The following is a 69,018-nucleotide window of genomic DNA, read 5'->3' as shown; positions in this document are numbered from 1 at the left end:
ACTCTCAGGAAAAATGTGGAATGACTTAGAAATATGCAAAAATGACTGTGTATCCATTTAGTGGAATACTGGGCAATGGAATTCCAGTAATCTGATTCTAGAGAGATTTATGACTTTGGCTTTGACATGACTTTTACAAATCTAAAAGTCTAAAAATCTTTTATACTACTAATGGTAGTATAAAAGATTTTTGTCCATAGAAATGCAAATGAGTATTGTTTAATACATATACAACTGATTTACATAATATATAGTACATATGAATACAAATTTTTATCTGTTAGCAAACATATATCTACTCTTCATACTTTTTCTTTTTTAAATATTTATTGGTTCTTTTTAGTTATGCATGACAATAGGATTCATTTTGACATAATTATAAAATTATGGAATATAATTTGTTCTAATTCAGTCCCTAGTACTTCCCATTCCCTTCCCTTCCTCCCTTCCCCTGTTCTCTTCCCTCTACTGTACTGCTCTTTCTGCTATTTACTTAGTTTTTTTTTTAATTAGTGTCTTGTAGATGTACATGATGGTGAGATTCACTGTGGTATATTCATAAATGTACATAGGAACGTTAGCTCAGATTCATTCCACTCTCTTTCCCTAGCCCATCCCTCCTCCCTTCCTTTAATTCCCCTTTGTCCACTCCCACTGATATTTCTTCTATCCTTTTTTATTTTCTCTCCCCCTTATTTTGGATTAGCTTATGCATATCAAAGAAAACATTGGACCTTTGACTTTTTGGATCTAGATTATTTCACTATGCATGATAGTCTCCATTTCCTTCGATTTACCTGTAAATGCCATAAAGTCATTCTTCTTTATGACTATTAATACTCCATTGTGTATATATACCATATTTTATTTATCCATTCTTCAGTTGAAAGGCATCTAGTCTAGCTACATAGCTTGGCTATTGTGAATTGTGCTGCTGCTGTAGAGGTGGTGTCACCTTATTATGCTGATTTTAAGTTTTTTGGGTTTATACCAAGGAGTGGGATAACTGGGTCAAATGGTAGTTCCATTCCAAGTTCTTAAAGGCATCTCCATACTGCTTTCAAGAGTGGTTGCACCAATGTTCGGTCCCACCAACAATGTATGAGTGTACCCTTTTCCTCACATCCTTGCCAACATTTATTGTTACTTTTTTAAAATGCTTTTTGTGATTGAGATATATATATATATATATATATATATATATATATAGGATTGAACCTAGGGCTTTGTGCATGCAAGGCAGGCACTCTACCAACTGAGCTATGTTCCCAGCCCTTATTGTTACTTGTATTCTTAATAATTGCCATTCTAACTGGAGTGAGGTAGAATCTCAGTGTAGTTTTAATTTGTGTTTATCTAATTACTAGAGATGTTGAACACTTTTTCATATATTCATCGACCATTTGTATTTCTTCTTTTTTGAGGGGGAGGTATTGAGGTTTGAACTCAGGGGCACTCAACCACTGAGCCACATCAGGGTCTTACTGAGTTGCATAGTGCCTTGCTTTTGCTGAGGCTGTCTTTGAACTCATGATCCTCTTGCTTCAACCTCCTGAGCTGCTAGGATTACAGGCATGCACCATTGTATTCGGCTGTATTTCTTCTTTTGAGAAAGGGCTGTTTAGTTTCTTTGCCCATTTCTTGATTGGATTATTTGGTTTGTGTGTGTGTGTGTGTGTGTGTGTGTGTGTGTGTTAAGTTTTTTTGAGTTCTTTACATATCCTGGATATTAATGTTGTCTCTCTCTCTCTCTCTCTCTCTCTGTCTCTGTGTGTGTGTGTGTGTTAAGTTTTTTGAGTTCTTTACATTTCCTGGATATTAATGCTGTATCTGATTGAAAACAATGCTCTTCATTGTTTCCTGTGTTGTGAAGAAGCTTTTAAATTTGATGCCATCCCATTTATTGATTTTTTAAATTTTACTTCTTGCTCTTCAGAGTCTTGTTAAGGAAGTCAGTTCTTGAGCTGACATGTTGGAGTGTTGGGCCTACATTTTCTTCTATCAGTTGCAGGGGTTCTGATCTAATTCCTAGGCCTTTGATTCACTTGAGTTTTGTGCAGGGTGATAGATAGGAGTTAAATTTCTTTCTACTACATATGGATTTCCATTTTTTCCAGCACTGTTTGTTTAAAAGATTTTCTTTTCTCCAATGTATGTTTTCAGCACCTTTGTCTAATATGAGATAATTGTATTTATGTGGGTTTGTCTCTGTGTCTTCTATTCAATTCCGTTGGATTTTGTGTCTGTTTTGTTACCAGTACCATTCTGTTGTTGCTATTGTAGCTCTGTAGCATAATTAGATCTGGTATTATGATGACTCCTGCTTTGCTTTTCTCACTAAGGATTACTTTGGGCTAATCTGGGTCTCTTTTTTCCTAATGAATTTCATAACTGCTTTTTCTAGTTCTGTGAAGAAAGTCTTTTCAATTTTTATGGGAATTACGTTGAATCTGTGTAACACTTTTGGTAGTATGGCCATTTTGACAATATTAATTCTGCCTATCCAAGAACATGGGAGGTCTTTCCATCTTTTAAGGTCTTCTTTGATTTTTTTCTTTAGTGTTCTATAGTTTTCATTGTAAAGTTCCTTTGTTTTTTACCTCTTTTGTTTGATTAATTCTGAAGTGGTTTTTTTTTTTTGAGATTATTGGGAATGAGATAGTTTTCCCAATTTCTTTTTCAGCAGATTTATCATTGAAGCATAGAAACACAATTGATTTCTGGGTGTTGATTTTGTGTCCTGCTACTTTGCCAAATTTATTTATGAGCTCTAGAAATATTCTGGTGGAGTTTTTCAGGTCTTCTAAATATAGGATCATGTCATCAGCAAACAGATTATTTAAGCTCTCTTTTCCAATTTGTATTCCTTTAATTTTTTTTCTCTTGCCTCATTGCTCCAGCTAGAGTTCCAAGGAGTGGTGAAAGTGGGCATCCTTGTCTTGTTGAATAAGAGTGGTGAAAGTGGGCATCCTTGTTTTGTTCCTGTTTTTAGAGGAAATGATTTCATTTTTCTCCATTCAGAATAACGTTGGCCTTGTTTGTCATACATAGACTTTACAATCTTGGTATATGTTCCTTCTGTGCCTAGTTGTTCTTACGTTTTAAACATGAATGGGTGCTGTACTTTGTCAAATGCTTTTCTGCATCTATTGAGATAATCATGTGACTCTTGTCTTTATCTATTTATGTGGTGAATTATGTTCATTGATTTCCATATGTTAAACCAACCTTGCATCCCTGTGATAAAACTCACTTGACCATGGTGCACTGTTTTTAAAAGAATATATTTAGTTGTAGATGTACACAATACTTTTATTTTATTTATTTTTATGTGGTGCTAAGGATTGAACCCAGTGCTTCACATGTGGTAGGCAAGTGCTCTACCACTGAGGCCAACCACAGCCCTGCACTATATTTTAATGTGTTTTTCTATGTCATTTACCAATATTTTATTATGATTTTTGCATCTGTGTTCATCAAGCATATTGGCCTGCAGCTTTCTCTCTTTGATGTTTCTTTGTCTGGTTTTGGTATCAAGGTGATTCTGGCTTCTTAGAATGAGTTTCACAGTTTCCTTCTTTTCTATTTCATGGAATAATTTGAGGAAGATTTCTATTCGTTCTTCTTTAAAGGTCTGGTAGAACTCTGCTGAGAATCCATCCAGTCCTGGGCTTTTCTTTGTTGAAAGGCTTTTGATGACTACTTAAGTTTCATTACTTGGAATTGGCCTGTTTAAATTTTCTATATCCTTCTGGTTCAATTTGGGTAGGTTATATGTCTCTAGGAATTTGCCAATGTTTTCAAGATTTTCTAGCTTATTGGAGTATAAATTTTCAAAATGGTTTCTGATGATCCTTTGGTAGTAGATGTGCTGATATTTCCTTTTTCATCTAAGATTTAGATAATTTGAGTTCTTTGTTCTTTCTTTTGGTTAGCTTAGTTAAGGGTTTATCAATTTTATTTATCCTTGCAAAAACCAACTCTGTTTCATTGATCTTTTGTATTTTTATCTCAATTTCTTTGATTTCAGCTCTAATTTTAATTATTTCCAGTCTTCTACTGATTTTGATATTAGTTTGTTCTTTTTCTAGGTCCTTCAGAATAATGTTAGGTTATTTATTTGGTATCTTTCTATTCTTTTAATGTCTGAGCTAAGTGCTATGAGATTTACTCTTAGAACTGCCTTTATATTGTTCCAGAGATTTTGATGTTGTATCACTATTCTCCTTTACTTCTAAGAGTTTCTTAATTTCTCTCCTGATTTATTCTGCTATTAATTCATCATTTAAATGTGTTTTATTTAATCCACAGTGGTTTCTGTTTTCTATTTTATCATTGATATCTAATTCCATTTCATTATGATATGATATAATGTAAGGTATTATCTCTATTTTTTGTGTGTTTGCTAAGATTTCCTTTATGGCTTAAAATGTTGTCTATTTTAGAATACGTCCCATATGCTGCTGAGAAAAAAGTGAATTCAATCTATAGATGTCTGTTAGATATATATTATTAATTGTATGTTTTAGTTATGTAGCACCCACTTAGTTTTTGTTTGGCTGATATATCCAGTGACTCCTTCATATTTTCTTTTAAACCAATTTTAACACATTATTGATTCCCTCATTAATTAGTAAGCTATATAGAGTCTTTGACACATATTTATTTTATATTTGTATAAGTCACAATTTTACTGTCTTGAAAATTATCCATTAATATCATAAGACAAATTTAAAATGTTTCCATTAGCATTATTTTTCTCTTAGTACTGTCATATTTACATTGTTAATTGAACATTTTACCCATATAAAAGGGCATAATTAATCCTCTTTATTGTTGTTTGCTTAGGTGTTTTTTCTTTGATGTACTCATTGTGATCTTGCCTTTTAAAATAATTTTATAGGGCTTGGGATGTGGCTCAAGTGGTAGCGTGCTCACCTGGCATGCGTGTGGCGCTGGGTTTGATTCTCAGCACCACATACAAATAAAGATGTTGTGTCCACTGGAAAATAAAATTAAACAATAAATATTAAAAAATTCTCTCTTAAAAAATAAATAAAATAATTTTATTTTTATTCACTAATTTTCACTATGTAAGCAAAACCATGCTATTTATAAAGATCATAAACAATAAGGAAATGTATGTTGATAAATAAATTTCTTCTTTTCTACCATTCTCATCTCCATAGTAATGCATTTCAAACATAGCCCCCTTCTTCATTATTTGCACAAATACACTCACTCAATGCATAATACTCTGTAATTTGCTTTGTTCATGTATTGCATCTTAGGTAAATTTTGATACTAGTATATATGGCTCTACTCCATTCTCTTAAAGGACTATGTAATATTTCTTTGGATAAGTGTTTCATAAATAATTTAGCAAGTCATTTTTTTTGGTACTGGGGATTGAACTCAGGGACACTTAACAACTGAGCCACATTCCCAGCCCTTTTTAATATTTTTATTTAGAGACAGGATCTTGATAAGTTGCTTAGGGCCTCACTAAATTGCTGAGACTGGCTTTGAACTCATGATCCTCCTGCCTAAGCCTCCCAAGCCACAAGGATTACAGGCGTACACCACCATGCCCAGCTTAACAAGTCATTTTGATGGACATGTAGGCTATTTTTAGTGGGTTCTTTTGTTATAATGATTAATGCTTCCATTAACATTATATATTCATTCAGTTTATGTTTATTTCATCTCTATGAGTGTATTTTATTCACAATGTGAAGTAATAGATGTTTTACACAGGTATGCAACATGTTCTGGTTTAGACTTTTTTTCTTAAATACACAAAAACAGTGGAATGCATTACAATCCTTATTACACATATAGAGCACATTTTTTCTTAACTCTATATATAAAGTATGTTCACGCCAATTTATGCCATTATACATGTACTTTTTTGCATTACAATTCTTAATACACATATATACCACAATTTTTCATATCTCTGTTTATATATAAGGTATGTTGACACCCATTTCAAGTCTTCATACATGTACTTCATATAATGATGACCATCACATTCCACCAAGAGATTACTCTGACTACTGTATGGAAAATAAATTGTAGAGAGTAAGGATCAGAGGTAGGATTAGTAAGATATTTTAGTAGCCTATGCTCTAGGATATGTGTACATGGAACAGGAATGTAGTGATACAAGATCTATATTAAAGGCAGAGTTGACATTATTTGAAGCTGAATTTACATATATATAAATTTGTTCCATCTGCATTTTTTTTCTTATGGGTAAGTCTAATCACTATTTGTTGCATAATTTCTTTTTCACTTACTAATTTGAACTACAGTTGCTCCTTGACTTATAATGGGGTTACATCCCAATTGACCCATTTTAGTTTGAAAATATTATAAGTTAAAATGCATTAAATAGTTAACCTACTTAACATCATAGTTTAGCAACATATATACTGTAGAATATCAGTAGTTTACCCTCATGATCATGTTACTGATTGAGAATAGCAACTCACTGCCACTGTCCAGCATTGTGTTCAAGTATCATTGTAACAAATATTGTTACCTGGGAAAAGATCAAAATTCAAAGTATTGTTTATGCTCACTGTAGTTCCCACTGTAAGGTCTGGTCTACAGAGATGACTGATAAGAGGTCTTCACAGATGCCCAGTCTTCACACATTTGTTTCTTAAAAGTATTTGTGAATTCTGTGTCTTCTGGACACTCTAGTATTGGTGAATTGGTCTTAAATAACAAATTTATTGTAATATTTCAATGTCCTTTCTACCACGCGGCCTGCGCAGTGGTTTCATTAATGAGGTTCTGGCATTAAGTTAGTTAGAAGAGATCAAAATAAAACACACAGACAGTACCTTATTTTACATTGCTAGGTCCGAGACAGCTCGCCTCCCTGTTTCCCTGCCTCCAGCCGCCCAGCAGGGCAGCGAGGATTACTCTGGGCTAGCAGGAGAGAGAGAGAGCGAACACGCCGGGGAGTAGCCTTTTATTTGGGGGGACAAGAGATTCAGGGGAGAATTCCATCCAATGAAGGTTGAGGGGGGGGCTGCACTCCAAGGTCAGGGTCAGTGATTGGGTCTCCAGGGTCAGTGGTTACGCACACCCCCACACGGATGGGCTCTCTCATCAGGAAAGGGTCGGGATAACTCCGACACAGCCAGAGTGCCTCAGGCCCTTAACGGGAGTCACCCAATCACGTGTCAGAATGGCTCCCCACATATTCCCCCTTTCTATTCTTAACAATGAGGCGGCGGTTCACTCTCTGGAGTCCCCGGATTCTTGATTGGAAGACTCGCCATCCTATAGTTACAATACAAAAGAGAATTAACAGCAAAGAGAATAATCCAATAAGGTACCAAGCGGAGTGTTTAAGAATATTTCCAGGGTTGAATCCATTTAACTCCTTCAATATTTGGTTAGCCAAAGAAGAAGGATCTGAAAAATCAGCTCTATTATTTTGAATGTCTTGGATATGGTGATGAAGTTCCAGAATATCCAAGCTATTATTACTATTTTGCCAAATGCCTAATAAATGGTTTTTAACTTTCTCCCAATCCCAGAGAGAAGCATTGTACTTGGCAGCTGTAACACATACATACTTATAATTAGCATGGCATTTAAGCCTTTCCTTAAATTTTAAGGCTGAAAGTTCATTACCAATGTTTATAACAGTCGCCTCTAAGGCGTTTAACTTAGTCTCAATCCTTTCATCAATATTTACTTGATTACGCAGAGCCTTGGAAGTATTTTGAGCTAAATTATTAAGAAATTTTGCATGCTGAATATTCTGAGACAATGTCAGAGATGCAGAGACGGTTGAGGCAATAAATGAGACCAGTGCTAAGACACCAACAATTATGACTCCAATAGCACGTTTAGGTCTTGTTAGCTGGGCATGAATCTGTTGTAAGACTTGTAAACCAGCATCAGCATACCATGGCTCTGAAATATTAGCAGGTAATAAAACAAAAGAGGGCTGATGAAGTATCAGCACTCCTTTTCCTCCATTATACCTAGAAATACAATTAGTTAGGTTGCACTTATTACAAGTAACAAAATATCTGTTATCTATCCATTTAACTTTTACATTTCCAATAATTAAAACATAAGGAGATTGGACACAGGCTCTTAGGCCATAGCAAGATCCCTCTTTACAGTTCTTGCCAACAAATTTTGGTAAAGGTTTGTCTGAAAAATGTAAATACTCTGAGGCAGCAATTAAACGCCAAATATCTTTTTGAATACCTCCTTCACTATAAGTCAAAATATTACTAACAAATCCTGCAGGTGTCATAGCAGAATTTCTTCGTAATTGTCTCTTATCAATTTTTGGAGACCAGTCTAAAATATACCCACTAGCTTTAGACACCTTATGTTGTACAGGAAAGGTATTTACATAATCCATCCATTTAGGAAAGGTGCCAATTTCAATTATAGAACTATTTGGACAGTGGGGTACTGGTGGAGGTTTTGCAGAAATGACTGGCTTGTTATGGGAAAGTCCCATCTTAATTACTGATCTAGTATTAGGTTTTAAGTCTCCATAAATAGAATTATTTGTCAGTCTAGGTTTACCAATCGCTGTCTTTTCTTCAAATGATACTTTCAGACAGCCAGCATGTTTATCATGTGACCAACATAAAGGTAATTGGGCACTGTAGCCAGAATAATTAAATCTAGTCACATGATTGGGAGTAATATGAGTATCTGTAAATCCTCCCATCATGAATGAGTCATTAGTAAATACTGGAATAGATTCTCCAGTCCACACAGCTGGGTGTACCAGGGGTGGATCTGGGAAATATGTCCAATAAGTGTCTACTTGATTCCCTTTTACCTGACAGCCCAGTAGGGCAATTACTGTCGCTACCATCAAGACTGGTGTCCTGTTCTTTCCTAGGCGTCGAAGTATTTGGGAGGCCTGGGTTGTCAGTTTCTTCACATCTTTCCATGAAATCAGCTTCTCGGCTGGTTCAATCTGGTCTTTCTTCATCTTTTTCCGATATCTCCTCCTTCTGGGTTGTGGCTCCTCCGGGTCGATCCTCAGTCGCTTGAGTCTGGGTTCTATCTCCTCCATGTCTGATAGCACGTTCAGGCACCCAGATAGGACGAAAAGCACCTTCTGGAAAAATACAAGCATGCCCTCGGCCCCATGATATTATCGGATCTGGGCCCTTCCACTGACCAGTCTGTAAATCTTTCCACAGAACTCTGCCTAAAGGGCCTGTCACTGAGGGAGACATTTGTCTCTCAGCAGCTGTGTGACCTTCTGCGTCACAGTTTAAAAAATTTAAAACAAACAAGGCATGATTAAGGCTATTTTGGGGAGTCATTATTTTATTCCCCCTTTTCAATTTTTGTAATTGAAGCTTAATAGATAAATGAGTTCGTTCTACAATGGTTTGACCTTGGGGGTTATAAGGAATTTCTGTTTTATGATTAATTTTAAACTCTTGGCAAAATTGTTGAAAAGCAGAGCTTACATAAGCTGGAGCATTATCTGTTTTAATCTGCATAGGACACCCTAAAACGGAAAAAGCTGCTAAGCAATGAGAAATTACATGTTGAGTATTTTCCTTAGTACGTGCTGTGGCAAAAATAAATCTAGAATAAGTGTCCACTATGACATGCACATAACATTGCTTACCAAATTGAGGAATATGAGTTACATCCATTTGCCATATTTGATTTGGTTTTCATCCACGGGGATTTACCCCTGATGGCAGAGATGGAGTGTGAATAACACACTTAGGGCATTGGCTTACAATCTGACGAGCCTGTTCTCTGGTAATACTGAATTTTTTACGTAAGCTAGAAGCATTTTGATGATGCAAGGAATGGGAAGCTAGGGCACAGTCATATGAAGACATCTGTTGACAAAAAGCTACTAATTTATCAATTTTGTCATTACCTGCAATTAAAGATCCAGGGAGGTCAGTATGTGCACGGATGTGTGTAATAAAACATGGGTACTTCCTCATTAGCACTGTCTTTTGTAAATTATGAAATAATTCAAATAACTCCTGTGATGAAGTAAACCCAATAACTGAGGTTTCAATATTTTTGGTAACTCTGACTGCATATAAGCTGTCAGAATAGATATTAATAGGCTCATTTGAAAAATAATCTAAGGCCAAAATCAGGGCTTGAAGCTCTGCCCTTTGAGCTGAAGTATAAGAAGTTTGTATTACCTCTGTGTGAACACGGCTGAAGAAACCTGCCTTACCAGAGCTGGAACCATCTGTGAACACCGATAAAGCTCCCTCTATTGGATGGGAACATACAATCTTTGGAAAAATAAGTGATGTTAATGATGCAAATTGTACAATCTTATCACGAGGATAATGGCTATCTATCTGTCCAGGAAAATCTGTAAAAGCTATCTGCCATGAACTAGAGGTTTGAAAAAGGCAATTAGTCTGTTGAACAGAAAATGGAATAATTATGATATCAGGCTCAGATCCAATTAATTGTAAAATCCTAGTTCTACCCTTAATTACTAATTGAGCTATAGAATCATGAAAAGGAATTAATGTTTTTTGAGGGGTATGGGATAAATAAATCCATTCTATAACTCCTAATCTTTGCCATATGGCTCCTGTTGGGGTATGCTCAGTTGGAAATATTAATAAATACATTATTTCTTTAGGATCTATTCTAGTAAGCTGTGCATTTTTAATTGCAATTTCCACTTTCCTTAAGGCTGCTTTGGCCTCCAAAGTTAGTTGACGTGGAGAGGTTGGAGAAGGATTTCCTTGTAATATCTGAAATAAAGGACTTAACTCAGAAGTAGTTAACTTTAAGGATGGTCTTAGCCAGTTAATATCTCCTAATAGTTTTTGAAAATCATTAAGGGTATGTAATTCCTTAATTCTTATCTGAAGATTTTGAGGACGGATTGTACTCCCTTGAATTATCTGACCTAGATATTGAAAAGGAGATACCTTTTGAATTTTTTGAGGAGCTATACACAAACCCATTGCAGTAAGTGAGGTCTCTAACTGAGTAAAAATTTCTGAAAGTACTTCTGGATTAATATGAGCCAATAGTATATCATCCATAAAATGAATAATATATGCATCAGGGAAGTTATTTCTAATGGGATCTATTGCCTGATCAACATATTTTTGACACAGTGTAGGGCTATTATGCATTCCCTGAGGAAGGACTTTCCAGCAGTATCTTTTAACAGGTTCCTTAAAATTAACTGCTGGGACAGTGAAAGCAAATTTTTCACAATCTTCAGGATGTAACCTTATAGAGAAAAAACAGTCCTTTAAATCTATTACCATCAAGCTATAATCTAAAGGAATGGCTGTGGGGGAGGGAAGTCCTGGCTGTAATGATCCCATAGGCTGAAATATCTCTCTTAAAAGCCTTGAAAATCATTAGGGGTTTGTACGGAAACTGTGGTTCCGCTTCAGTAAAATTAAAGATGGCGGCCCCCATGGTCGGCATGGAAACTGTTTGTTTTGCTCCGGTAAATCTAAAGATGGCGGCCCCCATGGCCGGCGCGATGACGTCACACTGTGTGACCGTTCTTGGAATTCCCGGGCTCCCGCCAGGAGGAAATGCCGGCGGCGGCGGCGGTGAGAAAGCGGGCTGATCCCAGCCTGTGCCATCTGAATTCTCCGCAATCGGTCGGAGAACATTTTGACAGATTTTATTTGCGTTCTCAAAAGCCAATTGCCTAACTATAAATTCGCTAGCTCTTGGGTCCCCGATGGACCTGTTTGCAGCCTGATACAGTCGGGCTACGAAATCTGAATAAGTCTCATTGGCACCTTGTCTGATTTTGGTAAGAACTAAATTGGACTGGTCCTTGGGGACAATTTGCTTCCAGGCACGTTTTGTATAATCAGTTATTTGATTGTATGCTACAAAATCATAATTTAACTGTCTTTCTAAATCAGCAAAATCTTCAGTCCCTAAAAACATCGTTACTGGCGTTTCTATGCCTTGTCTTTTGTTCTTTTCTGCTTGTTCATTACAAAAATCAGTCCAGTAAGTTTTCCAGAGCAAGTAATCTCCCCCGCTCAGACAAGATCTGGCTAAAAAAATCCAATCACTAGGAGGAAGGGGTTGTGAGTAAATATTTTCTATCAGACTCTGAACAAAAGGCGAATTTGGGCCGTACGTTTCATATGCATTTTTCAATTCCTTGATAGTTTTAAAAGGGATTACAGCATGAACTTTAACTCTCTGATCTTGTTCATTAGTTTGCTCAAAAACTGGAAAGAGGTGAAAACCAGTAGTATCCTCTCCCATTTCTTGAACCTTCTTAATACCTTGCTGAACTGGGGTAAGAAAAGTCATCTTTAATTCAGCACACCTGTTAAATTTGGTCCTTCTAGCAGGTACCGGCCGAATTTTAAAAGCTTGGGCAGGTGGTGCTAAATGCAGTCTATTAAAATTTCTAAGTCCTGAGTTTCTATATCTAATTCTTCTTCCTCAGACTGTGAGCTGCTATCAGACTCTGTACTATCGCCATTTGGAATTTGGGTTTCTAACTCACGTGGTTGAGAAGAAACCTGAGCCCCACTAGGAGTTTCCTTTGTATTTTCCTCTCCAGGAAGATTGTTTACCACTTCTGGAGGGCTCTCCAAGATTAGAGATGTTTCTTCTTTATCATGCTGTTCTGTACAATCTGTCTGCGGGCTAGCTTGCACAATTCTAACCTTTGTTTTAGCTCCTAGCGCTTTTGTTTTAAAACGGCTCAAAGGAAAGGAAATTAATTTAGCTTCAGGCTGATTTTCCATTTGAATAGACCTAATGGCTCTTTGAATACCTCTCAGAAGGTCTTCTGGCGGCCACGGACTCTGGTCCATGTATTCAAAGAGACAGACTTCTAGGGCTGTCCAAGTTTTCTGTATGTTCTCTATACCTCCAGGTATTTCAGTAGAAAGACAAACTGTCTGTAACTTTCTTCCTAATTTCTCCCAAGTAAGTAAATTTGGAGACTCTTGGTCACAAAACCAAGGACAATATTCACCTACAATCTTTAAGAATTGCAATAACTGAGTTTTCTTTATCTGTTTTCCTTTCTGATTAATTATACTGTCTAAAATAGTTAGATACATTTCCTTATCCGAAGAAGTAGAATTTCCCATTTTAAGTAAATTAACGTCTCTTTCCTTCAATATCTCCCGGTACTTTTGTGACCCAAATGTCACTTCTTCCTTTCTCTTATCTTATTTCTTATTTTCCTTATCCTCTTTATTACTTTTGTGACCCAAATGTCACCTCTTCCTTTTCTTTATTTATTCCTTACTTTCCTTTATTTTCTCTTTATTTCTTTTCCTTATCTTCCTTTTTATTTTTTCCCTTAATCTTTTTAGCGCGCGCTCCCACTCAATCTAACTAATTCAGAATGCCCCACGTTGGGCGCCAATTCTACCACGCGGCCTGCGCAGTGGTTTCATTAATGAGGTTCTGGCATTAAGTTAGTTAGAAGAGATCAAAATAAAACACACAGACAGTACCTTATTTTACATTGCTAGGTCCGAGACGGCTCGCCTCCCTGTTTCCCTGCCTCCAGCCGCCCAGCAGGGCAGCGAGGATTACTCTGGGCTAGCAGGAGAGAGAGAGAGCGAACACGCCGGGGAGTAGCCTTTTATTTGGGGGGACAAGAGATTCAGGGGAGAATTCCATCCAATGAAGGTTGAGGGGGGGGCTGCACTCCAAGGTCAGGGTCAGTGATTGGGTCTCCAGGGTCAGTGGTTACGCACACCCCCACACGGATGGGCTCTCTCATCAGGAAAGGGTCGGGATAACTCCGACACAGCCAGAGTGCCTCAGGCCCTTAACGGGAGTCACCCAATCACGTGTCAGAATGGCTCCCCACAGTCCTTTCTACATTAAACCCAGGCATGTCTAGTCTTTCAAATTTGTTCACTGTGGGCCACCTTTTTGTCTATATTTCAGCCAAGAAATCAAGCCAATGGTTAGAGCCCTTCCTAATCCCCTCAATTGCAATATTAAATGCAGAATCTCTGTTTAGTTAGCCCTAAATAAATATGGCCAGATCAAACTTTATAATCCTTCCACCAATATCTTACATTTTTAATGTCCATTCCAACACATGTTCCCTGAATTTCTGCCTGTATAAATTAGAAAACTTTAGTTTTTTGGAGTACAGCACACCTCCTCATAAGTGACACTTTTAACCACACCCCGAGAGGCCTGTTGGAACTTTGAGTACAGTTAGAGGTCTAAAAACAAAGGGAGGAGATGGGGATGGTTTCTGAGGAGAATTAACATTGTCATGTGTGGAAACTGCCTCATAGAGGGCCTTGAAAATTTTCTCAGGTAACATAGAGTTAATTCCCTCAGACAGAATAAAGAGACCACTTCCACTGGCAAACAAAACTTGATAATATATAGGGGCTCAATATTCCCAACTTTATCAGAATCTTTTCTTATGTACCCATCCCAAGTTATAGGATCCCATTCTTTCTTGATCAATTCTCTCACATTTTTAATTTATTTTATTTCTGAAAACAAGTTTTATTTAAATAAGGGTTTAAATACATTACATAACACTAAAACTAGAATGGAAAAAGAAAACTAAAAACCATGGCACTGGGAAGCTGTTGCTAGTGAGTTGCAAGCTCTACAGCTAGCTACAGGACTGAAAACATCAGTTTGGTGTTTGTCAAAAGTTTCACTCATATTAAGCTGGCCTCACATTCTATTGTTTTGGACACCCCTTAGCTAGAATATAGTCAAAAAGACCTTTGTGGCAGGCTAGATGTTACGTCACCTCACTGAAAGGAAGGTGGCCTCTGAGTTCTGCTCACCTGGACAGGTTAGACACCAGGGATTGTTTTTAAAAAACAAACAAAAAACCAAAACTACTAAAGACCCCCTCTAGTGGTACAGCTGCCTACCCCATCCTCCTGATCAGGTCATGACACTCTGAGGGCAGGGGCCTCAGCTGAGGGAGAGTGGAGAAGCTTCTGGTCAGACACAGCCATCTGATCTTGGGGCTCTGGGCTTTGCTGAAACATCATGTTATTGCTTTGTTTCAGGGTGGACACTTCTAGACACCTACTGCTTGACCTCTGTTTAAATGAGGGACTTCAAGGCTAGACAGCATGTCTCTTTTCAGTTTATTGCATGAAGGAGTTACACTAGTCCACGTTAAAAGCGGACCCTACATGGTTATATTATACAAGCTGTGAGGCTTTTAAACTTGTGACAAGGGACAGAAGGGAAATTCTGTTCATGCAAGAAAATCCTCACTTAAGCTTCAATGAGCCACAAACACTTAAAACCCATGAACCTTTGGCTGATCATCCTTAGCCAGTCCAATCTCTACCAGGAACTGGCATATGTTCTTGCGCTGGTCACCCTGTAGCTGAATTACTTCTCCATATTCTGGATGCTCAATTACAGTACCATGGCAGGCAAATTTATTGTTAAACACCTTCACTAGTTTCTTTTTATTGTAATCATCAGATCCCTTGGACAGTAATAAGGGTCTTCCTGCCATTTCTCTGTTGAATTCTTGTAATCCTCAGTGCCAGCAGGAAGCAGGTCATCACTCTTACTTGCATCAGCAAAGGGGTGGAAAGAGTGGAGGTTCTCGATAGCACACATACCATATGATTCCAGGATTCTTTTTCCTGGCCTGCCGAAGGCCCCTGCTGGAAAAGTTGGGGCGGTGGAGGTGGGGGGGCACAAGGAGCAAAGGCAAGCGAGGCTGCTGAGTCCTCGGTGGCGGCTCAGTGACTGGGGCGGGGCCCATGTTTTTATTTTTTATTGGTAATAATTTTACACATTTATGGGGTACAGCGTGATATTTCAGCACATGTATAGAGTACATAATAATAAAATAATGGTAATTGACATAACCTTCACCTTAAACATTTATTACTTTTTTGTGTTGCAAGTATTCAAAATTATCTCTTATAGTTATTTTGAAATATGATGTTAATTTCTGTCCTCCATAGTTATACTGCCATGCTACAGAACATTAGAATTTATTCTTCCTATCCAACTGCAACTCTATACTTGTTAACCATCCTCTCTCCATCCTCCCTTATCCCAACTCTTCTCAGTGTATAGTAACCACTATTGTACTTTCTACCTCTATGAGAGCAGCTCTTTTGTATCCACATGTTAGCAAAAAATACAATATTTGTCTTTCCATGCACAACTTGTTTCACTTAACATAATGTCTTCCAGTTCTATACATGTTGCCACAAATGATTAGATTTCATTCTTTTTATAGATGAATACAATTTATTGTGTATATGACCACATTTTCTTTATCCATTCATCTGTCAACGGACACCTAGATTGACTACATATCTTGATTATTGTGAACAGTGCTGCAGTCAACATGGGAATACAAATATATCTTTGACAAACTGATTTCATTTTCTTTGGGTATACACCTAGTAGTGGAATATATGGATCATATAGTAGCTATATTTCTATTCTTTTTAGGAATATCTATACTGTTTTCGATAATGGCTGTACTAATTTACATTCACATCAACAGTGTGCAAGAGTTTCCTTTCCTCTACATCCTCACCAGTGTGTGTTATCCTTAGTCTTTTTTATCATAGCCATTTTTACTTGGGTAAAGTGATATCTCATTGTTGTTTTGATTTAATTTCCTCAGTGATTAGTGATGTTGAGCATTTTTAAACACACCCATTGGTAGTTTGTATGTTTTCCTTTGATAAATGTATTTTTGGATCTATTACACAAAATAATATTATTAACTTTTAATAATATTATTTTTATTTCTTTTCCTATTTATTTATTTATTTTTGGCACCAGGGATTTAACCCTGGGGGTGCTTAACCACTAAGCAACATCTCCAGCACTTTTTATGTATTTACTTATTTATTTATATTTTTAAGAAAGTGTCTTTCTAAGTTGCCTAGGGTCTTGCTAAATTTCTGAGGCTGGCATTGAACTCACAATCCTCCTGCCTCAGCCTCTTGAGCCACTAGGATTAAAAGTATGCACTGTCATGCCTGACTTATTTATTTACTTTTTCTATTGAATTTTTAGTGTTCCTTATGTATTCTGGATATTAGACCCTTGTCATGTATGGTTTACTAATATTTTGTCCTATTCTGTAGGTGGTCTCTGCACTCTGTTATTTTCTTTGATGTGCAGAAGCTTTTCAGTTTGACATAATACCATTTATTTGTTTTTGTCTCTGTTTCCTGTGCTTTTGGAGTCTTGTTAAAAAAAAAAACTTGCCAATTCCAATGTCTTAAAGCATTTCTCCTGTTTCTTCTGGGGGTTTCACAGTTTCAGGTCTTACATTACATTTAAGTCTTTAATCCATTTGGAATTGATCTTTGTTAGTGGTGAGAGAAAGGGGCTTCAGTTTTCTGTATGTGGATGTACAATTTTCCCAACACTATTTATTAAAAAGACTGTCCTTCAATGTGTGTTCTTAGCACATCTTCAAAAATCAGTTGGTGGTAGACACCTGGCATTTTTTCCCCCAGAGTCTGTATTCTATTTATTATGGATGTCTGTCTTTATGCCAACACCATGCTTTTTTGATTATTATAACTTTATGGAATGTTCTGAAGTCCAGGTAGTATAATGCTTCCTTCTTTATTCTTTTTGCTTAAAATTGCTTTATCTTATGTGTGTATGTGTGTGTGTTCACATAAAAAATTTTAGATTTTTTTCTAGTTATATGAATGCCATTGTTAATTTAAAAGATATTGCATTGAATCTATAGATAGCTTTAGATTGTATGGGCATTTTAATTACACTGATTATTTGAATCCATGACCATAAAATGTCTTTCCACTTTTTGTGTCTTCTTCAATTTAATTCATCAATGTTTTATAATTTTCATGGTAGAGATCTTCCAATCTCTAGTTAAACTTATTCCAAGGTATTTTTTAGCTATTGCAAATAGGATTTCTTTCTTTCTTTTTAATATTTTTTAGTTGTAGATGAACAAAATATCTTTATTTTTATGTATTTATTTATTTTTTATGTGGTGCTGAGGATCGAACCAAGAGCCTCATGCATGTGAGGCAAGCACTCTACCACTGAGCTACAACCCCAGCCCTAGGATTGCTTTCTTGATTTCTATTTCAGATAATTCACTATTGGCATATAGCAGTGCTGCTGAGTTTTGTGTGTTAATTTTGTATCTTTCAAATTTGTTGAATTAATTTATTTGTTCCAATAGTTTTTGGTTTAATTTTTTGGGTTTTCTATGTATAAGATTATGTCATCTGCAAATAGCAACAATTTAATTTCCTCTTTTGCATGCCATTTATTTTCTTCTCTTGTCTAATTGTTCTCATTAGGACTTGTAGCACTGTGTTTAATAAAAGTGACAGAAGTGGGCATTCTTATCTTCTTACACATCTTAGAGCTTTTACCCATTCAATATAATGTTTTTGTTGGCTTGTTATAAATGACTTTTTTATGTCGAGGTAAATTCCTTGTATATCTAATTTTTTTGCATTTTTATCATGAATAGATATTGAATTTTATTGAGAAGATCATGTTATTTTTGTTCTTAATTCTGTTAATGATATGTAACATGAATATTGATTTGCATATATTGAGCAATAATTGCATCTGTGTGATGAAACCCACTTGATCATGATGAATAGTCTTTTTAGTATTTGATTTGATAGTATTTTAGGATCTTTGCTTCTATGTTCATCAAGGATACCATCATGTAGTCCTATTTTATTGTTGTGTTCTTATCTGGTTTTGATAGCAGGATAATGTTGGCCTCATAAAATATGTTTCTATGAATACATTCCTCATCTATTTTTTGAAATAATGTAATAAGAATTGGTTTAGCTATTTAAATGTTTGTTAGAGTTCAGAAGTGAAGTCATCTGGTCCTCTGCTTTTCTTTGATGGGAGGATTGTATTAGTGATTCAATCTTGTTACTTGTTATTGGTCTATTCAGATTTTCTCTTTCTTCATGATTCAGTCTTGGTAAAGCATATGTGTCCATTTATTCTAGGTTATCAAATGTTTTGACATATAATAATAACGAATGACCTTTTGTATTTCTGTAGTGTCAGTTGCAATGTTTTCCTTTTCATTTCTGGTTTTGTTTGAGTCTTCTCTCTCCTTTTCTAAGTTAGTCTGGCTAAGAGTTTGTCTATTTCATCTTTTCAAGGAACCAGCTCTTTGTTTCATTCATCTTTTAATTGCTTTTTAGTCTTCATTTCATTTATTTCTGCTCTATTCTTTATTATTTCTGAACTTTTACTAACTTTGGGTTCATTTGAGTCTTGCTTTTCTAGTTCCTTGAAATGCAGTTTTAGTTATTTATCTAAGATCTTTCTGTCTTTTTACGTGTTTCTATAAACTACTCAGTAATGCTGTTGCTATGTCCCATAGATTTTGTTGTTTTGTCTCCATTTTTGTTTCTTTCCAAAAGTTTATAATATCTTTTTTACTTCTTTGGATCCATTGGTGTTCGTTTCAAAAGTTAAGTTGCTCAATTTTCATATATGTATATGATTCCCAAAGTTTTTATTGTTATTGATTTCTACCTTTTCTGTATTGTAGTCAGGAAATATACTTGATATTGTCAATTTTTAAGAATTTATTGATAATTATTTTGTGGTCTATCATATACTCCATCTTGGAGAACGTCCCATGAGCTGATGAGCACAACACTGGGAAAGGACTTTTGGATGGAATATTCTGTAGATATCTGTTAGGTCTTTTTGGTTTAGGTTACAATTTAACTCTGATATTTCTTTGTTGATATTCTGCCTGGATCATATGTCCATTACTGAAATTTTTGTGTTAATGTCTCCAGCTATTATTGTAGTGGAGCCTATCTCTCCCTTTAGGCCTTTAGGTCTATTAATACTTGCTTTGTGTACTTAGCTTCTTCAGTATTGCTCCAGTATTGGAGATTATATATATAAATTGGTGCATTATAATTATACATAAGAGTGGGATTCATTGTTTGTGCCACAATGAATCTCACTTTTATGTATAATAGTAATGCACCAATAAAATCCATTAAAACATTTTTTATTGTAACAATCTATTTTAAAATGATAGCAGCATAACCTGATTGTAAGGATAAGAATAAAAATGAACAAAGAACAAGAGAAAATTCTTAGTTGCATTCAGTTACTCCCCACATTTTGAATTTTTGATAACCCATTTTACATCTTGCTATATTGCCTATTGCTCAACATATTCATATAGTTATTATTTTTATTCTTTTGTATTTTATTCTTCATACTAGAGATATGAATGGTTTATATATTATGCTCACCATATTAGAGCATTCTAAATTTGTATCATTACTCTTACTAGGAAGGTTTCTACCTTCCTATGTTATCTACTTACTCACTAATGTCTCTTTCTTTTATTTTGAAGAACTTCCTTTAACATTTCATATAGGATAGGTATGATGGGTATTAATTCTGTCAACTTTTGTCTCTAAAGGATAGGTTTGCTATGTACAGTATTTTGGTTGGCAGTTTTTTCCCCTTTAGTACTTTGAAAATCTCATGCCACTTTCTTGTTGTCTTTAAGATTTCTATTGAGAAGTCTACTGTCAGGCAATTTTGGACACCCTTATGTGTTATTTGTTTGTCTTCTCTTGCAGCACATTTCTCTGTGTTGTCTTCAAGCTCATTGAATTTCCTTAAAATAGCTGTTTTAGGGCTGGGGCTGGGGCTCAGTGGCAGAGTGCTTGCCTCGCATGTGTGAGGCACTGAGTTCAATCCTCAGCACTACATAAAAATAAAACAAAATAAATGCATACTGTCCATCTACAACTACAAAAAGATTTTTAAAAATAGCTGTTTTAAATTCTCTGAGAAATCTTCCATACTGAATACTCTCTGATCAGTTTCTGGCATCTTATTTTGAATATTAGGTGAGATAATGATTTCCTGAATACTCATGATGCTTGCTGGCATGTGACATTGTCTGGGTATTGAAGGGTTAGGTATTTATTTCAGTTGTCCTAATCTGGCTTTGTGCCTATCTTTCCAGAAATTCTAAGCAGTCTCCCTATTTTCTCTGAGCCTGTAGTCACTTCTATGATTTCAGCACTAGATGGAGCCAAAGTCCAAGGTTGTGAATAATCTGCTATTGGTATGTTGTCACTCTTCCAGTACCACAGGGTGATAGAACCCAGGTTTGTCTCAAATCCATAGTTAGTGTGTGGTTCAGAATGAACCAGGGGAGTACCTGGAAAGAGAACTCCATCTCTTCAAGCCTCTCCCTGGGAGTGGAGTAAGCCCAGATGTCTCATTCACAGTCACCAGACTGTTGTCAGGCACTATAGGATTATGCATGGCTCTGGACAGAATTACCATGGAATCACCAGCCCCAGACTCCTATGTCATGTCTGTGGCCACCAATGCTGCCAAGCTAGGTGCTGCCTTAAGCCCACAACCCACTAAGACAAGCACAACACTGGGGAAGGACTAAGGCCCACAATTCTATGGGATTCTTACTTCTGCGTTGAATTAATGGCCTGAGAATGCTGCAACTGGTCACAACTAATGCTTGCCAGAATAAAAGTCAAATAGCTGGGGCTACCTGTATTCCCCTGGTACCAGGGCTGTTTTAGACGCTCCAGTTTGGGAAAGGGGGCTGTTAGGATACACCCAGTATTGGGTTTCGCCAGTTCAGCACTAATTTCCATGGAAATGTCCTGTGCTTGCTACCCTACTAAGTCTTGCTCCACACTATCCTTCCCAAGGTTAGGATAATGTTGGTGAATTTAGTTCCTTAGCTGTGTAGGCTGATGGTTAGCTGGGTCTCAGCAGAGTCTCATAGCCACAAGAACCTGCAGTCTCAGGTCATCAGCCCACACTACAGCTGGTGATGGTGCAGGTCAAAACGTGGGACTGTCCTCCTAGGGCACAGGTTTCTCCCTGGTGCCAGGGTAGGTCTAGAGCTCTATCAGTGAACACTGGCTTAAAGATAACAGTGCTTCCCAAGTTTGGGAAGTGGGTAGTGGAGACAGTTCCTTAGCCACTAAGGCTGTCACTAAGCTAGGTTGTATTATGGTTAGATATGAGGTATCCCCCAAAAACTCATTTGTGAACTGATACAAGAATTTTCAGAGGTGAAATATTGGATCATGAGAAGTATAACAATCAGTGGATTAATCTACTGATGAGGATTAACTGGTTGGTAATTGTAGGCAGATGGAATGTGGCTGGAGGAGGTAGGTCACTGGAGGTATGCCACTGGGGTTTATATTTTGTCCCTGGTGAATGGAGCTCTCTCTGCTTCTTGGTTGCCATGTCCTAAGCTGCTTTCCTCCACCACAACCTTCCACCAAAAATGGCCTCAGAGGTATGGAGTTGGCCCAGAGCTATGGAGTCGACCATCTATGGATTGAGACTTCTGAAATCATGAGCCAAAATAAAATTTTCCTACTTTAATTGTTCTTGTTAGGTATTTTGGTCACAGCTGCACAAGTCACCTTGAGTCTCACAGCTACAAGGACCTATACAGTTGTAGAGCATGGAAATATTCCCCAGGCTCACTTCCAAGTGTCACAGTCTTATATAAGTCTGTGCCTGATGTTGGGACAGGACTAAAATTTCCATTTGTGGGTTCTGGTCTATGTGGGATGCCTTTGTTTTCTATCTGGACTTGGTTTCACCATGGTGTACCTAGAACTGAGCTCCAAGACAGAGTCCTGTTATAGCTTTTGTGCCCACTCTGCTGCCTGGGTTTGGAGAAGTGGTCTTTTTGCTGCCTGATGACTACCAATTCTAATGTCTTAGTCTGTGGATATTGACCTGGCAGTAGAGGTCATGGTGCTCCTTAGAGTACTTGGTTTTAAGTCTAAGACCTGAACTCAATTTGCTTTCTCTCTCCTCTAAGCAAAAGATTTCTTTCTCTATGCTGCACTGTTTACAGTTGGAAGTGGAGTGACATAGGCAGCTCTTCCCTTCTTCCCTTCCTAGATGCATCTTTTCTTTTTATTATACTGAAAGCAACCACTATGTCCTTTCACCTAGTTTCATTAGTTCTTCTGAATCTACTTTGGTGAATGAATAACTGTTCAACTTGTGCATCTGTGGGGATATGATTTCCAGAAGATGTTACTCAGCAGTCATCTTGCTTTACCTCTCAAAAGACATACTGTTTTTTATTTTGATGTTTTAAAAACTGATTTGAAATTGCTCTTACTATATTATAGATAATAATCATTTCTTATTTTCTTGCCCATTTCTCTAAACTGGTGACTTTTTTCTTTTTAAAATGTTGAGAGTATGATTTACTTCCAACAAAATTTACAGATCTTAAGTGTTCACTTCAGTGATTTTTGACAATTGTATGTTACCATAATAGGCTGAAAAACTTCCCCTTACCAAAGAAATAAATACATGTCCTAATATCTGGCACCTTTAAATGTTACTTCATATAAGCAAATAAAAATGGTCTTTGAAGATATAATTAAGTCAAGGATCTTGAGATGGGAAGTTTATCTGTATTATCTGATTGGACCTAAATGCCATCACAAGTGAACTTATAAGAACATAACAGAGGAATATTTGGCACCTAGAAGGCAATGTGAAGATGACAGAGACTGGACTAATGCTGGTATTAGCCAAAGGATGCTTTAGTTACTGGAAGCTGGAAGAGGTAAGGAATAGGTTCTCCTCTAGAGCCTTTGGAGGGGGATGTAGCTGTTTTTTCACCTCAATTTTGGTCCAGTGAAACTGATTTCTTACTTATGTCATTCAGAATGACAAACTTTTTAAGCAACCAAGTAATTTGCAGAAGGAACAGGAAACTAATATATGGGGTCAACTGGTTTTATACAAAATTTCAGTCAATTCAATAAGATAAGGAAAATCTTTCGAATAGTGCTGGGAAACTAGATATCCATATGGGGAAAATCCCATAATCTCTCACTTCTATTATTTAAAAAAATAAATCTGAAATTATATACACAAACATAATACCTATTACCATAATGACTCTTTGAGGAAAGATAGGACAGTATTTTTACAAACCTGAAGTAGACAAAGATATGTGAGGTATGCATAAGATTCTGGGTATAATGCAACCTGGATAAAATTTTTCTCCATTTGTGGACCTATAAGACTAGAAATCAAGTTATAGTTATCAAAATACAATAGTAAGACAAGCATAATTTAAAAATTATTGGCAAACCAAATTTGTAAACGGAGAAAATAGAAGGATGAAAGGTAAAATTGGCAAGCAATTTCGAAGTCCAGCAGAGGAAATTAAATTAGGCTTCAAGGCTATACAGTATTTCTCTATGCCTGGAGACTAAATCTTTTGCACCTACAATTCTGCCCTGTGGGCCTGTGACTTTTAGTGTCCCTGGCTCTGATCTCTGCTACCAGGGATAGGGCCTCTGCCTCTGTGCCTGCTGATGGCAAATTTAACACTAAACCTGAATCCTAACAAAATCTTGAATTCTTAAATCCTAAAATTGAGCCCCTGTAGCCCAAGCCCCAACACCATCCTCAGTCCAAGCTTAAAACTGAACTCAAACCATAAATTTAAAACCCCAGGAGAAGGAAAGATGGTAGATTAGAGGAAGGGCACCCTTCCCAGCAGTTCCTCAGCTCAAGATTTAGAAAGTAGGAAGACTGATCTTCAGTGAGATGGGTAACTAAGGGAATTCACTATAGTTCAATATTGATCAGTAAAAGAAACCATAGAGACACAAAATCAGAAACTTTCAACACAAGAAATAATACATTAGAGACATGGGAAGTGTGGTGGCCTCAGTTGCTGAGGGCAGGGGGAGCATAGGCAGAGAGAGAGGAAGGCATTGTGAAAAATAATTACTTGGGAAAACCTGTGGAATGGAGAGGGAGGCTGATTTTAATGGAGCTAGAGACAGTGGGGGATGTTGTTGAATGAAGAGCAACAAAAATCACTCAACCCACAGGTGTACACTCTGGTGGAAACTAGGGTCATTTGTAGCACTGGTTGGCAGGGGAGTGAGCAGAGACTGGAGATTAGAAACTTATAAAGGAAGTCACCAGCCTGACCTAGCAATCACCTATTATGGGGGCTCAGAGTGTGCTTGGACCAGTGTGACTGAAACAGGGTGATCCAGGGTCAGGATACCAAGGAAAGAGGGTTCTCTTTGTTGCTAGCATCCCATAAGAACTATTGTGGAGATGCCAGTAACTGGCCAGACAGCAGCATCTGCACTTCTGGGCTCATCCTGGGTAATTCACATCCATAGTGGTGAAAGTGGGACCTACGGAGGTTTAGACTGCACACCCTAAAAGTGAAATTTATGGCATCACCCCAAGACCCAGATGTCCAGTAGAGATCAGCATCTCCCCAGCAACATTGGGGGTATTGATTCAATTTCAAATACCCACCAACAGAGTTCCAAAGATCAGCCAAGACTAAATCCCAACTGCTTGAGCTTCCAATTTAGAACTCTGCCTCAGCCTCACTAAAGAAGTACACTACTTGTCAACCCCTCTTAGCCTATCCCATCCTGTACTGGAAGAAAAGAAGCTGAAAGCTACACCCTATTTTCTCTTCACTTTAGAAATGTTTTATAACATTTAAAAAATTTTTGTAGTTGTAGATGGAAAGAATGTCTTTTTATTTGTTTATTTTCATGTGGTGCTGAGGATCAAACCCAGTGCCTTACACATGCTAGGCAAGTGCTCTTGCTAGAACCCCAGCCCTCACTTGAGAAATTTTAATCCCATTATCTGATAGAATTAGATAGTTTATGTAATTCCCAACCCATTTGTCTTGTTATGATTATGAATATAGTGGCCGATCTAGTGGGTGTCTGCTGCTTAATGTCTGATTCAGTTCACAGTTGTTTATTGTTGGTGCTGATGTTAAATTCTGACCTCACCATTCCTCTACAGGTGGTAATTAGTGCTATAGATATCAAGGTAGACACCAGACATTAATTTTAAGGCTGTAAATCTTTTTCTAAGATTATTTTTAAGGCTGTACATTTTTTGCTAACATTATTGATATTAATTATAAGGCTGTACATCTTTTACTAACATTATTGATATGCTTGGCTCTCCATTTCTCTAAGAAGGGCTGGAAACTGATCTGGACACTTCAAGTTCACGGAGTATAGATCTGCTGCTGAACAATACTCAAAACTCAGCCAAGAAGCAGCAAATATCACCCCATACATGATATAGACCCACTAAGCCTCAACAATACCTCAGCACATAGAATAGGGGAGAGAAAAATCCCAAACCAACAACCCGGCCCCAAGAAGAAGCAGCTAGAGGGAGACCACACCATGACATCTACATGCACATGAAAAACAGAGAGAAGCCTCAGAACAAAAAAGATAACTATACGCAAAAAGACACGTGAATAAAAGAGGACAGGGAATCTATCTCAACTGATGCACAAGTCCAAGACCTCTGAAAACATTAAAAAACAAGCAAACAAATCTTCCCCAAATTCATAATCCCCCCAAAAAGCTCTCATAGGTATAAAAGTGGATGAAATTCCAAAGAAAGATAATAAAAAACTAATCAATAAAATGTTCAATGAAGTAAAATAAGATCTAAGGAATGAATTAAGATAACAAATACAGGAGGTGAAAACTGTTTCAATAAATAAGTTGATATATTAAAAAGAAACCAATCAGAACTCCAGGAAATTAAAGACACAATGAATCAAATTAAAAATTAACATGAAAGCATCACCAATAGATTAGATGGCATAGAAAAAAACCTTCAGATCTTGAAGACAGCCTATATGAATTTAAATATTCAGTATGCAATAAAGGGGGGTGGTAAAGACCATGGTAAATGTTTTAGTCAGCTTTTAAAAAAATGCTGTGAACAAAAGATGTGACATGAACAATTAAAGAAGTAAAAGTTTATTTGGCTCATTGTTTCGGAGGTCTCAGTCCATAGATTGCCACCTCCATTGCCCTGGACCTGACAAGGCAGAACATGACAGTGGAAGGAGGAAAGCAGTTCAGCCCATGATAATCAGGAAGCAGAGAGAGCTCCACTCACTAGGAACAAACAATATATACCCCAAAGGATTACTCCCAGTGACCTACCTCCTCTAGCCACACTCCACATGCTTACAGTTACCACTCAGTTAATCCATATCTGTGCATTAATGCACTGCTTAGGTTAAAGCTCTTATAACATAATCATCTCACCTGTAAACTTTCCTGCATCGTCTCACACATGAGCTTTTTTGGGACACTTCATATCTAAACCATAATAATCAGAATATGCAAGCATTCTGGTTCAATATCAAGAGATCAAAACTGAGAATCATTGGAATAGAAAAGAAGATAAATATACAGGATAAAAGCATTAAGAATATTTCCAATGTGATAGTACCAGAAAATTGTACCCATATTAGAAATGAGATATATATCCACATATAGAAGGTATATAGGACCCCAAATAGATGAGATAAAAATGAACCCCTCCAAGACACATTATAATTAAAATGCCTAACATATAAAATAAGGAAAGAATATTAAAAGGTTCAAGAGAAAAATGTCAGGTCACATTAGAGGCAAACTAATAAGGCTCACTTCTGACTTCTCAACTCAGACCTTAAAATCAAGGAAGATCTGGAATGAAATATTCCAATCTCTAAAAGAAAACAATTGCCAGCCAAGATTACTATATCAAGTAAATCTATATTTCAGAATTGGTGGAAATATAATAAATTTTCATGACAAGGATCAAATAAAAGAATTCATGACCATTAAGCCAGAACATAGAAAACACTTAAAGATATACTGTAAACCGATGAATTAAAAAACAAACCCCAAGACTTCCAAATAAATGAAGCTCACTAGAAGAGAAAGTAACTAAATGAAAATCAAGACAGAATTAAATATAGCAAACAAACCAAAAAGGCAGAAATTAATAATAATAACACTGAATGTAAATGACTCCTCAACTCCCCAATTAAAAGGCATAGATTGGGTTGGGGATGTGGCTCAAGTAGTCGCGCACTTGCCTGGCATGTGTGAAGCACTGGGTTTGATCCTCAGCACCACATAAAAATAAAATAAAGACATTGGGTCCACCTAAAAAACTAAAAAGTAAATATTAAAAAAGACATAGATTGACATAATGGATTTAAAAATAAATCCATTTGCGAGAGCCTCATCTTATAGGCAAAGACATCCATAGGCTGAGAATAAAAGGATGGTAAAAATTCAATTTAAAAGAGGTTTGGGGGGCTAAGGCTGTAGCTCAGTGGCAGAGTGCTTGCCTAGCATGTGTGAGGCACTGGGTTCAATCCTCAGTACCACATAAAAATAAACAAAAGCATTCTATCTATCTACATCTATAAAAAATTCTTTTAAAAAATGGGTGTGGGGCTAGGGATGTGGCTAAGTGGTAGAGTGCTTTCCTAGCATGTGTGAGACAATGGGTTTGATTCTCAACACCACATAAAAATAAGTAAATAAAAATAAAGGTTCACCCACAACTTAAATTTTAAAAAGGAGTCTGAAAACAAGCATGAGTAGCTATTCTCACACATGACAATTAAAAGACATTAACTGGCAGAGTGGATTAAAAAAAGAAGAAGACACAAGTAAATGCATTTTGCAAAAGATAGCCCATGCAAATGGAGTCCAAACCCAAGCAGTAGTAACTATGCTCGTGTCTGGCAAAGCAGATCTCAAGTAAAAATTAATCAGAAGAGAAAAAGAAGACCACTTCATCCTGGTAAAAGGAAACAATTCAGCATTAAAAAAATATTTCATCCCCAAACACTTGAATTTGCTTTCTCCTCAGCAGCTCATAGAACTTTGCCAAAACAGACCATATTCTAGGTCATAATACAAGTTTTAGCAAATTTCAAAACATCAATATAATCCCATGAATTCTATCAGATAATAATGAAATAAAACTAGAAATCAACAGCAAGCAAAATAAAAGAAACCACATAAAAATGGAGATTGAATGATGCTCTTTTAAATGAAGAATGGACTATAGAAAAAATGAGAGAATAAATCAAGAAATTCTTAGATAAAACATACCAAAATCTCTGGGACAGTATGAAGGTAGTTCTAATAGGAAAATTTATAATATTGAGTGTCTACATTTAAAAAAATAGAAAGATTCCAAATAAATAATCTAAGGTTCCACTCCAAGGCCTTAGGAAAGGAAGAACAAACTAATACCAAAATCAGTAGAAGACAGAAAATAAGAAAGATCAGTGCCAAAATTAGTGACATTGAAAATTAAAACAAAATACACAGGATCCATGCAAAAAAGGGTTAGTTATTTGAAAGGACAAATAATATTGATAAATCCTTAGCTAAACTAACCAAAAGAAAGAGAAGACTTAATAAACAATATTAGAGATAAAAAGGAGATATAACCACAGACACTTCTGAAATCCAGAGGATCATTAGAAATTATTTTGAAAATTTAAATTCCAACAAACTGGAAAATTGAGAATACATTAATAAATTTCTAGACACATATGACCTACCCAATTTGAATGAGGAAGAAATAGAAAACCTAAGCAAACCAATAACAAGTAATGAATTTAAAATACCAATTAAGCCTTCCAACAAAGAAAAACCCAGGATCAGATGAATTCTCAGCTGAGTTCTACCAAACTTTTAAAGAAGAAATAATGCCAGTCTTTCTCAAATTATTCAATAAAATTGAAAGGGATGAAACACTCTGAAACACATTATATGAAGCCTGTATAAACCTGATATCATAACCAGACAAAGATGCACTAAGGAAAGAAGAGTACAGACCAATATCCCCGATGAACATAAATGCAAAAATTCTTAATAAAATATTATAAAACCACATTTAAAACACATCAACACATCAAGAATATAATACACCATAATCAAGAGGCTTTCATCCTAGGAATGCAAGGTTGTTTCAACTTATGCGAATCAATAAATGTAATTCACCATAAAAATAGACTTAAGGACAAGAATCATACAGTCATCTCAATAGATGCAGAAAAGGTCTTTGATAAAATACAGGACTCATTCATGTTAAAAACACTAGAAGAACTAGGAACAGAAGAAATTTACATCAACATTATAAAGGCTATATCTGACAAACTCAAAGGAAACATCATACTGAACAGAGAAAAACTCAAAGTATATCCTCTAAAATCAGTCAATGATGTCCACTCTCACCATTTCTATTCATTAGAATCCTTGAAACTTAGCCAAAGCAATCAGACAAGAGAAGGAAGTTGAAAGGATACAAATAGGTAAAGAAAATTTATCTCTTTTTGTTGATGACATGGTCTTATATGTAGAAGATCCAAAAAACTACACCAGAAGACTTCTAGAGATGATAAATGAATTCAGAAAAGGAGCAGAAGGTCTCTGCTGACAGGCAGACCCAAACTGGAGCTCAGGCCCTGGCCCAGGACTGCCTCTGCTGACCTTCACAGGAGCCCAGGCCCAGGGTAGGCCCAGGTCAATCATGCCAACTGGCAGACCCCTACTGGAGCACAGACCCCTACTGGAGCTCAGGCCCCAGCCCAAGACCACCTCCACTGGAAATAGAAAACCTAAGCAAAGGCCTAGTGTAGGCCAGGGTCCACCCCCCCAACACATACACATGGGAGCCCAGGCTTAACCCACTTCCATCTTGAAATACTGTAGCCATCACCATAGCTTTCCCCACTCAGTAGCCTCTACCTTGAGACAACAGACAAGACCTAGAAGCAGCTGCATCTTGGAGCAGGCATCCAAAAGCCAGTGTAAGACCCAACTTTCAGCCCCATCTCTGAAAGAGATTGAATCCATCTTGGGACACCTCCACTGCTATCTGGAGTTATCTCCACTATTGCCACCACCACCTACAGTATTAGTAGCATCCATTGTGGGACTCTGGCAGGGTCTGGAAGCCCAATGCCAAGGTGAGGTACAGTTAATCTGCATGGATACTACAAGACTATAGAGTAGAAAATGTAATACCTCAGATCCACAGTGCAAGAAAGGAAGACACATAGACAACATGAAAAAAAGGGAGGAAACTGCCCCAAACAAACCAGGATAACAGAACTCATGGACAGTGCAGTTGAGGAAATATCAGAGAAGGAGTTCAGAATGTACATAATTAAAATAATCTGTGAATTAAAGAATGACCTAAATTTAGCAAATGCAGGCAAAAATTGATCATTCCAACAAAGAGATAAGAGAGCAAATACAGGGAACCATTGATCACACCAATAAAGAGATAAGGGAGCAAAAACAGGTAGCAAAAGATTATGTCAAGAAAGACATAGAGATTCTGAAAAAAAAAAACAGAAATCCTTGAGATGAAGGAAATAATAATCCAAATAAAAAGCTCAATCGAAAGCATAACTAACATATTAGATCACTTGGAAGACAGAACATCAGATAATGAAGATAAAGTATATAATCTGGAAAATAAAGTTGACCACACAGTGAAGATAGTAAGAAACCATGAACAGAATATCCAAGAATTATGGGATAGCATCAAAAGACCAAATATAAGAGTCATTGGGATAGAGGAAGGCACAGAATTTCAAACCAAAGGAATGCACAATCTCTGCAATGAGATAATATCAGAAAATTTCCCAAACATGAAGAATGAATTGGAAAATCAAATGCAAGAGCCTTACAGGACACCAAATGTACAAAATTACAACAGATCTATACCTAGTCACATTATAATGAAAATGCCTAGCATACAGAATAATAGTAAAATCTTAAAGGCTGCAAGTGAGAGAAATGAGATCACATATAGTGGGAGACCAATTCGTATCTCAGCAGATTTTTCAACCCAGACCCTCAAAGCCAGGAGATCCTGGAACAACATACACCAAGCTCTGAAAGAAAATGGATGCCAACCAAGAATCTTATATCCAGCAAAACTAAGCTTTAGATTTGATGATGAAATAAAAACCTTTCATGATAAACAAAAGTTAAAAGAATTTATAGTGAGAAAGCTTGCACTACAGAGCATCCTCAGCAAAATATTCCAGGAGGAGAAAATGAAAAACAACAATGAAAATATCAAAGGGAAGAACATACTAAAGGAAAGGCTAATAAAAGGAGAAACCAAGTTAAGTTAAAAACCAAAAATAACCCAAAATGTCCGGGATTACAAATCATATTTTAATAATAACCCTGAACGTGAATGGCCTAAACTCATCAATTAAGACACAGACTGACAGAATGAATTTTTAAAAAGACCCAACAACATGTTGCCTTCAAGAGACTCATCTCACAGGAAAAGACATCCACAGACTGAAGGTGAAAGGGTTGGGGGAAAAAAGTACCACTCACATGGACCATGTAAGCAAGCAGGGGTTTCAATCCTCATATCAGATAAAGTGGACTTCAAACCAAAGCTACTGAAAAGGGATAAAGATGGACATTTCATACTGCTTAAGGGACTCATACATCAACAAGACATAACAATTATAAATATCTATGCCCAAACAGTGGGGCAGCTATGTATGTCAAACAAACACTTCTCAAATACAAGAACCAAATAGACCACAACACAATAATATTGGGTGACTTTAATGCACCTCTCTCACCACTGTATAGATCTTCCAAACAAAAACTAAACAAAGAAACTATACAACTCAATAATACAATCAATAATTTGGACTTAATAGACATACATAAAATATTCCATCCATCAACAAGCAAATACACTTTTTTCTCAGCAGCACATGGATCCTTGTCCAAAGTATACCATACGTTATGCCACAAAGCAACTCTTAACAAATACAAAAAAAAAAAAGAGATACTACCCTGCATTCTATCTGACCATAATGGAATGAAATTAGAAATCAATGATAAAATTAAAAATAGAAGCTACTGCAACACCTGGAGACTAAATAATATGCTATTGAATGACCCATGGATAACAGAAGATATCAGGGAGGAGATAAAAAATTCTTAGAGGTAAATGAGAACTCCAATACAACTTATCAAAATCTCTGGGACACTATGAAGGCAGTGCTAAGAAGAAAGTTCATTGCGTGGAGTTCATTCATCGAAAGAAGAAAAAGTCAACAAATAAGCAACCTGATATTATAGCTCAAAGCCCTAGAAAAAGAAGAACAAACCAACACCAAAAGTAGTAGAAGACGGGAAATAATTAAAATCATGGCAGAAATTAATGAAATTGAAACTAAAGAAACAATTGAAAAAATTGACAAAACAAAAAGCTGGTTCTTTGAAAAAATAAATTAAATTGACAAACTCTTAGCCATCTAATGAAAAGAATGAGGGAGAAAACTCAAGTTACTAAAATTTGTGATGAAAAAGGAAATATCATGACAGACACTATTGGAATACAGAAGACAATTAGAAAATATTTTGAAAATTTATACTCCAATACAATAGAATGCCTTGAAGACACCAACAAATTTCTAGGGGCATATTATCAACCCAAACTGAGTCAAGAGGACATACACAATTTAAACAGATCAATTTTAAGCAAGGAAATAAAAGACACCATCAAAAGCCTACCAATCAAGAAAAGCCCTGGACCAGACAGATTCTCAGCCAAGTTCTACAAGACCTACAAGGAAAAATTAATATCAATACTCCTAAAATTATTCCATAAAATAAAAAAGGAAGGAACCCTTCCAAACTCATTCTACAAATCTAGAATCATCTTGATACAAAAACCAGGTAGAGACACATCAAGAAAAGAAAATTTCAAACCAATATCCCTGATGAACATTGATACAAAAATTCTCAATAAAATTCTGGCAAATCACATACAAAAACATATTTAAAAAATAGTGCATTATGATCAAGTGCAGTCCATTCCAGAGATGCAAGTTTGGTTCAACATACAGAAATTAATAAGTATAATTCATCATATCAATAGACTTAAAGACAAGGATCATATGATTATATTAATTGATGCAGACAAAGCATTTCACAAAATACAGCACCCTTTCATGTTCAAAGGACTAGGAAAACTATGGATAGTTGGAACATACCCTAAAATTGTAAAAGCTATCTATGCTAAGCCCCAGGCCAACATCATTCTAAATGGAGAAAAATTGAAAGCATTCCCTCTAAAATATGTAACAAGACAAGGATGCCTCCTTTCACCACTTCTATTCAACATAGTCCTTGAAACTCTAGCCAGAGCAATTAGACAGATGAAAGAAATTTAAGGGACACAAATAGGAAAAGAAGAACTCAAACTATCATTATTTGCTGATGACATGATTCTATACTTAGAAGATCCAGAAAACTTCTAGAATTAATTAACAAATTCAGCAAAGTAGCAGGATATAAAATCAAATACCCATAAATCAAATGCATTTCTGTACATCAGTGATGAATCCTCTGAAAGAGAAATTAGGAAAACTGTGATAGTCAAGCCAAAGTGACTCCATTTTGTTTAGTAACTCCATTTTGAAAAACAGCCATGCCAAATAGAAAGGTCATGACTGGGGCAAGTTGTTCTTTTCCTTTTGCTATAGAAACCCTTAGGAACACAGAACTACCTAATGGGGCATTGTTTCTGTAACTAGGGTAACGGGGCTGTGTTTCTGTAATTGGGGTGACTGGGCTAATTGTAATTAGTTAAGCTTCCCGCTGCCTGATTGCAATCTCCCACTTCTATAACTTGGCTTGCTTGCATTGGCTAAACCCCCAAACGTCCCTTTTGTGGTTTTCAGGATTAAAAGGAGCGCCCTTACAATAGTTCAGGGCTGATCAGGGAGCAGACTTTATGTTCCCAGTCAGTTGCCACCAGTATGCTTCAGTAAAGGCTTGATTTGATTATATGTGTGTGGTGTGGAAGTTAATTTATGAAGCCCTGGGACAATGTTTTCATTATAACAAAACTACCCCATTCACAATAGCCTCACAAAAAATACTTGGGAATCAACTTAATAAAAGAGGTGAAAGACATCTACAATGAAAACTACAGAATACTAAAGAAAGAAATTGAAGAAGACCTTAGAAGATGGAAAGATCTCCCATGCTCTTGGATAGGCAAAGTTAATATTGTCAAAATGACCATACTACCAAAAGTGCTATTCAGATTCAATGCGATTCCAATTAAAATCCCAATGTCATTCCTTATGAAATAGAAAATGCAATCAGGAAATTTATTTGGAAAAATAAGAGACCCAGAATAGCCAATGCAATCCTTAGCAAGAAGAGTGAAGTGGGAAGCATCACAATATCATAGCTATAGTATAGTAAACTATACTACAGAGCAATAGTAACAAAAATGGCATGGGCATTGGCACCAAAATACACTGGTAGATCAATGGTACAGACTAGAGGACACAGAGACAAACCCACATAAATAAAGTTATCTCACATTAGATGAAGGCACCAAAAACATACATGGGAGAAAATATACCCTCTTCAACAAGTGGTGATGGGGAAACTGGAAATCCATATTTAGCAAAATGAAAATAAACTCCTATTTTTCATCATGCACAAAACTCAATTCAAAGTGGATCAAGGACCTTAGATCACTTAGATTAGTCCAGAGACCCAGCACCTAATAGAGGAAAAAGTAGGCCCAAATCTTTATCACCTTGGATTAGGCCCTGACTTCCTTAGCAAGACTCCTAAAGCACAAGAATTAAAATCAAGAATTAATGAATGGGATGGACTCAAACTAAGAAGCTTCTTCTCAGAAAGAGAAGCAATCAATGAGGTGAAGAGACAGCCTACATTTGGGGAGGAAATGTTTGCCACACACACACGTTGGATAGAGCACTAATCTCCAGGATATATAAAGAACTCAAAAAACTTAACATCAAAAAAACTAACAACCTGGGGCTGGGGATGTGGCTCAAGTGGTAGCATTCTCGCCTGGCATGCATGCGGCCCAGGTTCAATCCTCAGCACCACATACAAACAAAGATGTTGTGTCCGCCGAAAACTAAAAAAAATAAATATTAAAAAAAACTAACAACCCAATCAATAAATGGGCTAAGGAGCTAAACAGACACTTCTCCGAAGAAGATATACATTCAATCAACAAATATATGAAAAAATATTCAACATCTCTAGTAATTAGAGAGATGGAAATCAAAACTACTCATGAGATTTCATCTCATGCCAGTCAGAATGGCAGCTATTAAGAATACAGACAACAATAAATGTTGTTGAGGCTGTGAGGGGAAAGGCACACTCACAGATTGCTGGTGGGACTGCAAATTGGTGCAACCACTCTAGAAAGCAGTATGGATTCCTTAGAAAACTTGGAATGGAACCACCATTTGACCCAGCTATCCCACTTTTTGGTCTATACCCAAAGGACTTAAAATTAGCATACCACAGTGACACAGCCACATCAATGTACATAGCAGATTAATTCACAATAGCTAAAGTATGGAACCAACCTAGATGCCCCTCAATAGATGAATGGATAAAGAAACTGTGGTATATATATGTAATGGAATATTACTCAGCATTAAAAGAAAATAAAATCATGTCATTTGCAGGTAAATGGATGGAGTTGGAGAATATCATGCCAAGCAAAGTAAACCAATCCCCCAAAATCAAAGGCCAAATGTTCTCTCTGATATGTTAATGCTGATCCATAATGGAGGGGCATGGGAAAAAGGAGAAACTATGATTGGGCAAAGGAGAGAGAGGGTGGGGTGGGACATGGGGGCAGGAAAGATGGTAGAATGAGATGGACATCATTATCCTAGGTACATGTATGACTGCACATATGGTGTGATGCTACATCATGTACAACCAGAGAAATGAAAAGTTGTGCTGTAATTGTGTACAATGAATTAAAATGCATTGGTTATCATATATACCTAATTAAAATTAATTAATTAATTAAAAAAAGAAAAGTAGCAGAAGAGGCACATTCATAAATCAATAGCTTTCTTATATTCCAACAGTGATTCTATTAAGAAACCAGAAAAACTATCCCATTTACAGTAACATCAATAAAATAAAATAAAATACTTGGGGGCTGGGGTTGTGGCTCAGTGGTAGAGCCCTTGCCTAGCATGTGTGAGGCACTAGGTTTGATTCTCAGCACCATATATAAATAAATAAATAAATAAAATAAAGGTTCATTGACAACTAAAAAATATTTTGAAAAATATATGTTGGAGAAAAGATTTTTAAACAAATTGTGCTTGAATATTCATATGTAGAAGAATGAAAGTAGATCTCTATACCTCACACTGCATAAAAGCCGAATCAAGTTAGATGAAAGATTTAGGGATTAGACCAGAAACTTTGCAACTGCCAGAAGAAAACATAGGATAAACAACATATTGACACAGGTACCAACTTCCTTAACTAAACCCCTAAAGCTCAAGAAATAAAACCATGAATCAATGAGGGGAATGACATAAAATTAAAAAGCTTCTGGGGCTGGGGATGTGGCTCAAGCGGTAGCGCGCTCGCCTGGCATGCGTGCGGCCCGGGTTCGATCCTCAGCACCACATACCAACAAAGATGTTGTGTCGGCCGAGAACTAAAAAAAATAAATATTAAAAATTCTCTCTCTCTCTCTCTCTCTCTCTCTCTCTCTCTCTCTCTCTCTCCTCTCTCACTCTCTCTTTAAAAAAAAAAGCTTCTGGACAACAATGAAGCAAGAGCATGGAGAGAGAGCCTACAGAATGGGAAACAATCTTTGCCAGCTGACCTCCCACAGGGGATTAATATCCAGGATATATAAAGAACTTAAACAGCTTAATACCAAAAATGATAATAATTCAATAAATAAATTGGCAAAATAACTAAACAGACATTTCTCAAAAGAAGAAGAAACACAATAGCCAACAAATATATGGAAACAGGTTCAATGTCTTTAGTAGTAGGTAAATACAAACCAAAACTACATTGAGATTTCATTTCATTCTAGTCAGAATGGCGATTATCATGAATATAAATAATAATACATGCTGGCAAGGATGTGGGGGAAACAGTACATTCACACATTGTTGGCGGGACTTCAAGTTAGTACATCTGCTCTGGAAAGCAGTATGGAGAGACCATGAAAGACTAGGAATGAAACCATCATATGACCCAGCTACCCCACTCCTTGGTATATTTCCAAAAGATCTAAAGTCATTTTTTTTTATTGTTGGTTGTTCAAAACATTACCTAGTTTTTAATATATCATATTTCACAGTTTGATTCAAGTGGGTTATGAACTCCCATTTTTACCCCGTATACAGATTGCTGTATCACATCAGTTACACTTCCATTGATTTACATATTGACATTCTAGTGACTGATGTATTCTGCTGTCTATCCTATTCTCTACTATCCCCCTTCCCCTCCCCTCCCCCCCCTCCCCTTTTCTCTCTCTACCTCCTCTACTGTAAATCATTTCTTCCACTTGTATTATTTTTCTCTTACCCCTTCTTTCCTCTTATATGTAATTATGTATAACCCTGAGGATCACCTTCTAATTCCATGCAATTTCCCTTCTCACTCCCTTTCCCTCCCACCTCTCATCCTTGTTTAATGTTAATCTTCTTCTCAAGCGCTTCATCCCTACCCTGTCCTTGGTTACTCCCCTTATATCAAAGAAGTCATTTGGCATTTATTTTTTAAGGATTGGCTAGCTTCACTTAGCATAATCTGCTCTAATGCCATCCATTTCCCTCCAAATTCTATGATTTTGTCATTTCTTAATGCAGAGTAATACTCCATTGTGTATAGATGCCACATTTTTTTTTATCCATTCATCTATTGAAGGGCATCTAGGTTGGTTCCACAATCTTGCTATCGTGAATTGTGCTGCTATGAACATCGATGTAGCAGTGTCCCTGTAGCATGCTCTTATTAGGTCTTTAGGGAATAGACCGAGAAGGGGAATAGCTGGGTCAAATGGTGGTTCCATTCCCAGCTTTCCAAGAAATCTCCATACTGCTTTCCAAATTGGCTGCACCAATTTGCAGTCCCACCAACAATGAACAAGTGTACCCTTTTCCCCACATCCTCGCCAGCACTTGTTGTTGTTGGACTTCATAATGGCTGCCAATCTTACTGGAGTGAGATGGTATCTTAGGGTGGTTTTGATTTGCATTTCTCTGACTGCTAGCGATGGTGAGCATTTTTTCATGTACTTGTTGATTGATTGTATGTCCTTCTCTGAGAAGTGTCTGTTCAGGTCCTTGGCCCATTAGTTGATTGGGTTATTTGTTATCTTATTGTCTAATTTTTTGAGTTCTTTGTATACTCTGGATATTAGGGCTCTATCTGAAGTGTGTGGAGTACAGATTTGTTCCCAGGATGTAGGCTCCCTGTTTATCTCTCTTATTGTTTCTTTTGCTGAGAAAAAACTTTTTAGTTTGAGTAAGTCCCATTTGTTGATTCTAGTTGTTAACTCTTGCGCTAAAGTCAGCACACTATAATGATACAGCCACACCAATGTTTGTAGCGGCACAATTCATAATAGCCAAAACTATCCCAGATGACCAACAGATGAATGGATTATGAAAATGTGTTATATATGCACAATGGAGTGCTTATCCTATGTTTTCTTCTGGCAGTTGCAAAGTTTCTTAGTTCTTTTGCCATTTTTTTTTAAAAATTAGTTGTAGATGGACACAATACCTTTATTTTATTTATTTATTTTTATGTGGTGTTGAGGATTGAACCCAGGGCCTCACACATGCTAGGCAAGTGTTCTACCACTGAGCCACAACCCCAGCCCCACAAAGGAGTTTCACTCAGCCATAAAGAAGAGCAAAATTATGGTACTGCTCATAAATTAATGGATAACATTATGCTGAGTGAAATAAGCCAGACTCAGAAAATCAAGGGTCAAATGTTTTCTCCCATATGCAGAAGCTAGAGCTAAATAAGGAAAGAAAAGAGGGAACTGGATATGGTAAATATATATGAAAGATCAAAGGAGTAGGAGAAGGAGATTGAGAGCGAGGGAGAAGGTATGGGAAAGGGTGAGGAGATGCAGAATGAATTTGACAAAATTGCACCATGCATATGTATAACTATACCACAGTGAATTTCACCTTTAGGCACATATATGAAGCATCAATCAAAAAATAAATAAATGAGTGAAAAATATTTCAAACTCCAACTCAGCAACAATACTAACACTATCCCAAATTCTATATTCTAAAATTGAGCATGCACCAGAAACCAAACCAGTTGGGGGATCCTTAAACCCTAAACATAAGCTGTAGTCACAGTCTAGTCAGAGAATAAACCACAACAACCATCCAAACCTCAACCACTATCTAAACCACAAACCTATCTCCAACATTAACACTTAAGCCCTAAAATCACAAATTGGAGTCCAAGCCCCTGACCAAATCTCCAGAATCCCAACCCTATACCCAATCCCTACCCATACCCTAATTCAAACATAACCACAACCCAACCCAAGCCCCAACCCAGACCCAGCCTTAGCTCCAGGACCAGTCCATGCCAACCCCTCCTAGCCTCAGCCTTGTATGAGTCCTAATGCAAACAAGAGTTCAAAACCAATCTTCCACCTAAGCCACACCCAAAACTATTAATTATTTTAATACAACTTCCTAAAAAGATTATATTTTTTTCTATTCTTGAATTTATTTTGCATTTTTGCCAGATATCAATTGTCCATATTTTTGTGCATTTGTTTCTAGGATTTATTCTGTTGCTTTAATCTTTTTGTCTATCTCCTCCAATATCACAGTGTCTTGATGTAGCTTTATATTGTCTTAAAGTTCAGTAGTATGATTCCTCTTTGTTCTTCTTTTTCAAATTTTTTAAATGACTGCTCTTTTATATAAATTTTAGAATCATATTATCCATTTCTTCTTTTAAACATTTGGTAGAATGCACTAATAAAATCTCCTAGGCTAGAAGATTTCTTTTTCAGAAGGTTTTAAACTAATTTAATTTATCTAATAGTTGTGGGGCTATTCATATCCTATATTTCACCTTGGATTACTTTTGGCATTTTGTGTCTTTAAAATAATTGGTTAATCTCATCTAATTTATGAATATAGAGTTGCCTATAGTGTTCATTTATTATTATTTTAATGCCCATAGAATCTTTAATTGTAAAATCATTTTCCTTCCTATATTGGTAATTTGTATCTTTTCATTTTTGTTTGTCTTACTAAAATTTTCTTGATTTTATTTGTATTTAAAAAAATTAGTTGATTTTTCCCTCATGACTTTTTTTTTTCAATTTCATTGGATTTATGCTATTATTTCCTTCCTCTCTCTGCTATGGATTTATTTTAGTCTTTTCTCTAGTTTCTTGAGATAGATTATTTAGACTTTTCTTATTTTATAGTATAAGAATTGATACTATAAATTTCCTTCTATGTACTTATTTAGTGGCATTTTACAAATTTTGATATGTTGTGTTTTCATTTTAACTTAGTTCAAAATATTTTCTACTAATTCCTCTTGAAAATTACTGGAGTAACTGCACTATCCTTAGTGGGTCTAACGTGCAAAATGTATCTTTGTAGGTAGTCCTTTAGTAAACCTTCCTCAAATTATCCTAATTTTATTGAGCTATATGCTTCCTGGTTTGTCTGATATAATCTAACTGGTATAGGTGCTAAAATGACCAGAGCAGGATCATTTACCTATCTCTGCTTCAAAAAAAGTACAGGATACTGTGTTGGTAATTATACCAAGAACCATATGGGATGGATAAGGGTTGCTGAAAGAGCAATGCTGGGCAGACAAAAGCATTATTTATTCACCACAATAAAAATGACAACAACAGTAACAGCAATGTCCACAGCAGTGCTAACAACACTAATAACAGTGAACATTTATTGAATACATATGCACAAAGTACTGTGCCAGGAACATTATAAGCAATATGTCATAAGTTATCCCAATAATCATGGAAGATAGGTGCAATTATTTTTCCCATTTAACAATTTCCACATTTTATAAGTGAAAAACCTATCACAAAAATATCAAATAATTTCCCCAAAGTTACATAAATGTTATGGTAGATATGCACATTAAGGAACTTTGTTCAGGATTTGAACCTAGATGTCTCATTATTCTATAGTAGTACTATTGTGATGTTTTGGCCTGTTGATATTAAAGTGTTTCCTTTTGAAGTTAAAGTGAAGGTAAGGTGGTGTGGAAAAGCAGGCATATTGAATTTAGGTAAACTAGTAACACTATACTATGATATGAAATAAATTGTTTTTCTCATCCCCAAATTTTGGCTACCTATTTAAGAAATCTAAACGGTTCAGCAATCATTTCCCATCTAGACAATATAGGAGATGCCTAGTGATTTATTGAAACAATATACTAGGGAGAGATCTTTAAGATGAATGCATAATATAAGATAGTATGGCAATTTTTCTTGGGGCCTGGGGTGGTACTCTCCTCCCTAATACAAGTGAAGAGGTCTCCAGAAGAATACCTAGAAGACATTGAAGATGCTACTGAAAAGTGAAATATGGCATCTTATTCCCTGTGTGGATGTTTATTCAGCTTCAGAACTATGGGTTCTAAAATTTTAAAATGGAGAAAATAACTGTACCTGCTTTCCAGGATTGTTGGGATAACTGATGACTCATTATTATAATGTTCCTGGCACAGTAACTGGTATATGTATATTCAGTAAATGTTTGCTGATATTATTGTTATTAGCACTGCTGTGGGGCAGAGAGAGTGAAAGAGAGAAAGAGAGAAATCTTGAAAACATGATTTTTTCAAGAGTTCAGTGGTATAACTAAGCAGTAAAACTGTAAACTGCTTCTTCCCTGGAGTATTCTGTTAATGCAAGGATTATTAGAACCTTATGAGTCAGCAATATGAAGTGGAAGAGGTCAGCATTTTGTTGAACTGCACTCTCCAACATTTGGCAAAGCAACACTTTTCCTTAAGTCAAGTGGTTGCAACAATGAAATCATCTGGATTTGAGTTACCTTGAAAGTACTACAACAGAAGACTAATTCTCATTCTCCATTAGTTGCAGGTGGAGTCATTAACTCTCTCATGGTACTGAGCTGCCTGTACAAAATCTAGGCAAAATTTTGTGGCCTCAGAAAATTCCCTGAGGCCAAATAGTGGACAGGCAACATGGGTGCCAATGAAATCATAGGCAGAGTGAAAGGCTGTAACATGGAGCACCAAGAGTGTCTGTTTTACAAGAGATGGATTACAGAGAGCATATCTGAAAGCAGTTGGTGGGGAAGGTGAATAGAACTATTTTCTGATTGTGAACTTCTGAATTGTGAACATTAAGCAAATTAGTCATCTCACTAACATGAAATTTGTTATCTATAGATGGTAGAACATTTTATCTATGTTGTTCACTGCTGAATTCACAATGCTTAGAACAATTTTTGGCACAGAATATATAATAAATATTCTTTGAAACAGTAATTACAGGTTTTGCCTGCTCCTCCCTGCCATTATTTCTCCATGCCAGCCAGTATCATTTTCAACTCCAACACTAACAAACAATAAGAACTCTACATCATCAAGGAATATTTTTGCTCACTCTACAACAAGCAAAACAGAGTTTTATATAAGGTGGTCAGAATTTCTAAAAATATTTTTCCACAATGGAAGAAACAATATCGACTAAGTTGATAGTTTCAGTTTTGTTTTTATATTTAAAAGATTCATAGTTGTCCCATACTTTTATTGTAGTACTTACTACATTGTATCATAAATTCCTATCAGTCATCAATGTGATTTCCTTGAAGGCAAGAACAATTTGTGTCATATTCATCTCTGTATGCCAAGTACTTAGCACAGTGTATAGCACATAAAGGACAGATTAATGAGGTTGATTAGGGGAAATAATACATTATTGTGTATTTTGTGAATTTATTAATATGTGTGAGCATCTGGTTCTATTTTGGGCCACTCACTAGTCACAAAGTGTTTGAAGTTCTCTGAAGGCAGGTCAGTGAACATCCCTACTTATTGTATAAGGTCAATCTTTCTTGCTCCTACCATACTAACTCCCTTACTTATCACTGGTATTTTATTTGGACTTAAATACATTGCCCTTAACTTAGTTATCATATATCCCATGGGCATTTCTTAATTTAGCTGATAAATGACAACTCTGGCCTTTTAGAATATCATGGGTGAAACTTTAAGATCTCAAGCTCAAAGAAGAGCTACTTGTCCTTGGTGACACAACAAATCATTAAAGTGGTTATCTATGGAGAGGGAATGGCATTTTGAATATTAGTTGGTTATGAAGAAGGGAACTTATTTTTTCCTCTACATTTCTGTATTGTAGTCATAGATTACAGAAATTTCTAAAAATGTACAGAGAGGTTTTCTGTACCCTTCACTTAACCCTTAGTAAAATATCAAAACTAGGAAATCCATAGAGCTTATTCAGATTTTATCAGTATTACATGCAGTTATTTATCTATACAATTTTGTCATATATATTGATTTGTGATCACCACCACAATCAAGATCAGAACTATTATCCATCACCATAAGACTCCTTTGTGCTAGCTCTTTATAGTACAATTTATTTCCTTCAATGAATATACATTCATGTATCATGAAATTAAAAGATTGACAACAAAAAGAATCACTACTCAATAAAGAAGAAACAAAATATTTGAGACAGAAAATGAGAAATATTCTTGCATTTATCTATTACTTTGGAAAGGAAAGGTAGTGGGGTGAGGAAAGAATGTCTAGACAAAAATGTAATAAAAATAAAAATATCATGTCTTTTCAAGTCTTTTTTGTGGCCCTTTATACTTTCTCTTTTATGTGAATTGATAAAGCAGTGGATTTGTGGATCTACAAGAGGGAAGCCTTCTCTTGTGTTTGTGTGTTTGTGTGTGTTTCCTATTTTCCTATATTGATTTTCTATTAAGTTTTCAATTGTTCTTACCTTTTCACCCATTAAAATAAGTGAAACAACTTGCAGTTCTGTCTTTAGTAAATCTATCCTTAAGTATTGAATGTGAACTCTATTAATTATGAGTAATGAAACTTCCCTGAGAACTTGTGCTTGTGCTGGTTTTGAAAAACTGAAAGTACTCAGGATTGAAATGTAGCACGTTATACTTCATACATGTATGATTATGTCATAATGACATATATATTATATGTATGAACACATTATGTACAACTATATGGAACTAATAAAATGTTTATAAAAAGAAAACAAATGTATGAAAAGGAGTCTCACAAAAATAGAATGGAGATCAAAAGAGTAGAGGAAGGGGATCAAGAGGGAAGGAAAACAAGAGGGCATGGAAAAGTACTGCAGAACAAAATCTACCAAATTAAGTTATGTCCATGAAAGAATATACCACAATGAATCCTGCTTTTATATATAATGCATAATAATAATAATAATAATAATAATAATAAAATATAATGGAGACCAATAGAGTAGAGCAAAGTGATTGGGAGGAGGGGAAAAAGGGAGGGAAAGAAAAGGTACTAGGAAATGTGATTGATCAAATTATGTTAGGTGCATGTAGAAATATGACATAATGAATCCCACTATATATATAATCATAATGCACCAATAAAAAGAAAATGCACATAAAGTGGATAATTTGATTTATCATGTGTGTATTAATTTATTTGAAAGAATAAGAGGACCAGTGTTGAAGTTATACAATGAAAGACAATCCAATAAGTGTTTGCTTTAAAAAAATGTTTCAATTATCAGAAACCTTGAACAAATGCTTTACTTTTCACATCTGTTGAACAGATATCCTATTCCTTTTTCACTCTTCCCTGCACTCATCTCTCAGGGCTTGTGTAAGCCTCAGTAAAATACCATATGTAAAGAGTTAGGAGTGCCCCAAGGGAACTATGCTATGCCAATAGAACATTCATATCATAAACAGTCCCTGTTGTTTGGCCTGAAATTTGCACTGACAGGCAATACTCTTTTCTATACTAGACTTTTAAAATAACCACACCTTGAAGTTTTATATGTAACTTTTCTAGAAGCATAGCATTCACTAAAGTGCCTAGTGGGAATATATGAACAAGGTCTTACCAAGGCAAGTAAGAAGATGGCATAAATTAATATCAAGAAAATTAGAGGAAAGGATTTTATGAAGAGAGAAAGAGAACAGGCCTCTGGAATTTTCATTGGTCTATTAGGTCATATTTAAGAAGAAAGATTTGAAGCACTGGGGACTAAGATTGTCCTGATTATTGTCAATTTGTGTTATATGACATTCGTTGCTACTTTATGATGTTCAGATCTTCTTGCATTCTCATCATTATGTGACATGAATACAGCTACTGGTGAGAACAATGTCTAACCAGTTGGCTTCTCAAAAATGCCCAATGAATGAATAAACTTGTGCATAGTTAGCTACAGTAATTTTCTGGACATATTTCCTGTTCTTCAGAGACTCACTGTTAATTGAGAGTATTGTCAAGTAGGGAAAGAATAATAAAGACAACAGCTTCCCCATGGATTAGGAGTACTGGCTATTACTGCTGAAATCTGCCATTAAATCACTTCTCTCTGAAATTCTATTGAGAGACTGTGGTTGGACCCTTTGGACCCTTGAAGATTCTGATTGGAAGGTCTGGGATAGAGGAGGATATCTGTATTTTAAAAATATATGATTATGATGTACAGCCAGAACTTTTTCTGTAGGCCCAATTCTGATCTCAGGCAACAATAATTTAAGAATCCCCACACTAAAATATCATTGAAAGTGTTGTGGAGAGTTGAATGTTAAAAAGCTCTTTGGGAGATTTCATAACTTAATAGCCTAGTTTAGTAGTTCAGGTGTATGTTTAAGGCAATATGCTTGCTGATCCTGCTGTGTGACTTACCTGTAGTAAATAGGCTCGTGTCTTGATTCTGTGACTTGTTGCCATCTAGTGGAAGAAAATCTACACTCATTCATACACCTACTCCATTTTTAATTCCCTACTGAGGGAGAAGCAGAACAAGGCAGAATATCAAAGAAGGAGTCTTTTTTTTTCTTTTATTTTTTTTTATTGATTATTTAAAGCATTAAAAGAAGGAGTCTTGATGATTGGGTAGAAATCTAGAACACTAATTGGTCCATAATTTCTATGGATTTGACTCATTACTTTAAAATAAATGCATATATGTGATCATGTCATATCTTCTTTTTTTTTCTTTTATAATGTGATCTTTCAGATTTTTAGCTTCACATTTCTCTTCTTCCCAACATTGCTTCCCACCCCAGAATCATGTGACAAAATACTCTGTATTCTTTCATGGTTTTCTTCATGAACATATAGTATATAAACATCTATACATGTATATATATGTGAGTATAAATTCATATAAAAATGTGGTCATGGGGAGGGATCCAAGATGGCGGAGTAGAGGAGATGCCATTTCTGGCTGCTCCGTGCATGAATCCGAGAAAGCTATCAGGCAGCTTCTCCACAGGGTCTTGCCTTGATGGAATACAAAATCTCAGAGCATGTGAAAGGGCCCCATACAGCGTACTTTCACAGAATCCACCAGAGCTGCAAACACCAAGCAGAACTCAGAGCCTCTATGTTCCAGTAAGACTCTAGACTCCTGTCCCAAAGCCCACAGTTTGAGCACACATGGGACATGGCGGAGCAGAAACACTAAATCATCACTTGTGCAGAGTGGCAGAACTCCAGACTATGCTCCACTCCCATGCAGGTCACTGGACCACGTTCTAGCCACAGCACAAGGACATCCCAGCTCCCCCCACCTCACCAGACACCCGGACGTGGGAAACAGATGAACTCCATCTTGGAAAACCTTTCTGACCATCTTTTGGTGGGCGTGGCTACCAGCGCGGTTCTGCGACTGAACAGGGACCTGGTTTCCAACTCCCCTCCCCGAGATGTGATAACTGGGCACAGTAACTATCAGCACAAAATCAGCTCTCAATTGAACAGGACCACAGGGTTACCAGGGCACTGCTCACCTGGTGCGATCTGAGGGCAGAGAGTGAGAAGTCCCGCAGCTGAGACCTGATAAGCAAGAGAGGGCAGGGGTCTAAAAACCGGGTGCAACTCAGAGAAACCAATATTAGGGAAGCTCCAGGCAAGAGAAGGAGAGCTCTAGTCTTCTCACACTACTTACCTGCACCATCTTATGGGCAGAGACTCAAGCTTCAAATAGACAACTCCACCTACTGGAAGAGGAGAAGAAAACAGAAATCTAAGTATTTTGTTGTTGTTATTTGTTTGTTTGTTTTCTTCTCTTCCATTTTATCCTCTTCCTTTCTCCTTTACCCTTCCTCCTCTGGTCCTCACAACCCCAACATATGTGAAACCAAGAACTTTACATGAAATAGAACTTTAAGAACTGAGTCACCAGAATAATATAATATAGAGGAATTGCATAAGACCCCCTTTTTTCTTTATCTGTCTCTTTTTTCTCTTTCTTTCTTTCCTTTTTATCTTTCTTCCTCCCTCTCTCCCTCTTTCAACCTCCTAATTTTTGCTATTTTTACCTCTTGTAATTTTTTTAATTTTTTTTATTGATTATTTAACGCATTACACAGCTCATGATATATCATCTTTCATACATTTGACTCAAATTGGGTTTTGAACTCCCATTTTCACCCCAAATACAGATTGCAGAATCACATCTGTTACATATTCACATTTTTACATAATGCCATATTAGTGACTGTTGTATTCTGCTACCTTTCCTATCCCCTACTATCCCCCCTCCCCTCCCCTCCCCTCCCATCTGCCCTCTCTACCTCCCCTGCTATTGTTCAATTCTCTTGCTTTTTTTCCCTCCCCCTTGCCCCTCATAACCTCTTATAATTTTATGTGTCATTGAAGGTCTCCTACCATTTCCATATGCTTTCCCTTCTCTCTCCGTTTCTCTCCCCCCATTCGTCTTTGTATACTGTAGTCTTTTCCTCATGCTCTTCCTTCCTGTTCTATTCTTAGTTGTTCCCTTTATATCAAAGCAGACATTTGGCATTTGTTTTTTAGGGCTTGGCTAGCTTCGCTTAGCATAATCTGCTCTAATGCCATCCATTTCCCTGTAAATTCTATGATTTTGTCATTTCTTAGTGCTGCATAATACTCCATTGTGTATAGATGCCACATTTTTTTTTATCCATTCATCTATTGAGGGGCATCTAGATTGGTTCCACAGTCTAGCTATTGTGAATTGTGCCGCTATAATCATTGATGCAGCCGTATCCCTATAGAGCGCTCTTTTAAGGTCCTCAGGGAATAGTCCGAGAAGTGCGATAGCTGGGTCAAATGGTGGATCCATTCCCGGCTTTCCCAGGAATCTCCATACTGCTTTCCAAATTGGCCTCACCATTTTGCAGCCCCACCAGCAGTGTACAAGTGTACCCTTTTCCCCACATCCCCGCCAACACTTATTGTTGTTTGACTTCATAATGGCTGCCAATCTTACTGGAGTAAGATGGTATCTTAGGGTGGTTTTGATTTGCATTTCTCTGACTGCTAGAGATGGTGAGCATTTTTTCATGTACTTGTTGATTGATTGTATGTCCTCCTCTGAGAAGTGTCTGTTCAGGTCTTTGGCCCATTTGTTAATTGGGTTATTTGTTATCTTATTGTTTAATTTTTTGAGTTCTTTGTACATTCTGGATATTAGGGCTCTATCGGAGGTGTGGGGGGTAAAAATTTGTTCCCAGGATGTAGGCTCTCTATTTACCTCTTTTATTGTTTCTCTTGCTGAGAAAAAAACTTTTTAGTTTAAGTAAGTCCCATTTGTTTATTCTTGTTGTTAATTCTTGGGCTATGGGTGTCCTATTAAGGAATTTGGAGACCGACCCCACAATATGTAGATCGTAGCCAACTTTTTCTTCTATCAGATGCAGTGTCTCTGATTTGATATCTAGCTCCCTGATCCATTTTGAGTTAATTTTTGTGGATGGCAAGAGAAAGGGATTCAATTTCATTTTGTTGCATATGGATTTCCAATTTTTCCAGCACCATTTGTTGAAGATGCTATCCTTCCTCCATTGCATGCTTTTAGCCCCTTTATCAAATATAAGATAGTTGTAACTTTGTGGATTAGTCTCTGTGTCTTCTATTCTGTACCATTGGTCCACCTGCCTGTTTTGGTACCAGTACCATGCTGTTTTTGTTACTATTGCTTTGTAGTACAGTTTGACCTCTGGTATCGCTATACCTCCAGATTCACACTTCCTGCTTAGAATTGCTTTTGCTATTCTGGGTCTTTTGTTTTTCCATATGAATTTCATGATTGCTTTGTCTATTTCTACAAGAAATGCCGTTGGGATTTTGATTGGCATCGCATTAAACCTGTAGAGAACTTTGGGTAATATCGCCATTTTGATGACGTTAGTTCTGCCTATTCATGAACAGGGTACATTTTTCCATCTTCTGAGATCTTCTTCTATCTCTCTCTTTAGGGTTCTGTAGTTTTCATTGTATAAATCTTTCACCTCTTTTGTTAGGTTGATTCCCAAGTATCTTATTTTCTTTGAGGATATTGTGAATGGAGTGGTTTTCCTTATTTCCATTTCAGAAGTTTTGTTGCTGATATACAGGAATGCCTTTGATTTATGTGTGTTGATTTTATAACCTGCCACTTTGCTGAATTCATTTATTAACTCTAGCAGCTTCTTTGTAGACTCTTTTGGGTCTGTTAAGTATATTATCATGTCATCTGCAAATAGCGATAGTTTAATTTCTTCTTTTCCTATTTTTATGCCTTTAATTTCTTTTGTCTGTCTAATTGCTCTGGCTAGTACTTCGAGAACTAAATTGAATAGAAGTGGTGATAGAGGGCATCCCTGTCTTGTTCCAGATTTTAGAGGAAATGCCTTCAGTTTTTCTCCATTTAGGATGACGCTAGCCTGAGGTTTAGCATATATAGCTTTTACAATGTTGAGGTAAGTTCCTGTTATCCATAGTTTTTCTAGTGTTTTGAACATAAAGGGATGCTGTACTTTGTCAAATGCTTTTTCTGCATCCATCGAGATGATCATGTGGTTCTTGTCTTTAAGTCTATTGATGTGGTGAATAGCATTTATTGATTTCCGTATATTGAACCATCCTTGCATCCCAGGAATGAATCCTGCTTGATCATGGTGCACAAGTTTTCTGATATGTTTTTGTATTCGATTCGCCAGAATTTTATTGAGAATTTTTGCATCCAAGTTCATTAGAGATATTGGTCTGTAGTTTTCTTTCTTTGAAGTATCTTTGTCTGGTTTTGGGATCAAAGTGATGTTGGCCTCATAGAATGAATTTGGAAGAGCTCCTTCTTTTTCTATTTCTTGAAATAGCTTGAAAAGTATTGGTATTAATTCTTCTTTGAAGGTTTTGTAGAACTCCGCTGTATACCCATCCGGTCCAGGGCTTTTCTTAGTTGGTAGTCTTTTGATGGCTTCTTCTATTTCTTCTTTTGTTATTGGTCTGTTTAAATTGTGTGTGTCTTCCTGTCTCAATCTGGGCAAATCATATGCCTTAAGAAATTTATCGATATCTTCATTATCTTCTATTTTATTGGAATATAGGGTTTCAAAATACTTTCTAATTATCTTCTGTATTTCTGTAGTGTCTGTTGTGATATTGCCTTTTTCATCCCGTATGTTAGTAATTTGAGTTCTCTCTCTTCTTCTTTTCGTTAGCATGGCTAAGGGCTTGTCTATCTTATTTATTTTTTCAAAGAACCAACTTTTAGTTTTATCAATTTTTCAATGGTTTCTTTTGTTTCAATTTCGTTGATTTCTGCTCTAATTTTAATTATTTCTTGTCTTCTACTACATTTGCTGTTGTTTTGCTCTTCCTTTTCTAGGTTTTTGAGGTGTTGTGTGAGTTCATTTATTTGTTGGTTTTTTTCTTTTTTTGAGGTAAGAACTCCAAGAAATGAATTTCCCTCTTAAAACTGCTTTCATTGTGTCCCATAGATTCCGGTATGTTGTGTCTGTGTTATCATTTGACTCTAAGAATTTTTTCATCTCCTCCTTTATGTCTTCTATAACCCATTGATCATTCAATAACATATTGTTCATTTTCCATGTGATGTAGGATTTTTCCTTCCTTCTTTTATCTTTGATTTCCAATTTCATTCCATTATGATCAGATATGGTGCATGGTATTATCTCCACACCTTTATATTTACTAAGAGTTGCCTTATGGCATAATATATGGTCTATCTTTGAGTAGGATCCATGTGCTGCTGAGAAGAACGTGTATCCACTTGATGATGGTTGATATATTCTATATATGTCGGTTAAGTCTAGGTTATTGATTGTGTTGTTGAGTTCTATAGTTTCTTCATTCAGTTTTTGTCTAGAGGATCTGTCTAATGGCGAGAGCGGTGTGTTGAAGTCACCCATAATTATTGTGTTGTGGTCTATTTGACTCTTGAACTTGAGGAGAGTTTGTTTTATGAACGTTGCAGCTCCATTGTTTGGTGCATACAAATTGATGATTGTTATGTCTTGTTGGTGGATGGTTCCTTTTAACAGTATATAGTGACCTTCTTTATCCTTCTTGATTAACTTAGGTTTGAAGTTGATTTTATTCGATATGAGCATGGCCACTTCCTCTTGCTTCCGAGGGCCATGTGAGTGGTATGATTTTTCCCAACCTTTTACCTTCAGCCTGTGTATGTCTTTTCCTATCATATGAGTCTCCTGAAGGCAGCATATTGTTGGATTTGTTTTTTTGATCCAGGTTACTAGCCTATGTCTCTTGATTGGTGAGTTTAGGCCATTAACATTTAAGGTTACAATTGAGATATGATTTGTACTTCCAGTCATGCTTCTTTATTTATTTATTTTAGTTTGGCTAGTTTTGCTTTTTGGTTATTTTCCTCCCCCTTTACTGAGATACCTCCTGCTGTTAGTTTTGGGCACTATTTTTCAATTCCTCTTCTGGTAGTGTTTTGTTCAAAATGCTTTGCAGAGCTGGTTTTCTTGCTGCAAATTCTTTTAGCTTTTGTTTATCGTGAAAGATTTTAATTTCATTGTCAAATTTGAAGCTCAATTTTGCTGGATATAGTATTCTTGGTTGGAATCCATTATTTTTCAGCGTTTGAAATACATTGTTCCAGGATCTTCTCGCTTTCAAAGTCTGTGATGAGAAATCGGTCGTTAACCTAATTGGTTTACCCCTGAATGTAATCTGCCTCTTTTCTCTCGTAGCTTTTAATATTCTCTCCTTGTTCTGTATGTTGGCTATCTTCATAATTATATGTCTTGGAGTTGGTCTATTATGGTTTTGAATGTTTGGGGTCCTGTAGGCTTCCAGGATTTGGCAATCCATTCCATCTTTCATCTCTGGGAAGTTTTCTATAATTATTTCATTGAATATGCTGTCCATTCCTTTGGTTTGAATCTCTGTGCCTTCTTCTATCCCTATGACTCTCAGATTTGGTTTTTTTATGACATCCCATATCTCTTGAATAGATTGCTCATGGGATTTAAGCATCTTTTCTGTGTTGACTATATTCTTTTCAAGTTGATAAACCTTGTCTTCATTATCTGATGTTCTGACTTCTACTTGATCAAGTCTATTTGTAATATTCTCGTTTGAGTTTTTAATTTGGTTTATAGTTTCCTGCAATTCTAGGATTATTGTTTGATTTTTTTTTAAGATCTCTATCTCCTGGTAGAGCTCGTTCTTTGCCATTTGAATTTGTTTGTTTAATTCATTTTCAAAATATACTTTTATTTCTTGGACTTGCTGTCTCATGTCTTCTCTAATATTCCTTTCCATTCGAGTTAGGTATGCCTTGAGTTCTTTCCCTATCCCTGTTTCTGATGTTTCTATGTCCTCCTATAGAATTGAGTTGTCTTGCAATGTTTGTAATCCTTTTTTCCCTTGTTTTCTCATGTTGTCCATGTTACTTTCCAGCTCTATTTGATTGTCGTGTTTCTGCTCTCTTCTATAGATTTGTTTTGTTTCTGTATTACTCTGATGTCTCTCCTTTGTGTTGTTAAACTATGCCTGCTAACGTGGATTCCGCTGGGAAGGAATTCCGACGTCCGAGCTCCAGTGACGACACTACTCTGCTATGACGGGCCCCAGTCTCCTTGCCGGGGTGCCCTAATGGGGGGGTGTGACTGGACTGTCTCTGTTTGGTTTCAGCTCCCGGTCGCGGCAGGCGGGCAGTCTCCAGCCACCCAGTATCACAGGCCGCGGGCAGGTGATCAGTCGCCAGCGGGTGGGCGTTCTCCTACCGCCCAGTTACGCGGGCAGTGGGTGAACTGTCGCCGGCGGGCCTGCAGTTTACAGCTGCCCAGTCACGAGGGCCTTGCCTCTAGTCCCCTGGTTTCTCCTGCTAGTCTTGGTTTCTCCTGCTAGACCAGATTTCCCCTGAGTGATGGTTCTTGGCAGTTCAAACTGTACTCTGGGCCTGCCGTTTGTTGGGTGTGGAGGGTGGCTATTGGGAACCCCGGCACTCTATTGTTTTGTTTCCCTTGTGGGGGATAGAACTGTACCGCTTCCTTCCCCGTCTGAAATCCCGTACTTGGCCCAGGGGTCAGTGCGGGCTTGGCTGGCGGGATTCCACTTTGTCGCAACCACTTATCTCCCTGCTTGCTAGTTAATCCCTTCTCTGCAGCGCCAAGTCTTCTGTAGCCACGGGGCAGGCCGCGCGAATTAGACAGCCTGGATCTCTGGGGTCACACCGTTGGCTTTTGGGATCCCCGGCACTCTATGGTTTTGATTTTTTCTGCTTGCCCCTCCTCCAGCGCTGGCTGGACAGGTTTTGTTTTGGCTGCTGATGGGAGGGGGGGTTGAAGGTTAGGTGCCTCTAGTTCTCCTTTAGTCTTTATGCAGGCTCACTCTGATACTCCCTCCCCCAGAAAGTCTAGGAGAGATTTTATGTGAAATCCCCCTATGTATGGGGGCTGAGCTGAGTGACACACACCTGTTTTGTTGTTGCAATCTGTCAGAGAGTGGCGGTGGATACTTCAGCTTTCCAAGATTGTGGCCGCTGGTTGCCTTAGTGGAGTGTCCCTTGTGGGGGATGGGACTGTACCGCTCCCTTCCCTGTCTGCAATCCCGAACTCAGCCCGGGGGTTCTTGTAATTTTTTATCTGTTTGTTTTTATGCATTCTACTGTCCTCCCACATTTACCTCTTGTCTATTCCCAAATTTCCTAAGTTATATTAACCCATACCCTCACATCTTTCCCTCTTAACTTAACATCATACACCCGACCCCCAGTTCTCTGTCTGCCACCAGAAACTGTACACCTTTTATGAAATTACTGATTATATGTTAAATAATAATTGAATCCAACATTTCTAGATATTGAGAGTAACTATAAATGTCTTAATAACAATAATTTACTCATAAGTGATGTATCGTTGATATTGGGAACTGTCAACATTGTCCTTCCCAACAAAGGAGGGATCTTGGAACTATACAAGAGCACTACAAATCTATAGGATAAAAACAATAACACACCAGTCTGACAGAGCAGGAAAGAAACATGAGCAACATGAAAAGACAAGGGAAGAAAGTACCACAAACAATTCAAGACAACACATCATTAGAAGAATTAACAGAAACAGCAGAAAAAAAATGATAGAGAAAGATTTCAGGAATTACATGATTCAGATGTTTTGGAATCTCAAGGAAGACATTAGACAACAAATACAGACAGTGAAAGATCACTTTGACAATGAGCTACATAAACAAATCCAAGAAGCAAAAGATCACCTCTATAGGGAGATAGAGGTTACTAAAAAAACAGAAATCCTTGAAATGAAAGAAATAATAAACCAAATTAAAAACACAAATGAGAGCATCACCAGTAGAGTAGACAATTTAGAAGATAGGACATCAGACAATGAAGACAAAGTATATCATCTTGAAAAGAACGTACACAGCACAGTGAAAATGAACAGAACATCCAAGAAATATGTGATAGCATAAAAAGACCAAATTTAAGAGTTATTGGGATAGAGGAAGGCACAGAGGTCCAAACCAAAGGAATGAGCAACTGTTTAATGAAATAATATCAGAAAACTTTCCAGACATGAAGAATAAAATGGAAATCCAAATCCAAGAAGCCTATAGGATGCCTAATGTGCAAAATCATAACAGAACCACACCAAGATACATTATAATGAAAATGCACAACATACAGAATAAGGAGAGAATTTTAAAAGCCACAAGAGAGAGAAATCAGATCACATATAGGGGTAAACCAATTAGGATTATGGCAGATTTTTTAACACAGACCCTGAAAGCTAGAAGATCCTGCATGTTTCAAACTCTGAAAGATAATGGGTTCCAATGAAGAATCTTGTATCCAGCAAAACTAAGCTTCAGATTTGAAGATGAAATAAAAAGCTTCCACAATAAACAAAAGTTAAAAGAATTTACAGCTAGAAAACCAGCACTACAAAACATCCTTGGCAATTCATGAAGAGGAAATGAAAAACAACAATGAAAACCAGCAGATGGAGGTAGTACACTAAAGGAAAAACTAGGGTTGGGGTTGTGGCTCAGTGGTAGAGCACTCGCCTCACACATGTGAGACCCTGGTTCGATCCTCAGCACCACATAAAAAAATAAATAAACAAAATAAAGATATTGTGTCCATGTATAACTAAAAAAAATATTTAAAAAAAAGGAAAAAAAGAAAGAGGAAAACCAAGTCATGTTAAATAACAAAAATAAACAAATATGGCTGGAAATACAAACCATGTCTCAATAATAACCCTAAATGTTAATGGCTTAAACTCACCAACCAAAGACATAGGCTAGCAGATTGGATTAAAAAAGATCCAACAATATGCTGCCTAAAGGAGACTCATCTGCTAGGAAAAGACATATACACAAACTGAAGGTGAAAGGTTGGGAAAAATCATACGGCTCACCTGGACTATGAAAGCAAGCAGGGGTTTTCATACTTGTATCAAATAAAGTACACTTCAAGCTCAGGTTAATCAAAAGGGATAAAGAGGGACATTACATACTGCTCAAGGAAACCAGACACCAACAAGACATAAAAATCATAAATATATATGCCCCAAACAATGGTGTAGCTATGTTCATCAAACAAACTCTTCTCAAGTTCAAGAGTCAAATTGACCACCACACAATAATCTTGGGTGACTTTAACACCTCTCTCACCACTGGACAGATCTTCCAAACAAAAGTTGAATAAAGAAACTATAGAGCTCAATAATACAATTAATAACTTACACTTAACTGACATATATAGAATATACCACCCAACATCAAGTGGATACACTTTCTTCTCAGCAGTACATGGATCCTTCTCTAAAATAGACCATATACTGTGCCACAAAGCAACTCTTACCAAATACAAAAAAGTAGAGATACTACCATGCATTTTATCAGATCATAATGGAATGAAATTGGAAATCAACAACAAAATAAAGAATAAAAAATTCTACATCACATGGAGACTGAACAATATGCTACTGAATGAACAATGGGTTGCTGAAGACATCAAGGAGGAGATCTAAAAATTCTTAGAGGTAAATGAGAACAAAGACACAACATATCGAAATCTCTGAAACACTATGAAAGCAGTACTAAGAGGAAAATTCATTGTATGGACATCATTCCTTAAAAAAAGAAAAAGTCAACAAATAAATGACCTCACACTACATCTCAAAGCTCTAGACAAAGAAGAACAAATCAGCAGCAAACACAGTAGAAGGCAAGAAATAATTAAAATCAGAGCTGAAATCAATGAAATCAAAACAAAAGAAACAATTGAAAAAATACACAAAACTAAAAGTTGGTTCTTTGAAAAAAATATATAAAATTGACAGACCCTTAGCCATGCTAATGAAGAGAAGGAGAAAGAGAACTCAAATTACCAGCATCCGTGATGAAAAAGGTAATATCACAACAGACACTACAGAAATACAGAGGATAATTAGAAATTATTTTGAAACCTTATACTCTAATAAATAGAAGACAGTGAAGGCATCGATAAATTCCTTAGTCATACGATCTCCCCAGATTGAGTCAGGAAGATATACACAATTTAAACAGACCAATATCAAGTGAGGAAATAGAAGAAGCCAACAAAAGACTATCAACCAAGAAAAGCCCAGGACCAGATGGATACACAGCCGAGTTCTACAAGACCTTTAAAGATGAACTAGTACCAATACTCTCCAATTTATTTCAGGAAATAGAAAAAGAGGCAGCACTTCCAAACTCATTCTATGAGGCCAATATCACCCTGATTCCTAAACAAGACAAGATACTTCAAAGAAAGAAAACTTCAGACCAATATCTCTAATGAACATAGATGTAAAAATCCTCATTAAAATTCTGGCAAATCAAATACAAAAACATATCAAAAAGATTGTGCACCATGATCAAGTGGGATTCATCCCAGGGTTTCAAGGTTGGTTCAACATACGGAAATCAATAAATGTAATTCATCACATCAATAGACTTAAAGATAAGAATCATATGATCATCTCGATAGACACAGAAAAACCATTTGACAAAACACAGCACCCCTTTATGTTCAAAACACTAGAGAAACTAGGAATAACAGGAACTTATCTCAACATTATAAAGGCTATCTACGCTAAGCTTCAGGCCAACATCATTGTAAATGGAGAAAAATTGAAGGCATTTCCTCTAAAATATGGAGCAAGACAGGCATGCCCTCTCTCACCACTTCTATTCAACATAGTTCTTGAAACACTGGCCAGAGCAATTAGACAGATGAAAGAAACTAAAGAAATAAGTATAGGAAAAGAAGAACTTAAACTAACACTATTTGTTGACAATATGATTCTATACCTAGAAGACCAAAATACTCCACCAAAATACTTCTAAAACTAGTAAATAAATTCAGCAAAGTAGCAGGATATAAAATCAACACCCATAAATCAAAGGCATTTCTGTATATCAGTGACAAATCCTCTGAGAAGGAAATGAGGAAAACTACCCCATTCACAATATCCTCAAAAAAAAAAATAAGATACTTGGGAATCAACTTAACGAAAGAGGTGAAAGATCTATACAGTGAAAACTACAGAACCCTGAAGAAAGAAATCATAGATGATGGGAAGATCTATCTTGCTCATATACAGGTTTAATGCAATTTCAACAAAACTCCCAATGGCATTCCTCATAGAAATAGAAAAAGCAATCATGAAATTCATCTGGAAAAATAAGAGACCCAGAATAGCTAAAGCAATCCTTAGCAGGACATCACTATACCAGACCTTAAACTATACTACAGAGCAATAGTAACAAAACCAGCATGGTACTGGCACCAAAACAGACTGGTAGACAGATGGTACAGAATAGAGGACACAGAGACTAACCCACAAAATTACAATTATCTTATATTAGACAAAGGTGCCAAAAACATGCACTGGAGAAAAGATAGCATTTTCAACAAATGGTGCTGGGAAAACTGGAAATTCATATGCAACAAAATGAAATTGAACCCCTATCTCTCACCATGCACAAAACTTAACTCAAAATGGATCAAGGACCTAGGAATTAAACCAGAGACTGCATCTAATAGAAGAAAAAGTAGGCCCTAATCTTCATCATGTGGGATTAGGCCCCAACATCCTTAATAAGACTCCTATAGCAAAAGAATTAAAACCAAGAATTAATAAATGGGATGGATTCAAACTAAAAAGGTTTTTTTTCTCAGCAAAAGAAACAATCTGTGGGGTGAACAGAGAGCCTACATCCTGGGGGCAAATTTTTACTCCTCACACATCAGATAGAGCTCTAATCTCTAGAGTATATAAAGAACTCAAAAAGCTAAGCACCAAAAAAAAAAAAAAAACCCCATCAATAAATTGAACAAGGACCTGAACAGACACTTCTCAGAAGATGATATACAATCAATCAACAAATACATGAAAAAATGTTCATCATCTCTAGCAATTAGAAAAATGCAAATCAAAACCACTCTAAGATTTCATCTCACTCCAGTCAGAATAGCAGCTCTTATGAGGACAAATAACAGTAAAAGTTGGTGAGGATGTGGGGGAAAAGGTACACTCACACACTGCTGGTGGGACTGCAAATTGGTGCAGCCAATCTGGAAAGCAGTATAGAAATTTCTTGGAAATCTGGGAATGGAACCACCATTTGACCCAGCTATTCCTCTCCTTGGACTAGAACCGAAGGACTTAAAACAGCATACTAGAGGGACACAGCCACATCAATGTTTATAGTAGCTAAACTGTGGAGCCAACCTAGATGCCCTTCAGTAGATTAATGGATAAAGAAAATGTGGCATTTATACACAATGGAATATTACTCAGCATTAAAAAAAAGACCAAAATCATGGCTTTTGCAGGTAAATGCATGGCGTTGGGGAAGATAATGCTAAGTGAAGTCAGCCCCACAAAAAACAAATGCCAAATGTTTTCTCTGATATAAGGGGGGTGACTCATTGTGGGGTAGGGAGGGAGAGCATGGGAGGATTAGATTAATTCTAGATAGGGAAGACAGGTGGGAGGGAAAGGGGGGCAGAAGGGGATTAGCAAGGATGGTGGAATGTGATGGTCATCATTATACAAAGTACATGTATAAAGACTTGAATTGGGTGTCAACATACCTTATATTCAAACAGAGATATGAAAATTGTGGTATATATGTGTATTAAGAATTCTTAATACACATATATACCACAATTCTTTATATATTGACATAAGAAAAATTGTGCTTTTTATGTGTAATAAGGATTGTAATGCATTCCACTGTTCTGTATTTAACAAAAATAATAAAATCAATAAAATGTGATCATATTAAACACATTTTCCTGTCTCTTGCTTTTTTAAAACCTCATAAAAATCCTTTGAAGTCACCAATAGAAATCTATTTCATTCTTTATTATAGATGAATAATATTTGATAATGTGAATATATCAAAATTCATTCATTTGCCTATAAATAAGCATTAATTTAGTTTCCAGTTTTGTATTATTCCACTGCAAATAATGCTGAAATAAATATGTGAATAGCTTTCCAGGACTGAGGTTCATGATTCAAAGGTATATATATTTTGATTTTAATGAATGTTGCCAAATTTCTTTCCCAAAGACAGTCATAACTTATATTTCTATCAGTAATACATGACAGTATCCTTTTCTATACAACTCTGCCAGGAAAAGATAGTATTGATCTTATTGATTTTTTTCCCATATGATAAAAAATAATGTCTAATTCTTAAAATGTGCATTTTGCTGACAATAGTGAGTTTTTGCATCCCTTCACAAAGATTTTAACCATCTGGATATTTTATTTTCTATACATTTTTCTTTATATGTTTTTACTTTATTTTCTGCTGTTTCTTTGTGTCAGAAAATACTAGTTTCCCATCAAATATCCATATTTTCTTCATCCTTCATTTCAGCATCCAGAATTTTAGCTACACTCTCTTGTGCCTTGTTGTCATTATATGCCCAAATTCTGGATGATAATCTATAATGGGAGTGTTGCAACAGTCTTCAGGTAACATTACTTTAAAGATGCTAACTTAGCTGACTTATATATTTCCCTTCTTGCCTTACTACAGACTTTCCTTCATTCTTCCTGTTTCTGAGACATCAGAAATGACAACTGGAATTCCAGCAGCAAACTTGCAACATACAATGACCTGGAAGATGGAAGTCCCATGCTGGGGTGATTGAGAAAAAATTCAGTTCAATTCTTTGATTACCTAACTACATATTTATTTTACAGGAGATAAAAATATCTGTCCTGTTTAAATCACTGTAAATCTGAATTTTCTGTTACATGTGGCTGAACCTAATTCTAGCAGTTAAATTAGTTATTTTCTGTCAGTCCATAAGAGTTCATTGTATATTTAGATATGCTATCTGCATGATTGTATGAAATTCAGGGTACTATTAGGGAAGGAAAAGGGGATCAAGGGATAATGGTGGTAAGAGGGTAATAGGGAAAGTGAATTCAATCAAAGTACATTAAATGCATTATGAAAACATCACAAAGAAACCCAATATTTTTGTGCAATTAGTATGCACCAACAATGAGTATAAAATGATTTAAGAAAAACAAGGCTCAATAAATTCTAATTTTAGTCAATATATTTGCCTTCCTGAACAAAATAAAAAGTTTTAGAACACTTTAATTCTGATCATTTCTTTCCTGCTTATATTCTATTGAATCCAGTATTTTAGTTAAATGCCATTTTTTAATAAGATTCATTAGCTTCTTACTAGCTGCTCTGATCTTTTTCTCTTTGTCTCTGGCACATTTGTCTATACAGTTTTAATATGTAAAAATGTGGATTTCTTTTCACTTATTTTGCTTGGAATATGTTGGGATTACTTGTAATGAGGAATGCTACTTTTCATAATTTTAGAAATTCTCAGCTACTTTGTGAATATTGCCTTTCTTTTTTCTCTGTAACATTATTCTAGAATTGTTATTAACTTTTTAAAAAAAATTTAGTTGTAAAGGACATAATATCTTTATTTATTTTTATATGGTGCTGAGGATCGAACCCTGTGCCTCATGCACATGCATGCCTCACATAAGCGCTCAATCACTGAGCTACAACCCCAGCCCCAAGAATTGTTATTAATCTTACATCAGACATTATCAGTCTCTCCTTCATGTTTCTTAACTTTTCTCTTACATTTTCTATCTCATTGTTTCACTATACTTCATTCTAAATATCAGTTCATTAATTTTTGTGTGTGTGGTACTGCGGATTGAAACCAGGAGTGCTTTGCTACTGAACTACACCCCCATAACTTTTTTTATTTTGAGAAAAGTTCTCTCTAAGTTGCTGAGACAGACTTGAACTTCTGATCCTACTGCCTCAGCCACCCAAATCACTCAGATTACAATGTGTACCACCAAGCCTGGCCAGTTGATTAATTCTCTGTTCAACAGCATATAATAATGGGATCAGGTGAATTTTATAACATAAAGATAAGAAAAGGCTTTCTAAGTATGACTTGAAATACAGATAAATGAAAATATTTATAAATTTGATTACATAAAAATGAAATTGTTTTGCATTAGTTGGAGGCATAACAATTAATGTAAAAAATCAAATGACAAACAGAGAAATTGGAACATATATCAAAATAGTGCTCCTTGATATTAAAGAATTCTTTTGAATCAGGTGAAAAAAAGACCAAAATCCTGACAGAAAAATGAGCAGATAAGTCAATAGAAGGTGTGAAATGACCTTTAAATGTATGATTAAATCTCAAAATACTTATTTTTTATTAGAGCTTTATGATCATACACAGTAGTTGGGTTCATCCCAACAAACTCAGATATGCGTGGAAATCTATTTCAGTTCATAATCCCCTCTTTTCCCTCCCCCTTTTCCCTCCCATCCTCCCTTCCCTCTCCCCTTCTCTTTCCTCTATTGCACTAGACTTCTTTTCATCTCTTAATTTGTATTTGATAGATCTTTATGTTATCCTCTCCTCCCCTCCTCCTTTCCTTTATTTTACTCTAGCTTCTGCATATGAGAGAAAGCATTTGACCTTTGAGTTTTTGAGTTTGGCTAATTTCACTTAGCCTGATATTTTCCATTTCCATCCATTTACTGGCAATTGTCATAATTTCATTGTCCTTAATGGCTGAGTAGAACTCCATTGTGTGTATATGTATCCCACAATTTCTTAATCCATTCATCTGTTGATGGGCATCTGAGTTTATTCCATAATTTTGCTATTGTGAATTGTGCTGCTATAAACATTGATGTGGCCACTTAAAACACTTCTTGTTTGTGACAGTGTGGTAAATTTTTATACATTGCTTGTGAAATGTAAGCTGGTATAATCATTGTTTTAGTCAGCTTTTTTCACTGCTGTGACCAAACAACTGGACAAGAACAATTCTAGAAGAGGAAAAGTTTATTTGGGGGTTCACAGTTTCAGAAGTCACAGTCCATAGATGTCCAGCTTCATTCCTTGGGGCTCAGAGTGAAGCAGAACATCATGGCAGAAGAGTGTGGTAGAAGAAAATATCGGGAACATGATATCCAGGAAGCAGAGAAAGCTCTGCTCAACAAGGACAAAATATATACCCCAAAAGACATGCCCCCAGGGATCCACCTCTTCCAACTACACTCCACCCGTCTACAGCTAGTTACCATTCAATTAATCCCTATCAGGGGATTAATTCACTGATTGGATTAAGACTGTTTGGGGGCTGGGGTTGTGGATCAGAGGTAGAGCACTTACCTAGCATACATGAGGCACTGGGTTCAATCCTCAGCACCACATAAAATAAAATAAAGATATTGTGTCCACCTAAAACTAATAAATAAATAAGACTGTTGTGACTCAATAATTTTACCCCTAAATCTTCTTGCACTGTCTTACGCATGAGCTTTTGGAGGACTCCTCATATCTAAATCACAACAACCATTTTGGAATAAAGCACAAAAGATAAAGAATTAGTAAAATATGCCACATCTATACAAAAGTGTACTCTGCTTTGTAAAAAAAAATAAGAAATATCTCTATGGATCAATGTGGATTAATTTCTAGGGTGTATTGTTAAGTGAAAAAAAGTTCAAGAAAGGTAAGAAAGAAGAAAGAAGTGATTCAAAACAAAGCAATGAAGTTATCATTTTAAAATAGATTGTTAAAATTGTTTTATATAATCTACATGGTAATCACAAACAAAATTACCTTCTCAAGAGCTAAGGGAACCAGATCAGAGATCACAATACATGGATGTTGCACAGAAATTAGACACTCTTTTGGTTCATTTTGTGTTGCAATAATGGAATACTACAGACTTGGTAGTTTATAATAAACAGATATTTATTTCTTAGACTTCTGGAGGCTGAGAAGTTCAAGATTAAGGACCAGTATCTGGAAAGGGCCTTCATTAACAATGGGATCTATAGTTTTAATAGGCTCTTTTAAACTGATAACATCTTAACTCTGATTGGAGAAAAATCTCTAAACTTTTATTTCATTCGCCCTCACATTTTGAATTTTTGATGTCACAAGTTTCATTGTTTTATATTGCATGCCCTTTAAAACTATTGTAGCTATTTTTATTTTAAAGTTTTGTCTTTTAATATTCATATTAAAGAAGTAGGTATTTTACACATCACAAGGACAGAATTAGAGTATTCTGAATTTGACTATATGCTTACTTTTATCAGTTTTATACTTCATATGGTTTTGTATTACTAAGTAGCATCTTTTTCTTTCAGCTTTTTTTATTTAAATGAGCATTCTGCTTGTCTCTTTCATCTTTTTAAAGTCTTATAATTTGATTATTTGCTCTTTTGATGCTGCTCATTCTTTTTTCTCTTCTTACTGTATATTTTCAAGTAACATATCTCTAAGTTCACAGATTTTTTTGACTTAATGAATTCTGCTATTGACACTCATTGCATTTTTCCCTTTCATTATTTATGTTTTAGCCTCAGAATTTGTTGGTTTTTTTCATGATTTCAGTGTGCTAAATTCCTTGTGTTTGTCCTTTATTGTTTTCTTGTTTTTGTTGAATTGATTCTCTATATTTTCTTTAAGTTTACTGAGCTTACTTAAAACAATTATTATAAATTCTTTTGTCAGTTCATATATCTTTATTTCTTTACAGAGAGTTACTTAAGTTTTATTTTTTTCATTCAGTTATATCATATTGCTCTTATTGTTCTTAATCCTTGTGGCCATTCATCAGAGTCTAAACATTTGAAGAAATAGAAACTAATTCTAGTCTTTGCAGATGGCTTATATCTGCAAAACCCCTTTACAATCCAGCCATCCCGAGATTCTGAATAGGAATATGGCATGGTTCATGGCTGGCCTGATGTGTGAGTCTGCAATGGGTGGGCCTGGGGTCTGGGGCCACAGTGTTTGCCCTAACGCCTGTATCTACTGGGTGGACCTATTAATCTTATCTCCCTGCATAGGCCTGGAGCCTGGTTCTGCAAGGGTGAGATTAAAGTCTGTACCTCTGGGAGCCTGAAGCCTGGGTCCACAGGGGCATTAAGTCAGGCTTTGAGCCTGAATCTTTAGGGGATGGTGAGATACTGGTATGATCCTGCTTCCTAGTTATATTGGAACAGGTTTGGAGACTGAGGTTGGTTTGGCACTGGGGCAAGGCAAGGAGCTGAGTCTATGGTGCCAGGTCTGGGTCCTAAGTCCACAGGGACAGTCCTGAAGCCTAGGTCTACAGAGGTGGCACTGGAGCCTTTTTCCACAGTGTCCAATGAGGTACCACTGTGGAGTAAGTCCATTCTGCTATGCATGCTAAAGCAGACCTGGACTCTGGGTCCACTGGAGCCTGAAATAACAGTGGCCAATCTGGTGTGTGGTGCCAGCATGAGACAGATATATAGCTATATCTATGGGTTCCATTATGGAGCCCAGGATTGTAGGTGCTGACCTGGTAGATGAATGTGAGTACTGTCTTGAGGGGTAGGTCCATAAAAACTAACCTGGGTCCTGGAGCTGTGGGGGTCAGTTGTAACCTGGGTTGATAGGTATGATCCTGGAACCTGGTTCTATGAAGAAAGGCCCAGCCCTGCAATTTTCCAAGATGGCTTGGACCCTGGTTCTGTTGAAATAGGCCTAGATCCTGGGTCTTCTGGGGAGTGGTGCTTCAGGGACTGGCCTAGCACTGGGTAGTCCTGGAAACTGTGTCCATGAGTATAGATCTAGTGCCTGAATCAAAGGGTGCAGACTTGGTGCTGAGAAGGGCTTGAAGCCTGGGGCTATATGGGCCACTCTGGTTCTGTGTTGTTGTGGAACCTGGGATAGGTCTAAAGCCTGGAGGTACAGGGGCTAGCCTGTCACCTGATGAGCCTGGAAGCTCAAGTATTGCCCTGGAATCTGGTTCTGTGGGTGCTGACCTGATGGCTAAGGTTCTGAGGACTGCCTACATATTGGGCCAGGCCTGAAGTCTGGAACTGTGAGGGCCATCCCAGTGCTGGGGCAGTCTGGAGCCAGGGCCACTGGAACCATCTGGCACTTGGGTAGGCCTGGAACCTGAGTCTACAGGGTGTGGCCTGGTGGTAACACAGGCCCAGAGACTTGAATACCCCAGGCAGATTTGGAGGTTGAATCTGTGAGAAATTCAGCCTGGGGACCAGTGTGTGCCTAGAGTCTGGGGGTGTCACAGCCTGCCCGTGTGCTGAGTTTTACTAGATGGGCCTGGTATTGAGGGCTGAGACAAGGTTCAGTGCTCACTTTCCTCTTCTTCCCCTAAGCAAAGGAAGTCTCTCTCTGTGTTGAACTGCCTGGGGTTGGGAGAACAGTGATATAGGTAATGTAAACTATTCTTCTTGTCCTTGTTAATGTGTATTTTCTTATTTCTGTGCTACACTCAAGTGCTGTCATCTCTCACCCGGTTTCTTTAACATTTGTGAAGGTTTTTTCATGATTGATGTTTCTATGGAGGAGGAATGCTGGAAGGTCCTATTCTTTCTTCTTGGTTATAATGTCCAGCCCTCTTGTGTGCTTGTTTTTTGATGTTTCTGTGGAGAAAAGGGAATTGGGAGCTGCCTATTTTGCCATTTTACTGACATCAGTTCTCTAACTTAAGTAATATTTTATCACAGTATTTGGACTTATATTTTCAAGCTAAAGACAAAAAGGAATCTATACAAATATTGGAATATTCAGTGCCTTTTGTTGTGATACATACCAGTCCTGTGGGAAATCTAAATAAAGTCTATAGATTTGATAGTAGCATTTTATCAATGTTAATTTTATTTTTGTGATAATCTTACCATGTTATGTAAGAGAATACCCTTGCTTTTAGAAAGGAAATGAAGTATTTAGGAGTAAAGGGATATCATTCTGTAACCTACTCCTGAATGATTCAGAAAAATAAATAAAAATAAATTCTATGTAATAAATGCTATGAAATAAATGATATATATTACATAATAATTTTATATAGGTGAAAAGAGAGCAAATGAATATAGGAAATAGACATAAAGCAAAGTGGTAAAATTTTAACATTTGGAGAAACTGGGTGAAGGTATCTAGGAACTATTTGTAATATTCTTATAATTTTGCTATTTATTTAAAATTGTGAAAATGAAAAGTTAAAACAGAAACTATTTTTTCATTTATAGAAGTTCAAATATGCTTTATTATCATTAACCTCTTGTGTCTTGCTTGTATTTTTAAATATCTTTTTATTCTCAAAAAATGTTATGCATAAAATTTATAGACATAATTGCTTTATATTCTTTGTGTCTGATAATTTTAATATATAAAGCCCTTAGAGATCTGATTCTGCTATATATTTTAAAATATTTTTATATCCTGACTCAGAATCATGGTGCCTGATTCCTTCAGTGTTTTGTGATTTCTAACTTTGAGTTTATGTTCCTTGGAACTTTATATGTAAAAACTCTTTTCTAGCTTTGATTGATCTTACATTCCTCCAGAGAGGATTTGGGTTTGCTTCTGCTGGTTGCCTGGAGGCACTACCAAGCCAAGACAACTTTAAATTGAATTTTCTGGTTGAGACGTGATTTGAAGAAACTTGCATGTAGTGTGTGTTTTGCACCACAAAACTATAGCGAGAGGCATATTTTGTTAGAAACATTCCAGTTCCAAACTCAAGATTAAGCATGATTTTTGCTATAACTTTCTGCTCATTTTCATGCTGATAGTGAAGCCTTTTTTGAGTTGTAGCTAAACATGGTTGTCCTATCAATTTGGGGTATTTTGGGCCTGTTTCCTGTGCCCTGTGCACTCCTTGAAACAGAAGCTAAAAGCACTCAGGCTCGGCAGATAACTTCTCAGTAAATGTTGGCTTTAGTGCTGACCTCTTTAGGTCCCAAATTTTACTTTATTTTTTGTCTCTATGGATTTCTTACTCTCTTTGCAGCTTGATAATTCACTTAACATATACTTCTATATTGCAAAACTGCAACATTTATATATCTTTGTAAAAGTGTTTTCATTGACAAGGTCATTTTCTAAGCAGTTATGACTATTCAACCATTTTATTATATATTTCTTGTTGTGTTATGATTACAAAATATTTTTCTTAAAATCTGTATGAGAACATCAACATTTATAGTAGCACGATTCACAATAGCCAAGATATGGAACCAACCCAAATGCCCATCAACAGATGAATGGATAAAGAAAATGTAGTATGTATGTATGTATGTATGTATGTATGTATGTATGTATGTATATGTATGTGTATATATATATATATATATATATATATATATATATATATATATATATACA

At 36.4% G+C, this 69,018-nt stretch overlaps 1 pseudogene across 1 annotated transcript; it reads right to left on the bottom strand.

The window, feature by feature from the left end:
* Positions 1-15,268: 15,268 nt before the first annotated feature.
* LOC308639831 (eukaryotic translation initiation factor 1-like) lies at positions 15,269-15,600 on the bottom strand (annotated as a pseudogene). Its single transcript has one exon. The product of its transcript is annotated as a eukaryotic translation initiation factor 1-like (transcript).
* Positions 15,601-69,018: the final 53,418 nt, after the last annotated feature.

Source organism: Spermophilus citellus, assembly GCF_964194105.1.
Source record: "Spermophilus citellus genome assembly, chromosome: X".
Classification (NCBI taxonomy): domain Eukaryota; kingdom Metazoa; phylum Chordata; class Mammalia; order Rodentia; family Sciuridae; genus Spermophilus; species Spermophilus citellus.
Note: the sequence above shows the minus strand (reverse complement) of the source record. Positions and strands in the feature narration are given on the sequence as shown.